The sequence below is a fragment of the Epinephelus moara genome, chromosome 10, assembly GCF_006386435.1.
Source record: "Epinephelus moara isolate mb chromosome 10, YSFRI_EMoa_1.0, whole genome shotgun sequence".
Lineage (NCBI taxonomy): Eukaryota > Metazoa > Chordata > Actinopteri > Perciformes > Serranidae > Epinephelus > Epinephelus moara.
The window spans coordinates 14,868,479-14,940,567 of NC_065515.1; the positions used below are offsets into that span (position 1 = coordinate 14,868,479).

Genomic DNA, 72,089 nt, shown 5'->3' on the forward strand with positions numbered 1-72,089 from the left:
CTCAAGAAGAAAAAACTGTGTATTATGTTTCACCATTTTGTTGTTTGTAATCATGACAGAGCTGCTGTACGGCAAGTGAGTTTCATCTGGGTGCAGCACTTAATACTAGGCTTGGGCACTATCACAGTGTTACTTGATACCAGGGTGTTTAGAAATCCCGAAAATATGATTTTCAATATGGTCAAAAATACAGACGCTCCTCTTTCTCTTGATCTCATCCTCTCCAGGATGTTGCGACCCCAACATTATCACAAATTCAGCCAATTCCTGTGCATTCGGTGCAACCTTGTAATATGTCATTCACAACTTCACTACAAATTAGAGTAGCCTTTGTAAAACAGTTAAAACATCATGTTATTGTAGAACTGGACTACTGCTGCAGGAGAGTGAGCTATGTTCCTGTCATGCACACAGTGACAAGCCTAACTGTTAGCATCACACAGTTTAAGTTACCCATCAGTTGATAATGTGTTTAAAGACAAAGACGAGCCATAATGGTGTCAGTGTGAGATTGTCGTGACCGTTGAACGGCTCCGTGTGGGGTGTTAGCCGCTGCTGCTTTGCTAGCATGTGCTAACTGGGCAGAGAGAGCAGGAGGAGAGCAGCTAATGGAGACAGTCCCTTAGTACTGCTCAGAACACTGAAAAACCGATCGCTAATACTGATAATATTATGCTCCAAATCCAAGATAACATTGTACCTATACTTGCCCCTACAATTTCATTCCAAAAAACACCTATGAACAGTGCAACATGCATTTTTTTTTTTTTAGAAAAGCTGCTGCAAAATCAGGCATTTCTAGACACAACAATCCTAAAAACAGACTGTAAACACTTAATCTGAGGTGGCGTAGTGTATGGCACATGCCACTAGAGGTCAGTGTCTATTGCTGAACAGGCCGCTTAGCTGAGCGAGATGGTAACTGCAAGTAGTGGGGATAACATTACAGAACTAATAAGCCAGCAAAGGCAGAGAGAGAGACAACAGGGAAAAACAGGCAGCCAACATATTTTCACATCTAACTCAGTGAATTAAGAGTTTATTTCGACCAAACCAGAGTGATTATTGGAAAAATGACTAACCAGAATGGCTTTGGTGAGTTTTATTTTGTTTCTGTCGAGTTAGTATGAAGTAACTTGAATTTAAAAAGGTGTACAGTTAACAGAAAACCAGTTTCCATTTGTATTTTTCTATTTATTGGGAAAACAGGTGTAAAAGGCTGTTTGTTTTTTAGACAAATACTGTCAACTACTGTATGCTCCAGTGATATATCAGGAAGGTATAAAGATATAAATAATAGATACTGCCCAATCCAACTTGCTACCAAGTATAACAAGGTGTCATCTGTATATTGTGCTTTCAAAGAACCTGAAGTGGAGATCTACTGACTTTCTAATGAGCCTCTGAATCTCCCCCCCAGAGTTAACTGTCCCACAGGCACAGAGACAGTTATTTGAAGATTGCCTCTCTCTCCACAGTATCCTCAGCCTGCTAGTTTAAAGCAGCGTCTCACAGTCTCTCTCTCTCTCTCTCCTACTTTACTGTCTCACGGTCTCTCTCCCACAACAAGCGTTCTTCCCCTCCTTTCCACCCTGAGAGAAGCTGTCAGTCCAGCCCCTTCTGAGCCCTCTTTCAAAACTATTCAGACTATGAGCCCAGCCTTGAATAAAGCCAAGTTCAATCCACTGTGCCTAGTAGTGCCATACAAGGGACATACGTAGCCTGCCTCTAACACCATACGCTACACAAATTGACTTGAGACCCTCATCTCCTTCAGCTTTCAACCCTTCTCCTCTTTCATCCAGAGGAGCGAAGCCAATGTCAAAAGGAGGCCTGAGCTCAAAGATGTGACAGTGTTTCCTCTGTGTAGTTCTTTGAAGAGTGGATTGTCCTTGTTTTGTATGCAGCATGGTTACATGGTTCTATACAGGCTGCTCTTCAGCCTCCAAATACAATTTCATGATTAAGTAGCAGACAGTGAAGGAAGACTAGAGCACTGATGCACACAGAGGGTATCAGCTGAGGATCAACACGGACAAAGAGTTATAAAATAGCTTAAAGAGACACTAATGAATTTACATTACGATGCAAACAAGAAACAAACATATCTATTTAAGCTGTATGCTCAGTGTAGCCTCTTAGATTTTGGGTCAGCTGTGTAATTTGAGTCCTCATTGCAAGTTATCCCATACTGCTTGCAAATGCAGCTGCAATTAAGAGCTACTTTTATGGTCCTGCATTAATAACCGCAGTAAAGCCTGCAATCTATGTTAACAGGCTGCTCTGGTAGATTGGTTTGCTGAACTTCGCAATATAGAGGATTGGGAATATTTTCTGTCCCAGCAGGGCTACTAATTCTCCTCATTTCTCATTTCAGAGTAAGATGACTCCATTATCACCATCCTTATCTGAATTTCATTACGACTGTAGATACCTGCAAATTCGAATTGTAATATCTCCACTCAGAACATCTGCTCTGTATCTTCAGGCAAACATCCCAACATCAGCCGAAACGTCCAACAGATGACATTGGATGACAAAAGACTAAAAGAGGAGTTTGTTGTCATATGAAATAAGGCTTACAGACGTAGTGTGAGCGATTTTTTTCTAAAAGCGCAGCAATTATATTTTGGGAGATAATAGAGAAACAAAGGCAGCTAAAGTGGGCACAGCTCTGTCTGGTGAAGACAGCCACAGTTTTACACTGACAGTGAATATGAGGAGCATGAAGACAGCCTGCCACACTACAAGTAAAGCTGTTGCCGATATTGTGCATATTATTAACAAAGGGAGACAAGGGAGTACCATTTCATTTCATTCAAAAAAGAACAAGGGGAAGAGCTGTCAGGGTTGCCATGGCAATGGTTGCATTCGTTATCTTTGAATCCCTCTCTATCCTTTAGCAGGAAGATAAGTTAGCTATCACTCAGCCACACATCATAGACGATTAAAGGGTGAGATCTGAGGGGTGGGGGTCTAGAGCCGACCGTGCCTCTCCTCCACCGTAATGTGTTACTGTAGATCCGTCTTGTTTCCCAACTCCCTCATATAGACACGACTGCATTATTAAGACAAAGTGCAAGCACAGCACCACAGTGCTAATACAAAGTCACCTTTGAAGCATGCATAGGTGAGTGTTGAAGGGAAGCTGACAAAGTTAGAGGAGTGAAAACAATTCTGCTTCGTTCTCTTATCTCAGGAAAGCAGGCCACATCCAAAATATAGTCAGACTGCAAATCTATTTGGACCCCAACCTGGCCTCCTCAGATGTCACTTACACATACTTTCGCAGGGACCAAAGCATTGGCCTGCTTTTGTACTGTACTGGCAGGCAGTGCTGCTTTGAAAGGGAAAAAAATCAGTACTGGAAGCTCTGTCAGTGCAATAAGAAACTTTGGTGTCAGTGTTATATTTGCAGGGCTGATATTCTGAGGGAGCCAAGGTGACACAGATGGCTGCAGTGCCACAGAATAGCATGGGTGCCATTGTGGTGTGAATCTGCCAGCCTGTGCCTGCTTTGTAACAGACATTAACAGGAAGGGGTATTTGGAGGGTCAGATTTGCACACTAAAGATATTTCTCACGGTCACGAGAGCCAAGAGGGACACTGGTTCAAGTGAGCAGCTTTTCTGATGAACATGAGGCTCCTTGAGGTGAGTAGGTCCATATCCTGTGATGACAGGGAGCTACTTATTTGTAGTTAAATTTGTTTGTGAGTGCACATTTGACAGGACACCATAAAAGGCATTACATTGCAATACGGTTCTACAGTTGTAGCTCATCTGTGTACCTTTGTTTACACCAATTATATCTGTATATTATATTGTTTATAGCTGGAGCCAGTTTGGATTAACACTACACCGTGTCCACTTCTGTATGTCGCTTAAAGGACTGCTCAATAACTACAGACACGGTTACTTCATTTAGGCACCGAGCTTCCATGAAAACAAGACGACCACAGGGTCGGTTCTCTCCCAGTTCTCATTAAGAAAAGCCTCTGAGCCACAGAAACATCAAAGTATCCTTGGTGCCTTCACCCAGCTGTAGCAGTGAAATGGGCTGGAGAGGGTGGGATAAAGAGGCACAGGAGGACTGAAACATGCCTTCACAGCAGCCTGCCAAACTGACATTGAACATAAAAGAGATAAGAACCTACATTACCTCAGAAAATGACTAAATCATCGAAAAAGCCTGTGGTGACACCCTCGAGGGGTTTTTGCTTTATTGCAAAATTCTATTCTTCATTGTGCTGGAGAAATCAGGTAGTCTTAAAATGTAGACTTCTTTTTCACCATCCCATGTATTCATTTTTGGAGGGAGAATCCTCAACCTCAAGTTTATAGTTCTGTTTCTAAAGAAGGACCACATCTATTAAGCACCACTGTTTTTTATTTCATCAGAGTTTTCAATCTTTTTTGGCATGTGACCTAATTTTTTAAGTCCCCAAATGATCACAAAAGTTGCCACTTTCATGTGAGTTTTCATTCTTTCGATATATTACATAGAAATGATGGCACAGCACAAACAATAACTAGCTGTAACGTGTATAGAATTGTGAGGCAGATAGCAGACTGTAGTTCATCAGGTGAAGTACTACCGTGCTGCCGGGTGAAAAACAGGAGGCATCTCCCTGCAATAGTCCCGCTGATGTGTGGACTACATCTGTTTGGGTGTATCTGGCTGGTTAATAGTGTGTGTCATTGGGCTAACTCCAGCCACCAGCTTGACTTATGGCCATTGATCTGTGTGGTGGAGTGGAGAGAGCTGCCAGCACTCGGCCTCGATCTTTATTAACGTGGCATGACAAATGATCAATCTATCAGTGCTCTGACTTGGGTGGGAGCCAAAAAGATTATACAATGGACAAAATCAATATACACATAAGAATCAGATGTTGGATGATTGTGATAGTTAAAGGGTCAGTTCACCAGAATAAAAAACAACATCATAAAAATAAAATTTCGTACAAAGTCCTAATGGTATGTAAGTGTTGCTGTGACTTTATTTGACTTTTTAGATACCTGTCTCTGAGATTTCTGCCTCCACTCTAATACAGTGCAGATGAATGGGTTTACAGTTCCTATATCACCAGTGATGACAAAATGTGTCTCAAATATCATGCACTGCAATTAAAATTAAAAAGTTATTTTTGTTTATCCATACAATGCTACATTATTAGATGTAACAACTTTAAAGCAAAAGGTGGTGATGTGGAATATGTGTAGTACCTGTTATGAACCGGTCCTCTGAAGTTTGGGTCAAATTTGCGCGGCTCACCTGTAAGACAAGCAGAATATGATGACATTAGAGTCAAATAGAACAAAAATAAATTTCACTGACAGAGTGAATATACAGAACATAGACAACATAACAGCAGCGTGTACTGACTTATGTCTGGTTCACCAGCAAAATATGAAAGCAAGAGAAAACAAACGAGACACAGAGAACAAAGATCTGATGGTATGAGCAACATTTCATGACACTGACACAATATAGTTCTATACTGGTAAAGTGTACCTGTAAAGTTAACCTGCTGTGCCATTCAACCGGACAGGACAACCTAACTAGGCCATCTCACAGTGCAGGTCTCCTTGCAGGACTGGGATGAAGAGGGATGATCACACTAAGCTAAAGCAGTAAAAGCCAAAACAATGTAGCTAACACAGAAGTATAATAAATCATTTTAACAACTCTTAAGCCAAACAGCTTATCTGGGTCACAGTGAGGATTCCCTATTTGACCCAGCAGAGTGAATACTGAGCCGTGTTTGCAGGCATCATCAGTCACCCGAGGGGCTAACTCGGACTGCGTGCGCTTGTAGGTGTGAGGAAGCACATGCATTTGCATTCATCACTGGCTGCTTCTCTGCTGCCCAAGTAGTCTCTACCCCAGTTGAAACTAAGTATGACGTGTTCCTGAGGACCTATTAATCACCACACATGGAGCGTAATTTCTCCAAGCAGCTGGGGCAGACTTAGGGGCAGCATGAGTGGGCCTATCTCCCATCTGCCCATTCCATGAACTGATCCTGTCAAAAGACGTACACGCCAGCCTTGCCTCTGAAAGTGTGAGGAATGAGTACACTGTACTACGTACATATAAATCATGTTCTGGATTTAACAAGCACAAAACCAATTTTATTTTTATCAGCAGATCCAATGAAAAGGCCAAAACCAACAGCAAATGTATCCTAATAACAAGGATTGGCTGTGACTGATTTAGCTTATGCCCCCATTGCATAGAGCTCCATAATCGTACAAAAACTATTAAAAACACATTAAAAAGCAAAACTATTGCATTGGGTGATATAATCTTTTATTAAAACAAACACTGCCAATGTAGTTTTTGCTGGAACAACTCCACAACTACATTTTTTCAAATCTCTGGAGAGGAGCTCTTTGTTGTGAGGACATCAGTGAACATGCTCTCACACAGTTCTGTGTACTGCAGTTGTAAAATGGTGAATATGTTTTTGTTCGTTGGAGCACCCCAGCCCCCATGAAATGACTCCTTCAATCATCACAATTTCCAATAAGCCCAGTAACTGTTTGATTACATTGTTTTACCTTATTCATATGTGCAAGGAGCCAACAAGAAGTCAGCTGACTTGGCTGGCGGGAATCTTGGACACCCCTACTCTCAACCCTGCTCGGCTAAAAAAGGACTTGTGTGTGCATGCTCTATGGGCCCAAAAACATGGAAGTGCGAGGAAGCCTCCAGAGGCTTTTTTTGGCATATGCGCCCAGTAAGCAACTTTCATAGGATTGAGTGGGGGTGCTATCTTTGAACACGGTATCCAGTTCTCCCTCCAATATTTCCACGGATTACACTGAGTAATAAACTAGCCAGATATGTTCACGTTCATTAACTATCAATACTGCACCTAATGTCTTGGAACAATTAAGTGGTAGGTTAACAAAATGTAGCAAGGATGGAACATTAAATCAAACGCACCTCATCCTCTCTCTGTTCCTCTCACACACAAAACCAGCAGTGAAAACACAAAAAAGTCACATCACATAGTTCTGTTTTACTGGATAAAGTCACCATGACGACTTTTTAGAAATCATACTACCAAAGAAGATGTATATTTGTTTTTTATGAAACAAAAACGCAACATCTTCAATAAAGTAAACTCCAGTTTTCCAGCTGTATACAACACCACTTGATTGTAATGCCTATGTTGGTTATGTTCAAGCAAACAAACAAACAAAACCTTTATCTGTCATTATTTTACCAAAAAGCATTTTCCTAGGAATAAACAAACCAGGAGATGCAAATTGTTCTTGTCTTTGTCAAATGGTGATGTCACTGGGATGTCATACCACCATTCTTCCACTAAATGTCTTGGTCTTCAGTGCAAGACTGAACTGGCTTTCTCTCATCAGCACATAAAGGTCAGTAAAAGTAAACGCAAAAAACACAGCAACATCATCCTATTTGGTGTCTCTGACAAATGTAACACACACATTACACATTCAGTGCAGCACCAACTCTTATTGTAAGATATTGCATAGATACTGACATTGTGAGCAGCAAGTGATATCCATCTGTGTGTAATGAAAGAACCCTAGCTCATCATTGTATATGAAAATAAAAGAACTGTGGTCCATTGTAGACCATCTAAATATTTATATCATCAACAGATTAAAAACTGCACCTCAACAAAAAAATCTCTTCTGTCTGAAACAAGTTTCAGTTGAGATCAGATGAGACATTCTGTGTTTATACATCCTGTATTTGCTAGCTTAGTGATCAGAATTCTATAATGCCTGGACACAACTGCAACAACACACAGTTGCAATTTGAGAAACCCTGTAATACAGCACATACTGTATATTCCAAACTCACACACACGCAAACTCTCCCTAGAATAACTGATTCAGCACAGTAGAGCCTGGCAGCTGCTCCTAAACCAGAAGCTAAACATCCCATAGTGACTGAGTGAGTTACCACAATTTCCTGGCCAGCGAGGTTTCTAAGCCCAATATTTCTGTATAAAGATAAGGTACGAAAAAGTCAGGTTGTTACGCACATTTGCATGTGTGAAAGCATATATATTCTTGCCTGCCTTTCCCCACTAGGATTCCTCTAACAGCCTCCCTAAAGCAGTGGTAGTCTGAAGGATAGAGATGCCAAATTTCTGGGCCAACAGTAAAAACAAAAAAAAAAAAGAAAGAAAAAAGTGACTGAGCAACAGTTTCGCTCACCATCAAACTCAGTGTCCTTAAGCTGCAGAGTCAGCAGCAAAAAGGAAGAAAGAAAGAAAGGAAATGCACTGGGGCGGAAATGTTCTTGAATCTAGGTGAGTTGGCTTTGTCACCTTTCTGTTTTTCTTCATTCTTACAAAGAGTAAGGGCAAGAATTATGGCAGATGGAGAACTGCATGTCTCAGTGGTTACAGTTGGCTGGTCTTATGACTACATGTGGCTACGTGCAGCTACTAGATCATAAGGAAATTCCTTACATGCACTCTAGGAGTGATTATGACCATTTCAGCTCTTTCTAATCGCAGCAGTGTCAGCTGCTAACCTTTCTTTAAAGATACTTGATATGAGAGCCTCCATGTCCCTTTTTTTTTTTTTTTGTCCTTGCTGTTAAAAACCCTATTTTTCAGCCATCTGTTTGGCTGTCACTGAAAGCCACTCACTTGAGTTGTGTTTCAGGTCTAAAAATGGGAGATGTTCTGGGTTAAGTGTGTGAATTCCTCAGCCAAGGACATAATGTCACCAGACCAGGTGCTCACTGCAGCATTTGCAGAGCACTAGCACTGAATATAACGAGGATGTTTTCACAGGGACCAAGTGTGAAAGCATCCTAAGGGTGAAAGGGACCAAGTGTGAAAGTACCCTAAGGTTCACAGGCTCACAAATTAGTGCGGTTCGTTTCAAGTCCATGTTGCGGTTAGCTTAACCTGCTTAACCACGCTGCTCACTCACTAACTACCACAGGACAACTGAAGTGAGTTAAATGCCCAGACCAAGGGTCAAACATCCCAACCTAAATTCAGTTAAGCATGTGAGCTAAAAAAACAAACAAACAAAAAAAAACATGTGAACTAAAACACACCACTGCACTTTAATTTGTGTCTTTTAAAGTCAGCAACTGTGCACATTGTAAAGAGTGAACTCTTCCTCTGTGTTGTGCCTTAAGTTTCCTCCAATTGCTTCTATATCCCAATGGTTGTTGCTACACCCACATGGCCAGCAGGATGCATCACATTAACGCACATCAGAGCTAATTAGAGGTACAGCTGCTGGGGGTGAACAAAATACGTAGTTAGCTACTAGAGTGGCCCCAGAATGGAAACAGAACTATGTGGATTTAAAAAAAAATCCTTTCATTGATCCACCTGGGTAGTGTGAATATTTAAAACATGTGCAGGTCTCAAGTGGACGAGCAATTGTGACACAAACAGGTTAGTCCATATGGTGAGTGCAAGCTGAATCACACTGAGATCAAGGAGAGCCAGTGGTGAGAGGACAGATTGTGGTGCAGTGAGTGTCAGGGAGCCGAGCTTTTTTCAGTCGTGTCAGTGGTTTCTCGATCAGGCTACTGTTTGGAGTTGTGGAGCCTGCCAGTATGTCCAGCAAGAGGACCAGCAGGCAGCATGGTCCCCCGCCAACTGACGAAAAATGAGGGCAGTCGTTATGTTGATCAAAACCTAGAATACAAAACTGTCAATACAGTATGACTGAGGGAACTCAAAATCAAACATGTGAGTGCGTAAGCTCCAATAGCAATAGCATGTTATAATATACAGCACACTAAAATATTCTGGAGGATTACAAACCCCTCGTTCTGACACAATAATATTTAGGTGACAGAGCATGTGCTTATTCAGCTAAGCTAAATTTAGCTTTTGCTCCTACCTACTACATCAGCTTGACTACTTCCACTAGGCTGTTGTACTTTCCTCTGTCCCACAAAACAAATTTCAATGAAAGGTTAAAAGAGAGTGTTGAAAATCATCAGTGATGCCTGGATACCAGCAGAGTCTGCATTAGGTGACGGCTGTTTAGACTGCACTGCAGTCTGCCAGTGCAGGAGATGAGGGTGGTGGACTGGATGTGTGCTGCTGGCTTTAGTCAGGCTGAAAGACGGTCTGTAGTCAACAACATTCGGAAAAAGCCTGGCAGGCATGCTATGCTGGGACAGCTAAAGTCACTGTTAGCTCCACTAACTGTTAGTCTCCTCTATTGACATAGTGTTGGATAATGCCACCGTGTCCTGCTGTGACTGGAAGATTTACGCATAACACAACAATCATGGTGGTAATCAAAGGCTCTGAGGCAATGAGGCTGGACGGGGTGAGGAATTACACATCAGGATCAGACAAAAGCTTTGGCAGTAATCTTCGCTCCCAAATCCCATTTGCATTTCCAGCTAGTCTGCCATAGCAACAAGATCTATGGATCAATTTACAGTGGCGAGGACCTAACGCCATAAACTGAGCCTGTGACACACATAAAAAAAGTTGTGATAAAATTCCTTCTTCCAACAGAAGTTTAATAAAAAACTCTCAAAAAAGATTGAAAAGCGCAGTGACAATGCCTCAATTTGAAGTCCGTACTTCCTGTCAGACAGATTCTGAAGTATGTGCTGAGATTGACTGCTGAGAATCAACTTCAGAGTGCCGTGCAGGAAGAGAGCCAGATGTAACAACCCAGCCTGGAGTGATAAAGCTTCAGGGGAAAGTCACAGAAGCAGTTCATCGCCTTGTATTTCACAATTTGGGAGGAGACTAAATTGCACACTTATCTCCTGCAGCTCACTTTATCATGAGGTGAGACTGCTCAAGGATTATGTGCACATTTACGGAGTCACATATATATTTATACTTTATGTGGAAAATATCACTGCAGATACTGTGAGATATGTTACTATGAGAGCAAAGATAACCAGTGAATGAAATGGCATCAACCTATAATCGTGTTGTCATGATACTGGAAATTCTTCAATACAATATCTAAAAAAAATGATGATATTCAATACCATTTGCAATATCACAGGGACAAACTGACACTGAGGGCATAAAATTTAAAATTCTTATTAAAAGATAAATATAACAAGGCTATAAAATGACAACAACAAGTATCTTTTATTAGTTAGTAGCAGAGAGCAGCAGAATGACTGTGGTAAACATTAACAATAAGAAAGAGCGGAAAAGTGCAGCTGGTGCTGGTGTATTGATATCGCCAAAAATTTGTATTTAAACTGTTTTAAATATTCAGAATAGATATGTACCGATACATCACTATTTTTGACAACACTAGCCTACAGTACATACAGAAATCTTTAAGTCCAAGTCAAGGAAAAAAGTACATAGAGCACATAATTGTCACATTTGAGTAAGAATGTTAATCACACTGTACAGTAGTGTTGTCAGCACACCCTCCAGAGCAAAACTTTCTCCACTTTCCCTATCCCGTGTCCTCAGCCCCCCTTTCCAGCGTTTCTCAGCTCGTCTCCATAAACACATCCAGTACACAGACACACCAACACGGGCAGACACAGGCACCAGTGTGCCCAGGCTCCACTGTCCAACACAGGCCTCTTTCATACCGTGGTCAGGCAAACAGCTCGAACACTGCAGGTGCTCTACATGGGCTGGGTCAGAGGGGCCATTTGGAAAGGACTTTTTTTGTTGTTTTCATTCTGCTGATTCATAAACATTTCCAAGACCTGGAGAGAGTGGAGTGCTGTAAGACTGCATTTCTGTAAAAGCTATGTTGGGCCTAGATCCAGCTTAGATCTGGCTACAGATAAACAAAAAAGAAAAAATAGAAATGTTAAAAATTCAGCATAATGATGTTGCTCAGCAGAGTAGGCACGGCCTGTAAGTCTGAATACTGTATACAGTATGTTCATTCATATTTGATGAAAGCACTGGCTTCTGCCAATCCAGAGAGGAAAGCAACATCAGTAACATGGCTTTGGAGTTTCGGGTTTTCCTCTAGTCTGTATTTAAGAATTACAAGTGTGCAGGTTTCTCCTGTAATATAAGTGTTGGGCACATGGCACAATAGTAACAGAGCTGCTTGGATGTATCACTGCTATAAAGATAAAGGGGGATAAAGCTGTGATAGGATACAAGGCTGGAAGGGGGTCAGAGGGTAGTCTGTAGGGCAGAGATACACTATCAGGGTTTTCCTGTTGAATCAGAAAACACACACTCACTCACACAAACAAACTGAGTGGAATTGAGAGGGTCATGGGGTGGGGCGGGGGGGGGGTGGGGGCAGAAATTTACTGGCATGGTTTCACTGGATTCAGGCAAGTATTTCACATCCCAGTAACCCTAACTCTCTCTCTCACACACACAGCCACACACTCACACAAAACATACACACATTAACATTTGGGAACAGCATTATGATCACGGAAGTCTCCCACAATCCCTTGAAAAGGAAAAAAAAAAACCCTGCAATTTGGAGTCTGAAACAATCAAAGCAGTTAAAAAGCTCCAGATGGCTCCCCTTTTTCATAATACTAAAAATGTGGAGAGATAATACACACAAACACTCTCCATGTAGCACCATCACTCTCCTTTTCTCTGCCTTTCTTTTATCGCCCTTCTGTATCCAAAAACATCTTTCGTGCCTCGCTCTTATTCCCCCCTCTGGACAACCGTACAACCTTTAAAGTGCTTGTCTCCTTATTGAGACAAGACAACAACATCCAGATCTCTGGTTTAGGTTTACTTAGCAGAGCCCCTTGGGATCCTCTCAACTATTAGCAAATGCTCCAGGACTGAGCACTTGGCATATCTGGTTAGGTAGCCCACTGGGTTAACTCCTATCAGTGCATGAGCAGTGTTTACTGTGCATATTTTCAGAGGGAGGCAAAGACAGCTAGCTGACATCCTCTCAAATGCTGAGAATAGTGAGATCCGGGTTGGGATTCGACCCCCAAGAGGGGAGTTAGCATCTGAGTGTGTCAGACACTGACAGCTAGCCTGCTGCTTGGAGCTGAGAAGTGGCAGTACTGTGGCTGGAGCTTTGTGACCTTGGTTACTTCTGTGGGAGCCTCCAGGCATGTCAGTGGCAGCCCTGTGTTCCTGTGAAACGAGGCTCGCTACTGCTTCTGTAGATCAGTGACAGGCTCTACCGGCTTTGGCCTGGATTTATAAAGACTTAAATATAAGAGGATATGCCACATCTTGATATCCAAATATGCAATACACACACCAAGGTGGAGAAACACACTAATACACATCTAGATATTGTATGCATGCAGCTACGCAAATGCACATACAATATCCTTTAGTCTCATACTCAGTATTCAAGACTTGTCTTGAAACTTGCACAATAAATTCCTCCTTTTTTCTTATACAGCTTCCTCTTAGTCAGGTATTAGTGTTGTTATCCTGAAAACCAAGAAGACTACAGCAGATCGCTCCATTAGAATCACAAAAGTACAAATTAATCTGTGCTGAAAACAGGTTACTGTACATAATCTCAGCCTGTAGGCAGACTTATCTGCATGTTTTAGGAAAATAAGATTTTCGGCACTCTGTGCTGGACTAAATTACTGATTATGAGGGGGAATTTTTTTGCCGTTTATGTCAACACAGAAATCCTCATCTCGCTTGCATCAAAGTTTTATGTTAGGCAGAGTGCAACTGAGCCCACATTCCCATTGGAAGGAAGAATACCTTGCACATTTAATGGTGAATGAGCTCACTATTTAAACCCCCCTTTTTTTCCAATCAACTGCATATTTTCTAAACAGTGCGAACTTTGTGCTGCCAAAAAGCTAGTATACAGCTGAAGATCATATGAAAGCCTTCACATAAATTAATCTTCAGTCCACAGAGTTAAATCTCTCACCCACTCTCAATGATGTGACTGTGTCAATGAAAATATGTGTGTGTCACAGCACATCACAGATTCTGAATCCTGATTTCTGGTTGCGAGAAGGAGCAAGAAATATTAATGCACTCATGTAATTTAATGACTCTATGCTGTGTGTTACACAAATCAGATTTCATAAACAAAGAGCTATTCTCCTTCAGGTAGGACTGAGTAACATTTGTTTTAGGGATGCACCGAAATGAAAATTTGTGGCCGAAGCCGAAGCCGAATATTATTAAACGCTTGGCCGAATACCGAGTACCGAATACCGAATATCATTGTTTAGTTTTTGCAGATGAACCCCCTCCAGATTAGTGTTGTCACGGTACCAAAATTGGGACCCACTGTGCGATACCAGTGAAAGTATCATGGTTCTGAGTAGTATCACGATACCACAGCGAAAATGAGGCAGATGTGCCTTTTGTCATTTATAAAAAGATAAATCACTTTTCTATAATACATCAATGATATTTCAATGGAATAAATTACTTATTGACTTATTCATACTTCAAAAACAGCATCAATAAGTGATTAACATAGGGGGGATCAAAATAAAATAAATAAATAAAATAAAAATCAACCAGCCACCCTCCTCCCCTGACAAGTCCCTTCATAAGTAAAGAACAGTCCCTAAAGTGCGGTGAGGTTTGTGGGCTGTGAGCGGCTCGTTTCTCCTCTGACACGTCACATACCTGTGTTCGGCTGGCTCGGCTGTTCAGGTACTACTGGGCAGTCCACATGCCAAGAAGAGGATATTATTGGAACCGACTTCTCTGTCGCCGGGTAAGCCGATGACCGCCGTATTTGACAGGAATACATTAACGTTACTGTCTGTGTCTGTGACCCCCGTTCAACCCACAATCGGTGGGATTCGCCTTTCGTTTCTGCTGCTGGTTGAAATCTGTAGGCTGCTCGCACAGCGTGCTGAATGATTTAAGCCTATTTTGCTCGCTCAAAACTACTTTTAGTCGCAAATGCGAGTGTGGTGACGGGCGGATTGCCACACTGCCGACATTTTATTCCGCCCGTCACGGCACGCTGTTTGATTGCGTTATCAAAACACGCCGCTATTATTCGGCCTTGCTTTTAACTTACTCCACTGAATATCAAATGTGTGTTTTTTTGCAATATTCGGCCGAATATATTCGGTTACCGAATATTCGGTGCATCCCTAATTTGTTTCTATAGTGTACTGCAGGGGTGATGTCTTGTTGAAGGCCAAAGCAAAAGTTGTCCATTGACAAACAGCCAATGGGATTTTTTCATTGGTTTTTGATTATTGCAGAAAAGCTCTGTGGTAGACAAAAGTTTACCAAACATGTTTTGTTCAGCAAAATAATCTTCCCAAACGAACACCACTTTTAGGATTTTTTTAAGCGTAAATACAAACACCTACAATCGAACACAGTCATATGACTTCAATGTTACCATCACCATGAGGCTGTAAAGCCATGTTTTGCATAATGATGTTTAATGCCCCAAAAAACTTCTGTAGTCTTATTTAGCCACTTAAGTGCCCCACAAGTGGAGTATTTACTGACATATTTTTTGTCATAGAACAAAATGTGAACATCTCTTAAGCTTGTGTTTACCACAGACCTTATTCCAAAAATCCTTTTAAAAAAACATACTGACTTCGAGACGAGGAAACCAGAAGTTCAAAAATGCCATCTCCTTTCCAGGTTTTAGGCATCATCCCTGCTGCACTCTATACCCAAAGGGTGGCCCAATGTCTTGACTTGGTCAATATTAACATCACTTCACTGCCGGTGTTCTCCAACAGGGAATCCTCCTAACTCTGCCTTTCAGCAGTCTGTACACATCAAATTCAACTAAAACCCTGATCTATCTCAGCACACCCACAAGGTGCAATTCAAGGCCCTGGCCTGTGCAAAAAAGGCATGTTCACAACATCAGAACACCATGTCATGTAATGATTCATTTCCTTTGATAAAGCTAGCTGCATCATTTAGCACATTAAACCTATCAAAAGTCATTTCAAGTCTCACTGTGCACCCGAGACTCATAACCTACGTGTCTTGCATGAACGTAGCTGTATTCCTCACTCATTTTCCAGTGTATCTTTGGCTTGTGGTTCATAAATCACTGTCAATGTCACTTAGCCTTCTAGTCATAAACAAACACTGACTATATTTGTACTGCAAATTGGAAATTTAAAGTCTCCTTGCTGTCGCCTAGAAAGCCTCTTCACAGCTAAATGTCCCATTTTCACAGACTCGAACAAATCACCATCCAGTGCGGTGCAGAAGTGAATCTGAAATTATTTACTGACTCACCCTATCATTAGTGTGAATAATATACTTCAAACTTCCAGGCACTGACATAGCTATCTCTTGAGAGAAGATGCATGAAATTAGTAGCAAAGGAACATAACCTTGTTAAAAATAATGAGCAGATATGCCATAGAGACAAATAAAATGTGCAGGAGCACTACGGAGTGAGCATCGGTCTTCATTTAAGACAAGTATCTGCAGAGGACAGTGACACTTAAAAAGCCCATAATAGCACTTAGACCTGGGTGCAAAATGGGCCATTTGAGCCACAACCTTCTCTGACTGCAATTTCACAGGAAGAGGCTGTGAATGTTTGATTCTAAACCAAGGCTCTCAGTTTTCTGTCAAGACTCTACATTGACTCAGTATAAAAATGCAGCGTTTAGGGAAGCTGCCCATGCGAGAAATTTGTTAATTAACAGTGTGCCCGACTCAACACTTTCTGTGGTGAATGGAATTCATATCTAAATTGTTACTTACAAACCTGTCACAGAATGATTATGAGCTATTTTTCCACTTTTCTGACTGACTGAACATTTCAGCTGTACAGTATAAACCCACTGAACACCTGCTACATAGTTAGAAACATTATATAATATACTAGCCTAAAGAGTGCACTTGAATTCAGGATGTAGAGCAAGTGGAGTACTGCTAAACGTGAATGATGGGATGCCAGGTCGTTCGACCAGCTGCTACAAACATGGCTCACTTATGCTTTCTCTGAGGGTTTTTTGCTGCTTTTTATGAGGGCAAATGCAATTTATCTTCATTAAAAGAAAAATCCAACTTTATATTAGGTCTTGGTGATGATTCAATGTTAATGTGAAATGGCATCATGACACTTCCTCCTCCTGCCTTATCTACCTCTGCTTCTGTTAATGACTTCCTACATTTACCAGAAATATGTAAAATACTCAAAACTTTCAAGAGAGTAGGAGGATTTCCTGTTAAGAAAATAAAAGGTGAGAACTCTAGCACTTCTTCCACATAACAAGCCTTGTGGCTACTATTCATAAATCACCTGGGGTCTCAGCTTTTTTTTTTATTTCCTGTGTGACATCTGAGCATCACTGCAACGTGGCAAGTCTAGTAAAAATATTTTTTTCTTTGATTCTTCAGAATTGACATCAGAATCAACTGACCCGCAGTCTGCTAGTATCCACCTAGCCAGACTGGAAATAATATGCTCGACAGAATCAGCGACGGTAAAAATGATTTTTGTTTCTATGCACTCCACATTGAGTCCACATTTGAACAAATGCAATGAGTAAAACATAAGTTGGCAATGTAATTCGAAAGAGCTGCAACAGTGCTTAATTTGTAAAATTAGAAGTAGGGGAACACTTTGGGCCTCTGAGAGAGCAGTGTTCCCCCCACTCCCAAAAGTGGGGGAACACTTTTTTAAGCGGCACCTGAGCCGTCTCACTGCGCAACTCCGAATGGAATGGTTGTGACATACAATACCGAGTACCGAATATTGTTGTTTAGTTTTTGCAGATGAACCCCCTCCAGATTAGTGTTGTCACAGTACCAAAATTGGGACCCACGGTACGATACCAGTGAAAGTATCACGGTTCTGAGTAGTATCACGATACCACAGCAAAAATGAGGCAGATGTGCCTTTTGTCATTTATAAAAAGATAAATCACTTTTCTATAATACATCAATGATATTTCAATGGAATAAATTACTTATTGACTTATTCATACTTCAAAAACAGCATCAATAAGTGATTAACATAGGGGGGATTGAAATAAAATAAATAAATAAAATAAAAATCAACCAGCCACCCTCCTCCCCTGACAAGTAAAGAACAGTCCCTTCATAAGTAAAGAACAGTCCCTAAAGTGCGGTGAGGTTTGTGGACCGTTACCTGCCACAAAGAGAGAAATGTGAACGACTCGCTTCTCCTCTGACACGCCACATACCTGTGTGCCGCCATGGCTCGGTTGTCCAGGTACTACTGGGCGGTCATGACGCCAACGAAAGAGGAAATTAGGCTACTGGACCTGGAGTCAGACCTCTCTGTCGCCGGTAAGCCGTTATTTTGCGCTGCGGAGCCGCCGTAGGCTATTTCACCGCCGTATTCCTGTCTGTGACCCCCGTTCAACCCACAACCGGCAGGATTCGCCTTTTGTTTCTGCTGCTGGTTGAATTCTGTGCTCACACAGCGTGCTGAATGATTTATTTTGCTCGCACAAAACTATTGTTAGTCGCAAATGCAAGTAAAATGCTCGCACGTAGAGCTCTGTGGAAAACAAATCACTGCTGACAAGTAAAAAGAAATAAATAATAACTTTCACTGCTCAAAGATACTCACAAGTCTGGAAAACAAACCACTACAGCAGAATATTGAGTGCCAGTTGGCCAGCGGCCAGCGTGCGCCATTATTGACCAGCGTGCGCCGTTATTGACCAGCGCGCGCCGTTATTGGACGGTGCATGGACACTCACCCTCTTGCGATTGGACTTTGAACTTATCCCACAGCAGTGGTATGTGAGGCACCGTAGTACTACGGTACTCCACCCTGCAACACTAGTGACATCAGCCAATACTGTATGTAGTTTTTAGATGTGAAAAGTTCTAGACCCATGCAAATTAGTTCCAGAACGCACCAGGGCCTTTTCTGAAAAGATCCTGGTATGCGTTCCTGTACATTCCGGCTTAAATTAAGCACTGAGTTGCAACGATGAGTTAATTAATTGATTAGGCAATCGGAAGAAAATAAATCGCCAACTATTCTGATAATTGATTGATAATTTCAGTCATTTTTCAAGCAAAAAATTCCAACATTTGCTGGTTTCAGCATATTAAATTTGTCATTCATGATAGTAACTGACAAGTCTGTGGAATTTGGGCTTTTGGTTAGACAGAAAAAGGAAACTCAAGACATCACTTTGGACTCTGGAAAACTGCATTTTTTAAGCATTCAAATCAACTTAACTATTAATCAGTATAACGTGAATATAATCTGCGGATTAGTCCATGATGACAATAATCATTAATTGCAGCCCTATTTGACAACACTGTGAGTTTGGGCATGCTAATGTAAAATTTGTCTTGTTCTCTGCTCAGTTGTGAGACCAACATCCTCTGAACTGCTCTTTTGCCAAGCTAGCTGATGGAGGGAAAGCACCAGGGAGCCAATAACATAAAGCAGCTGACCTAAACACAGGGAGGCACCATAACTCCATCCCATGCTCCACTAGCTAGGTCGTAGGATGCTGTTAGGGCAAAATTATGTTCCTTAATTAAACTGTCTCAATATATTCTACGTAATTCTCAGGAGAGTAGCACTTGAAGCAGTAGAAGATAATGCAGGTATACTGTAGGTATAAATTACCTTCTGTAATGATGCACACACTGTACCTAAGTAATGTATATAATAATAATGATACACAGGCTCTAAGCTGTTTACTTACAACACTTTACACATAATCTCTCGTGTCAGGTTTATGGTGATAGGGTTTGAAGGCCCCGATGGTGAGCTGCACGTCTGCAGAGAGCAGTGAGAATCAACTACAGATGACAGGTTGCAGTCGTGATTGGCAGATTGCTGTAGTCATGAGGTCTGAGGGACATACGAGGTCAGCATGTGGGGAAATAACAGCAAGAAGACACAGTAGCTTTTCCCCATCAAGAGCTGTCAGGAGCAGACATGGCTCTAAAACTGCAGAGCTACTGCATGTAAGGATCAAGCCTCCCTGACAGTCATTTTGGTTGTAATTATTATGTACGAGTTGGACAAAATTGGATGACACAATGTATTTGTAACTGATAATGGTGTGGAGGGCTCTGCTGACACTGATAAGCATGGAATGAAAAAGTTAATAATTATATAACGCTCTCCATTACAGCTGGGGTTGGACTGATCAGCTGATCACTGGTCCAATGATTCAATGTGAGATATTCGACCAGTGTAGATATGATTAAGGCCACTCCTTGAATACAGCCACATAAAGACTACCTTTAAAATCTTAAATGACACTTTCATTTTGTGGAGCTTGTTTTTTTAGGTAACGTCTTTGTAAAGAAATGTTTAATTAAACGGAGACAATAGGTGCCCTGTCAATATGATGGATTGCTTAGTCTATGTTTCAGTCAGGACTGAAAATTAATCGAAATATTATCAAAATTGCAATATGACCAATTGCAATATCCAAATTGTAGGAGCTGCAATTTTTCCATAAAGATAAAATATGTCACAGCATACCATTATAAATAAAGGATTGTGGTGTTACAGAGATGCCCCGGCCTTAAAATCATATTCCAGATGTAAGGAAACATGCTTGTTTGGTGCAAAGCCCAGCAAAATCACATCCTCATCAATTTTTTATTTTCTTTTTGATGAAAATAAAATGCAAAATTACCATTCCCATTAAAATTGCAACTCATATCGCAATTGCTTGATTTGTCAAAATCATCGCAATGTGATTTTTTAAATTCATTTATTTTTTGCGCATATCATGCAGCCCTAGTTTCAATGGCAAGCTGGTTTTCTGTGACTGTCTTGTAGTCACCTGAGAGCAGCTGAACACTGACAACAAGAATGAAATTGAAAAAACATTTTTCAATGATTAAATGGAAGATTACTGAATATAGAGGGAAATGCATCTAGCTGTAGTAGTATTGATGCTCACATCAAACCACAAAAAGCTACCAGCATGGTTAAAATCACCAAAGTAAGTGACTCTTTGTTTCAGGGGGAGGGACACTGCATCTGGTGGCGATAAAGGATTATATTGCTTTGATAAACAACATGATTACTTAGGCAGGCTAACGGATAGAAAACCTGCCCACGGATTACATATATCCATATGCCTCAAGCAGCAAAAACGCCACTTGGAGACAATAAATCCTTTGTTATCAAACCCATTCACAGAGGACATTGCTTTTTAATCTTCATTCCTAACTGCACTACCTGGACTGCAGTTTTTACAGTGTTGCAATTATCCTTAATGTGGGCGAGAAGAGAAGGAGGGAAGTGGAGATAATGCTTATTGTTGTTAACAGTCTCCTACACTTTTTTTTTTTTTTTAACACATGGAAAAAATAGAAAGGAAAACATCACATCAGAGGAGTCAACTAAGGATAAAGATCTTTGTTGAGCAAGTGTAGGATGAAAAACAAGAGCCATTCTGGGAAAGAGGGCAGTACAATCCTGTACAAAGAAAAAAAAACAGCAGTATTTGATATCAAATCAATCAAGGTTAATCCTTGTCTTAGATGGAATAATGCCAAATATTTCCAGGTTGTAAATGTTGAGGATACATGTTTGCTAGCTGCTTTTCTTTGTCTTAAACTGAATATATTCATGTTTTGGTCTGGTGTTACAACAAAGCAAAGGCATCTGATGGCATCATCTTTGGGACACAATGATGAGCATTTTCCACTATTTATTTGACAGTTTACAGCTGAACCAAACGATAAATCTACCCAATACAGCTAATAACCGCCACATTAATCGATAAGAAAGCTATTGTTAATGTTGAATTGGGTTGTCATGCCGTTACACAGTAGTTACAGGGGGAAAAATATCTCTGCGTTGACAACAAAGACGAAGTGACGAAAGTGGAGGAGGAAAGTGATAAGACTTATTGTCTCCTATTGTGAGGACTTCCAACACCAGGTGTACAACACAAAGGCAAAAATATGTCATATTGCTGGAGTAAACCAGGTAAGTTAACGCTACGGGATAAGGATAATTCCTGGAGCACATAAAGGAAACACCAAAAAGAGACGTTAGGCTCGTTCGAACGTTAACAGCCGTTGACATGATTTTACCGTTAACGTTACTGCGTATATTTGGTGTCAACCGTTAAATACCCCCCTAAATAGTTAGCAACTGGCAATGTAAGCTAGCTAACGTCCCCGTAAATCACAGCAAGGGGTTAAACACCATTGAGGCTGAAAAACATACCGTTATACCCCGCTGTCATAACGTTACACAGCACAGGGGGAAAATATCTTGGCGTTTACAACAAAGACGAACCGACTCACCATAGTAAGAGGAGGGGATGTCCGTCTTTCTAGCCATGGCACTTGGTAGGACAAATGCAGCGTCGTCTTGGTTTTGGAGACCGCATATGAGACTCGAGGTTGAACCGCAGTTATTTTAGTGTCTTTCGGTGGTCCCGTCGAGAAATAAACACAGGAACCTGGAGAGGTCTTGGGCTCTTGGAGGATGCTTCGGCCACGCAGCTGAGCGTCAGTCGTGTTTACAGCGCGACGTCATTAATTATTCTCTTAAAGGGGCCGCGCGCCCTGGCTGCTGCTGCTGCTGCTGCTGAGTGTCCTGGTTCCCTTTGTTTGGATGTGATTTAAAGCACAGCGTTTAAATGCACTTTGTCCGCTGACACGAACATGTGTAGGATTTATATCACTCCTATGCTACAGAACGAAAGAGCTCCTCTCGTGTCTGCAAGAAAAGCGACATTTTCCAGGTTGCTTTTTTGGTTGATTAATAATACAGCCAATGTTGCAATATTGCAGGTGATATTTTTAGGAGACAGTGACATCTCTGTCCACACTGAGGCGTCCGGTGGAGAAACACTGACCTCAGCTGGGGTTTCTGGGACATTGCAAATATTCTCCTCAATTCAAACAGTGGCAGTAATGTATGTTGCATCTTTTTTATTATGCAGCTTGAAATGGTTTCCACTCAATTTGGCTGATTGGTTTGAAGTTGGGTGGAGCCATGCTGGAATCATATAACCTCACTGAATTTCAAAGAATTACTACGTGACTGACATGCAATAACCCTCCATTACTCACAGACTGCTTGGACAGTGATGAATATTATTTGATACTTGAATAGATAAAGGTGTCTGCTAACAATTTATCAAAGTTTTTAGACCCCAAACCTAAACGTGAAAGGTACAATTTTGTAAAATGTACAAGGAGTGCATTTTCCCAAAATTCCCTTGGATGGTTGGGAATAAAAAATATATATATATATATATATATAAAATAAAAAAGAATAAAAGCAGTCTAAATGTGAACACCTTGTCACTTGTTCACACATTCTTTGAGAAAAAGAAAACATTTATAAAATTATGTGTTGTTGGGGGTTTTTTCTTCACAAATGACCAGTATATGGAGGCTGTCTTTCCAGTCTTCATTTCAGTGGTACCTATCAGCTTGATGTGGTTACCATAGGCTACAAGGTTTATGTAGGCTACTGAGTGCTCTTCATTTTGCAAAAAACAACAACAATTTGAGAGTTAAAATCAAATTAAATCGTTTAACTCTGCACATTCAAAATATGCTCAGGGGTTGAAATGTAGTCCTATATGACGTTCATGGAGTATACGTCTCCCCCTTATGTAGGGAGGAGAGCTGAAAAAAGGGACATTGACAACAATATTCACCTACATTAGTTGCACATCCAGATGGTTCCCACTTAGCCTACACATAGAAATACAGTTGTCTATTGTTAGGTACTTCAAACAATACATCACAGTTTATGAGGTATGTGTTTTGCATATATAATACTTTTCTTCCAAGTGAATGTAGATTAATGTAGTCCCAGAAAAGACTAAAGACAAAAATATCAAAGAAAGTAAGAAATTAATCATTTAATTGAATAGTTTTTAGTATATTTATAGATTTTATATAGAAAAAGCACAAGTTCGTTTTAGATAGCAATCGACAACTTAAAGAGTAACTAAACCCCCAAACCACTTTTTTCAGTTGAAAAGCAATATATATGGGTATTTGTGGTGTTGTTGATTGATTCAGGTCCACATCCTGACAATGAGTGTAAAGTATTTGGATTCTATTGTGTTAAAACATGCATAGTGACTGCCCTCTACAGGTTGAAACTTGGCTACTGCAATTGAATTTTGCTACTGGCTGTTCTGGTGTCAACTGAAGTATAAGGTGGCAGCTTTCGTCACCAACCGAGCCCCCCCTTTTGCTGCCCCATCATGTAAAAGTAACATCTTCTGACTCTGCAGACTGTGGAAGTAGTGGATTGAGCGGATTACATGGATTGAGAGTAGTGATTACTGATTTAGTGTTAACATGAGTTACTTAGTTAGTTAGTTACTTAGTTAGGTAGTTGGTTGCTTTGGTTGTTTATCAGTTAGTCAGTCAATTATTTAGTAAGTTAGTTTTGGTATTCATTATTTAGCTTTGCAAAATTCGTCGGCGCTGTTGCTTTCACAGCTGCAGAAACACCTTTGGACTGCACAGCTTTCCAGCAGACCTAGCATTTAGGTGCCAGTGGTTGCATACATTAGGGCTACTGGACTGTGATTTCCCACTATAACCGGAGTTTGCAATGATCATTTCTCCCGGGACTGCTTCTCCAATCTCATGGAGGTGGACATGGGTTTCACCAAGGTACACAACACAATGCAAAGCACCGCACCACAGTCACAGCCTCGTGTTGAGGTAAGTGCACAGGTGAGTGCATAAAAAGTATGTGTGTGGTATGAATTGTATTGACAGTGACAGGACTGCATGAAAATAAAAAGGAAAAACAAAACCATGATGCAGATGGCTTTGCCTTTTTGAGCGCATATATAGCAAATGGCACTGTTTTTAAATTAATAATATTCTTTTTATAATCATTTATCTTTGAACACAGGTATATTTCTAAGGTGGCAATCTGAATTACTTGCGAGGACCCGCTCTCTCTATGCGCCCCTCCACCCCAGGGGCCCCGGTGCAATCGCACAGCCTGCCATGTCTATATTTACACCCCTGCTTCAATATGTGCTTTCAATATTTGTTTTCACACACAGACATAAATGGGTTTTGGGAGTCCACTACAGTTACAATGACCAGGACGTGGCAGCAGAGACTGGAAATCACCAACAATAACTTGGATCCAAGAGCTGCAGGGTGAGATTTTCATACAGTATCAACCAAGAAAGATCAAGAAAGAAGCCTGTTTTATCTGTGACAGCTGCAGCCAAAGGGACTCACCCTGGATGTTACCTGAATAATAATTGCACCTTGGCAAACATTATCCCTTTTTAATGACACAGTATCTAAAACCTTAATATTTCATGCATTTTAATGTAAGATTAGATTAGAAACGGGACAGGTAATTTGTATTACACACTGACACCTAAAAAAGTGATGTCTCTCTTAGCGCTCTGTGGATGAAAGTAATGAGAGCTCAGGTTGCCAAAGGCCAGTCATTAAGAAGGGATTGACTTCCCCGGAACAGATCATATGTTGATGTGGCAGGATCACTGCCGGTAGCACACGGGGAGAATCAGGATTACATCATTGCCAAGTGCAATACGGTACATGAGGAGCAATTTATATTGGTGACACAGGCCTAGGATAGTGGTTCTGTTCCTACAGATTTATATTCTACAGAAACCAGCTCAGTGTCTGATATGAAAGGTTGTGACACAGCATACAATCAAAAGTAAGAGCTACTGGAACAAAAGCAGATGTAGAAATGGAAAGGATTGTTTCTCAGCCATACTGTATGTTTCAGGGAATTTGTAATATATCTTTTGAACTTGTGTTTATCGATGTTTGATGCAGTTGGGTTTTGATGCTATAAATAGAATGATACCACAACCAGATGGATCCTAGGTTTTTATAGCTCAGTTTGAATCATAGTGCCTGCTGTTTGTGCATTTCTACATTAGCAGAATTGAATGCTGTTATGTCTTCTTATGTGCAAAGCTACAATAATTAGTGATTTAAAGAAGAAAAGAGGTTGATAGAGTTGGGGAACTTGTCATCTATCCACCTACGTTCCTTTTCAACTGACTTCTATTCTAAGCATTATGAAGGTTAACTTATCCTGCAAGGACTGACCAAGGACAATGACACTTTTCATAGGTGAATTCTGCTCCCCTCGAAGAATAACTGTATTTTCCAGAGTTGCCAGCCCATCTGCTTGTCATTCAGTGGAAATGATGGATGCCAACAGCTTGCTAATTACATAATCGAGAGGGTACACAACAGATGCAGTCACATTTTGTGCTGATTTGCTTTGCAGCCTTTCTCCTCTTTCTGAGACAAAAAGATAATTTCTTTCTCTGCAGCAGTTGTCCTTTTGCAGTTTGGATGGCGAGTGTGTTGTTTTTTATTTTATAATCAGCGGCAGAAGGAGATGCTCTCAACACAATCACCCTTTTTCTTTTCCATTCAGTGCTTACGATTGCTGCAGTTGCAATCAACCCTGCTGACTCCTAAAAAAAAAAAAAAAAAAATTGAAATCCCCCCAAGTCCAGCCATTAAAGGGAGTGATTCAGTAACGCTGTACAGCAGAAGCATCACTGCATAAACGAGCAACTTGGAGATACAGTGTGGGGCAGGTGATTGGAGGTCTCTGTTTCCCAATCAATTGGATAAACACAACGCTTCTGAGAAACATATATTGGGAAACAGGAAATTGCATCTGTGATTGGTAGGGATGCCAGCCGCTGAGTCAATGATCTGTCTGTAAGTGGAGACAATTTGCAAAGAGAATGAAGATGTCTTATCTCCAGGGCCTGAATGCGGGACATAAAGCTTGTATCTACCTCCTGATGCTCTCTTTGTAAAGTTGTGTCACTGCTAAAGTGCAAAGTATTTCTCTGGACCAGGGGATACAATAACCTCCACCTCCACCTCCACCTTTGTTTTACGAGGGTGCATTAGAGATTTATATTGGTTTTACAGTTAGATTGATACAATACATCCTGTTTATTAGGCTGATATTGTCCCCTTAACAGAAACAGATTCAGTTACTGCTCTCTGTTGTTAATGTTAACAGTCTGTTAACCCTCGTATAACATCTACTGTATATCACTCTGTCACACAAACTGAAAAAACGCTTAAAAGACATTTATATTCACCAGAGGCGCACATTTCAGGGGGCGCAGGGTACCTGGAGCCTCTCCCAGCTGACACTGGGCGAGAGGTCGCCAGACTATCACAGGGCTAACACATACATGTAGAGACAGACAACCATTCACCACATTCACACCTCTGACCAATTTATAGTCACCAGTTAACCTAACCTATATGTCTTTGGACTGTGGGAGGAAACCGAAAGCAAAGGTATTTCTACCCTGCCAGCAACACAGTTCTGGTGAAAACAATGTATTATCTTTTATCTTTTGGCATTAAACTGATAAGAGAGATGTCACAGTTGGTATAAATCTTCATTTTGTGTGCCAAAACACACTGAACCAAACTCCCATTGCCATCAAGCATGAGGTATGTTTCAGTAAATCATATATAGTGGCCACTGTAACAGCACTTTAACATAAACAGCTCTGTAAGTCGGTAACGTACTCACAGTCCCTTGCTGTAGTCTTAGCTTAGTTTCTTAACTGACACTCGGAGGCATCTACTCTCCAATTTGGGGACATTATAATGAGTAAAAAGAAACAGCTTTTGGCACAGCAAACAGGTGCAAACAAAGCAGATTATTTCACACTTGTATTGTATTTGGCTCAGCGCAGGCAGACAGCCGTCTGGCGCCTCGCTGGATAGGAGGTTCGAGTTAATTAAAAAAAAGGTTTTTTTGTTCCACAGACATTTGTCTTGCTCGTGTGTGTGTGTTGTGTGTGCTCCCCGGAGCTGTGTTTTGAGATGCGTTTGAGACCTCGGGGACACCTCTAATCAAAACACACAGACTTCAAACCACCTAATCCTCTGAATCCACAATGATGGGGTACATTCTTAGGCACTGCTCCTCGGTGATACAGATAATTTGGTGATTTAAACTGCTCTACCAATGATATAGGCATATGGAAAACAAAAGAAAAAAGTCATTAAAATAACAGTGTAAATGTTACATGCTGCTGTTTCCAACATCAGATTTTCATATGAAGATGTACCCTCACACTGAATTAAAGAGAGTGCAGTGAGTCATTGGATACTCTCAGCAATTAATCACCTCTTCTAAAACAGTTGAACTCAGAGGTTGTAACAAGAGTTCAAAGAAATGACATTGTTGTCTCCATTTCAGCAACCTCACACAGGTTTCCATTTAAATCTAGAACGAATTTAAAATGCTATTGATCGCTGTCAAACCAACAAATGAACTGGCTCCATAATAGGCTCTGTTTCAGAGCTGTTGTCCACAGAAGCTTGGATCAGTAGATAACCTTTAACTGTTCCAGAGGCTAAATTGAAGACCAAAGGTTAATAAAACATCCTGCATGGGGCTCCCAAACATTTGACTCATCTTGCTGCAGGTCTGTTTTATTAGAAGTCACATGAACATTCATTTTTTGCTTTGTATCATGACTCTTGTGTTGTATTTCCCGTCTAAATTATAGTAGCTGAAAGTCATTTATTGAATGTTTCATGTACCTCTCCCAGTGTATGGTGTGTTATTTTGAAGCCCTTTTTACTTTGCATTAGACAAATATTCATTATTTAAATTCTAAGAACTTTGGTATATGTGATGTTACATGTATATAGGGTTAGGGTTTTTATGGCTTGGTACCTAAGCACAACTCAAGACCCCTGGTTATATGTCTATATGAGCTTTGAGAATTCCAACTAAAAAGTGATGTATTATGACATTCCCAGCATATCTATAGCCCTTTTTACACTGCCTGTTCAAGGTGGGAATATCACGCAATTATGTCACTTTGCTGTGCTGTATATAAGGTACGATCGCGGAAAGGGTGGACAGAGTGGTCTCACCTTTAATCTGTCATGGAAGGGGGTAACAGATCCACACTGTGTCTGTATAAACAGGACGGGGTGGGATCATGGGTAGCATGGGTGTGACATTTGGAGGTCATGGTATGTGTGCAAGCCACTGCAGGACATTTAAAAAGTAGCTGTTAGCAATTTAGGGGCTAACTCAAAAAAGAAGAACAGCAGTTGTACATATCCGCAAACTGGGAAAGCTCCTTACCTATGTAACATGTATGTAATAGGTCACACTAGAGGGTGATGTGTTACCTGTCACACCCATCACGCCTCTTTGAATTCCACAAAGCCACAATGCAGTGTATAATCACACACTGTCTGGAGTGGAATGATGCTCTCGTTGTTTGGTTCTGTGTAAAAATGCAAAGGAGGCGTAAAGAAGTGACTTTGTAGTGACCTTATAGCATGATCTCTGTGCAAAAAAGGCTAATGATCAGTTTCTGAATTGAGATTTATCTGCACATGGTTCTCAACATGGAGGTGGGTGAACTGGTGGTAAGCAGCCAACGGCGCTAACAGCGCAAAGGTGGGAGTGGTGGGTGTTATGCTTTCGCGAGGATGTAGTCACTGCCTTCAGCGGTAACTGCAAATGAGCACAGTATAGATTTGCAACAATTAGCTAGCCGGTGGGATACACACATAAGGCATAAGATTTTTGGGGGGCAGGGGACACGTCCACCTCAATATTGAGAACATTTGCACTTGTCAACCCCGATAAAAATATAAAAGTAGCAGATGATGTCTGTTTTGATTAAATTAAAGACATTTCCACCATAATCTGATATATACACACATATGTGAAGCAGAAATGATTTTCTTCTTCTCTCCTACAATGTTAATCATCCTGTGACCTCGCAAGTTTATCTTGTGACCTCTTGGCATGTCCTGAACCCCAGGCTGGAAACCACTGCTTTAAGCAATGATGGGATGGGGGTCATCTAATGTCAAGAAGTTATCTCTATCATTAAAATTACAATGTGGTGATAGAATCCCAGACACTTATCACATTATGTGATATTACTGTAGACTGTTTGATATTAGTTTGCTTCATATGGTGTGCTTTCATATTTAATTACACCATACACTGTATTATGTTGTGTTATCTTGTATCATCTTGTATCACATCATATTCTATATGAATCACTGTGTCAGACAGGAAGCTAATTAGTCTAAACAGACAATTGTTCCAACTTGTGTAAATCTGGGCCAGAAACATAAAAGGGAAGACGTGCTGTTCCCGCTGTAGCTTTTAAGTAGGCTACCCTGATTTTTCTTACAGCATCTGGTCTGCCAGGATATTCTGTGTTGTTTTTGAGCTGAATTACTTATTAATTCCCGCAAAGCCAACAGATACATTTCAGTTTGTAAAGTGAGACTTGCTGAGAAATGACTAGAACATGAAAGATACATTAGAAAATGAACATAACGATAGCAGCTCAGAGGGCGTCTATAAAAAGACTCATTCCCCATTTCCCAGCTCCTTTTGACTAGATTACAGCCTCCAGCACATATATCTCCCACGAGGAGCTTTAGCTGCTCAGGTTGCCGTGACAAATGAGCAAAATAGTGCCCTCTCCTTAAATGGGATGTCCCAAAATTTGCTCGAATGGCAAAAAATGGTGATGTGTTATCACTAACATCCCCAGTAATCTTATCCTAACCTTTGGCAGGATGCAATAACATGACAAAACAGACAAAATGAGGCAACTGGATGGAACATTGTCTCAACATCTTAGACACATTTTTATGAAACACTGTCACCAGTCAGTGCAACTGTAACATCAGTTTATACTGAGCAGCACAAGACTTCATCTGACCTACAAAAGCCTGTCACTCATTCAAAACATTTAACTTGTGTTGACATTTAAAATGAATATCATCAGGCCGTGAATCACTGCTACCAAAGTGAAGTTTCCTTTTATCATTGTTTAACTCAGGAGATCTAAGACACTGTGTCAGAATGAGAGAGTCCACTGAAACTGTGTCTCTGTTTCTAATTTGTTTTGACAGCTATCATCAAATGTCCTTCATCAGAACATGTTTTAATCAAGTCCATTCACATATTTCACATCATCAATGGGCACCTTTGTAGTCAAAAGCACATTACAGTAGCAAATATGTAAAACTGAAAATATGCAATGAAAGCTGAGGTAGCGTTGTACAATAAAGAAAAATGTCTACATGGAAGAGGAAATAAACTGAACTAGAAATGAACATGCCTGTAAGGGGAAAAGCTTTTCAGGGGCACAGTTTCATGGTAGGGTGGTAACAAACATATCCATTCAAATACAAGCAATGATAACCAAATTTTATTTCAGGTCCAGCAAACACCAACTTTCCCAAGAAACACAGACTTTCACCTGGGAGAGCAGTGTTTGTGTCTCCTACAATTATAAAGCCAAACCCAGTTCTTCAACCACGTGGGTTTGTTGCCTAAACCCAACCATGTGCATTAGTTGTTGGAGGAAAAAAATGTCAATTCGCATTGTTGTAGTGACGTAGTGCGTTTATTTTGGAAGAGACTGTATGTAAACAATACATTTCCTGTGAAAATAGAAGTGTATTTTGAAAGACAATGCATGTAACAGGCAAAACTTGACAAAGCAGTGACGGACTCAGGATGTTTGAAGGGCAGGGGCGAAAAGGAAAAAAGGGCACCCACTGCATGACATGGGGACAAGAGGGCAGCCAAAAGGGCACATCTGCTCGTTTTCATCCAATAGGGCACATTGCCTTGTTTTGATCACTCAAGAGGGCAGCCAAAAGGGCACATCCTCTCGTTTTCATCATTCAAGAGGGCAGCTGATAGGGCACATCCTCTCATTTTCGCCACCCAAGTGGGCACTTTAGCCCGGCGTTTTCAACTGAGGCAGCACCAGGGGGGGCGGTTGCTGCTCCCAGCTAGGCTGAGGGGGCAAACGATAGCCAGGAGGCTATGGCTAAGTTACTAGCCATTCATTCATTTTCCGTAACCACTTGTCCTGTTAGGGGTTGCGGAGGGCTGGAGCCTATCCTAGCTGACATTGTGCGAGAGGCGGGGTACACCCTGGACAGTCCGCCAGACTATCACAGGGCTGACACATAACAACAGACAAACATTTACACTCACATTCACACCTACGGACAATTTAGATTCACCAATTAACCTGCATGTCTTTGCACTGGGGGAGGAAGCCGGAGAACCCAGAGTAAACCCACGCTGACTAGCCAAGAGTTAGGTTAATATGTGTACAGCAGATTTTAGATTAGCCGATTCACTGGACCTTTTCAAGGGCCAAGCCATTTCTGTGGGCAGGCCTGGAAATAAATGAAAAACAAAAATGTAAAATCCCTTCATCTCCATCATTTCATCTACCTCCCATCTGCCAGCTGTGGTGAACCACAGGCAGCATCAGCACAGTCATGTCGTACGGTCATGATGATAATTGTACATCTGCCTATCTCCATAAAGAACAGAAATCTTCAACTGGATTGGAAAATGGTGCGTAGCGTGGGCGAAACTCCATTAAAAAAAAAAAACACAACAAAACACTAGAACAACATGAGCTAGGTTATGATGTCTGAATAAAGACTTTGGATGTGAGGGTTTACACAATGGGCGTATTGATTAACACATCTGAGAATAATACATGTCATTATAAAAACCCATTTTGATCACTCACACTGAATGCATCACTGGGCCTTTTGAATAATAACTGTGATTCTGTATGAAAGCGATGAAAAGTACATTTACTGTGGTGAGAAAATGAGCTATTTCACACAGTGCGTTGAGGATGATGACTGCCATTTGATAATTGTGCCAAGAAAAAAACTGTAAAGGAATAACTTGGTTAGAAACAGAGCTACAGTTGTACAAAATGCACAAATATCACTATGAACACACATCTGAGAACTACAGAGCTCCCTTGATAATGAAAAAGAGTAGTCTATCACTGCGTGTGTTACATTATCATTATGTTAAATGCGTAATTATCATCTCATGAACCCCAAATGAACCCTGACATTGAGGTAAGCAGGGAAGAGGAGTTGTTTAGGACCATGAGGAGCGCGGTGTCGAGTGTCCCTGTGGAGGAGAGCATGGGAGAAGAGTAGTGGAGCGTCGTTTTCTGTAGCTGCGCGCTGATCTGATCCCGGTGATGCTGCCGCTCAAGTGTTGCATGCTGAAGAGTCCCGACGCTCAGTGTGAGAGCTTTAAAGGATGTTAGGATGAAGGTTGGAAACGAGGGGAAATGAAGATGAAGATAAGAGTGGTAATTATGACTGACATATCACTGTAATGTTCATTTTATGGGGAGCTTTGGGGTTTTTGCCGCTCAGAAGAAGTGAGTTACAGGCTGAGCTGTCATTACATAGTGTGTTTGACCTAATTGCACTTTGTGGTGGTTTTATTTTCATCTTTTACAGTGGCTTAAATACATCAGGATAATCCTATAGGAGCGCACGCACGTCTTAAGGTTTTTTTTTCTGCGGGGGGGGGGGTAATTATGAAGCATGTTTGAATTCAGCAGCTATTTTTGCACCTCTCTGTAATTTAAAGCATGTTGCCCTGTTGACATAGCAGGGTGAACGCATTTGAGTGGCACAGCTGACATTTCATTTGCAGCCTTGCATGAGGAGAACAGCAGCTGCAGTTATTCCTGTGTTGCTTTGAAAGCTTACATTTAATTAGCAGTGATCTCTGGATCAAAAAAATAAAATAAAATAAAAATGCAGCTCTTGTCCTGAAGCTGATTTTCTAAACAGAAAGCGGTGACTAGGTGTTGTTTTTAATGCTCTTTTTTCCCCTAAACTTTCATGTGTCTCCCCAGTGCCAAGGGGTTAGTGGCATCATCATCATCACCATGGTTACCAGTTTTATGTTGGTGTACAACAGCAGCTCTGGCGACAGATCATCCTCCTCATCTGCATCATCGGTGTCATCCCACCGTGTAGATGGTCCTGCTCCATCCACAAGGAAGCCGGAGAGACTGCAGAGACTCCCGACACCAACACTTGAGGGGTACACAGGTGTCATGGATCATAAGGTAAACATGCACCATCTGTGCACTGTGAGATGATCTGTCTCTGTGTGTGATTTAGAGATGCACAATGATGATGTTGCAGCTGGTTCTTCCTTTGAGACATTAGAGTATATTTGTTATTTCTGTGCAACTGTCAGAACTATTGTGTGTGACTAATTTATCTAAAAGCTAAGGAAGCCAAAAGGAAGATGTGTATAATAATGTATTTTATTAAACAGGGCCTTTATTCTTCTTAAAAAAAATCTTAAAAACCTTAAAAACCTAAATCTCTTTAACTTTCAAAGAAATGCAGGACAGTGGTGCAGCGGGTGCTGTTGTGCTCCAGCAAAAACAAAGGCAGTGTTTGAGATGAGGGATCAGGTTCTTGTCAGTGTCACTCCCCCTCTCCTGCATAGAGAGGGGAGTGGGATTTGGGGGAATAGCACTCTGGCAGGTGAGAAGTGGCTTTTAAATGTTGTGGAAGGAGCAAATAGAGGCCAGCAGCGGAGATGGGAGTGACAGGTAGCAGCACATGGGATTTTGTTAAACCAAGCAGATGAGAAAAAGTATAGAAAAAGGGAGTAAAGTGGCTTTAAATGTCTTTATATTCTCTGGGATGTGCACAGACAACTTTCGCTTGATGCGCTGATTGAGACACGCATTTCATACAGTGTGGCTATTCTTCACATGATAGTAGTGCCCTCACTCTCCTGCCATTCTACAGTGAGGAGTTTGTTTGTCTGACTTTATTTGGACATGTTTGTGTTGAGTAACCAGCCCTTTAAGAAACACATCACCCACAAAGTAACCATTTGTATAGCAGTTAGGCATGCTAACATAACAGTAAAACTATATCAAAACATTCATCTACAAACTCTCACACAACTTGTGCAGTATAAACCAAGTCTCATTTATCCAGACACATGCTCAGTACTTTTCCAAACACATGCATTTTCACTCAGGCTGCTTTCACACCTGCCCTGTTTGGTTCTGTTCAGTTGAGCTCAAGTTTGTTTGCCCTCTAAGTGCAGTTCATTTAAGCAGGTGTGAATACGGCAATCGCACTTGGGTGCACACCTTCTTGAGGTGGTGTTCTCGGTTCGGTTACAAACAAACTCTGGTGTGGTTCATTTGTGGTGAGAACGTGTTCCGACCTCGATCTGAACCAACTGCAGTCACATGACACATTGTTTGGGTTAAACATGAGCATGTTACAGTCCTGGAGGATTATTAATGTGCACCTCCTCCTGTACTGCCTTAATATGCACATTCAGCACATCCAATGCATCAAAACAATGTTTTCTAGTTGGAGCTGCACCTCGTTTTCAAACTGTATGGTTTGACTAAAATGAACAATGACAGCAATATAGTCCACGATGAGCAGCGCTAAAATCAACCTGCGTAGTTGTCCCTCCATTGTGACATTAGAAAGTGTCACATTTATCTTGCAAGTGTACTCTTCTTCAACAAGACTTGGAAAATCTGACCAATCAAGAGCATTTTTCTTGCACAATGCATTTTATCTGGTCTGCTTGTAAATGCTGCCGTGAGAACACGAACCAACTCTAGGCAATTATGCAACTTTGTAACAAAATTAGTCCCTGAGTCCGACCAAAGCAAGCAAATCTAAGTCTGAAAGCATCCCAAAATTAATCGATAGGTGAATATATATGACATATTCCGTGGAGGCATGTGAGAAAAACAAAGGTTTCTTAACAAAGTCAAGGTAGCATGACTTGACTAATTGATATACAGATGGTAATTTTGTGGGTGACATATCTCTTTCAAAAGAGCACTAATTGCTGTGGCACTTTAGCACATATATAACGCAAACCACACTTTATCTGTGTTCTTCTGTCATCCAGAGAAGCAGAGAGACTAGCATGTACATGTAGAGTTCAGGTATGCACTGAAAAAAAAGGCGTTTTGAAGCTTTGGGTGCTGCCCTGGTTTCAGGTGGAACTGAAGAATCCTCTTCTTTGTGTTTGACTGGTGCACTACATCATGCTCTCAGCCACTCTCACAGACGAATCTGATGTCAAGGTTTTTCAGTTTGGGTAATACAATGTTTATTGGCATTTTATCTACATTTTATTGTTATGCTTTTTAAGAAGTCCATCTCTTTTTAGCTTTAAGTTCTCTAAACGTGGTAATCTAAATTGTGTAGCAATTTCTTTTAATGAGGAATAGCTTCAAAATAAGAGGGAATTATTACAGCTTTATTGCCCCCTTTAAGGCTATAAAAATACCAATTAATCTCTTAAACATTAATGTCAAAAGCTGAACTTGCTGTGGTAGTACTATTTCTAAATTCTCTCTGTACTTTACTCTGTTTCTTGATTCATAATTAATGTGCCCACCATGAAATATTTAGCGACAAAAGCACTCAAAACAGGATGGATTTCTACTAGAACGGCTACTCGAGACATCAGCGCTGTAATCCTCTGGTCACAGTCAGTGTTATCGTAATGCAGAGGCCTATCATTCAGACCCAGCACAGTGTTACAGACAGCTCATTCGGATAGATAGATCATTCAGACGGCGTCGTGTCTCCCCTCAGTGAGAAAGATATGCAGCGAGGCACAGCAGAGTGGAAAGTACATTGCGTTGCTCAGGCAGCACTGGGCAGGAGAGGATTTGGAGGGGAAAAAAGGTGTTGTTTACAGTTCACCTTTCAGTGATTAATGATCGGTGCTATGAGAGTGATGTTGGTTTGGAGAGAGGTTTGATCCAGCTGAGGCTTCCCTGGACTTCTTGACTTAGCCAGACTCTAAGTTAGGGCTCCTCTGAGGGGTTGTAGCCTCATCAGATCCTTTTAAAGTTCATGAAAAAGAAACATTAATGTACAGATTTTACAGCATCTCTCAGGAGAAGTGAAAGTGTTTTTGCAGTGTAGGCACTTTATTATTCACAATCCTTCCTGACCATCCACCTCCTCCTAGTTGACAGCTGATTCATGATGGATTCACACTGCGACATTTTCATACTGCTTAGTGTCACTCTGCCCCCCCACCTCCTCCCATGGGGGCTTCCAGCTCTTTCTGCTGCTGCTGCACCCTCCGACAGAGCCGGGGGAATGACTAACCAGAGAAGACCTGCTGTAGGATCTGAGGAGTGGGTGGATCGGTCTGTACTGTTCCCTTCAGGGTCGTCTGAGGTCTGCTGCTGCTGGAGGGAATCTTGGCTTTGACTCACACACATATTCACACAGAACTGCATGCATGCAGACAACCCCATCCAAATGCCCAGACATGTTGTTAAAATTTTATGCCCTCATCAGAGCCAGGGATGCTTGAAAATGCGAGGAGAGCTCTATCTAATGTGCCTGCTGGACCCTGTTTATGGCCCATATTAACCTATGTGCATAGCTTGTTGGCATGGGCTGTGATTTCATCAGGGTCTGTGGCTGCTTTGCTCATTTTTGTCTCACCCAAGAGTTCGCAAAACACCCAGCACACATTCAATGCTAAGGCCGTGCTGCGTCATGCAGCAGGGTTTTAAAGGCTATAAACATTTAGCTTTTCCATCAGGCCTTTCAGTCCTTAAAGGTCCACTGTGTAGGATTTAGGGGGATATATTTGCAGGAATGGAACGTAATATGGATGTTTTCTTTGGTGTATAATCACCTGAAAATAAGAATCATTGTGTTTTCGTTGCCTTGGAATGAGCCATTTATATACATATGGAGCAGGTCCTTGTCCCCACTGCCATGTTTCTACAGTAACCTAGAACAGACAAACCAAACACTGGCTCTAGATAGGGCTTTTTTTATTTCAGCATTAGCCACTGTGTTTGGAAGCCCCTCTGTGGTGAGATCATTGGAAAAATTCCGATTTTTTTAATGTGAAACTGCTTTATTCAGTGTCTTTACCTGTTTAAATCACCAGGTCAGTTTGTTTTGGAGAGGAGGAGACCTCTGCGGTTAATTTGGGTCATAGTAAAAACCTCCAGAATGTCTGGATGAAAAAATAGGTAAGCACACATTTGCAGGTACTGGGTGAGCAGTCTGTCCTTAACATGCCGAACAGGGTAGGAGAAACATTTTTTATAACTGACACTGTTTTATTCAGTGGTCCTACCAGTTTAGTTTACTAGTTTGGTTTTACCTGGCCTGTTTGTTTTGGAGAGGAAGATATCTCTGCAGATGCATCAGCTCCTGGTAAAAAGCTCTTAAACAATGAATACTGAAGGAATCGTAACCGGGAGTTCCTTCTTGGCACAGGGAGAAGTCACAGCTTGTTGCAATCTGCAATCCTCACCTCTAGATGCCACTAAATCCCCCTAAATCTCACGCACTGTTCCTTTAATGGTGATATGAAAATAGCAATACAGCAGTGTTTAAACCCACAAATCTATATGATGTGAGATCAGACTTCAAAGTTATAGTGCACAGTGCAATTTTATACGGGGGTATTTTGAGCAACTTGCAAGCAGTCTCAGCGTTCATTATGTTTCTCTCCGCTCGCCTTCTGCAATGTCTGCAGGTTTTTGCGAGATGTCCTCCTCTAGTATGTATTTCTTTTCTTTGACAAGCCACAGTAATTAGAGCTGCAGAGTTGAATAGACTCTTTCAAATACACACACACAAGCGCTACCCTATGCACACACACATTTGAACACCTACAGCCACTCCGTTCTTTTGCTTCACTCCTCAGCTTCTCTCCCTCTCTCTCTGATGTTTTGCCGATTCCAGTTAAAGAGATGTTGACCTTTGAAGAACTGTCGGCAGAATCAATCTACATTGGCCTTTATACACTAATCACAAAGCCTGTGTGAGAGCATGAATGTGGATTGTGCGCCGGTGCCAATTTATGATGTACCTACTTATTATGGGCAATACCTCTCTGGCTCTCACAGCCTTTAATGCAGTCAGCCTTGGAGAAATAGGTGTCATTATAAAGTCAATTGTGCAAAAAAATTCTCCTATCTATGCTGACCTCTCTCTGTGTAAGATGTGTTATACAATGGGTATGTTAATGTACAGCTTACTTAATGGATGAGGTACCAGGACCTGCAAATTTTAATAAGTAAGGGAGCACTCCTGGAAAAGCTGAATATATTATCAGGTGTCATCCTCAGAGTAAGGTTACATCGCCTAGTTTGTAGTCATTCTTATCTACTTGAAGGGCCCAGCTACACATGGTATTAACATGTGATCTGTATGTGGATAATGGCATCCAATCCATCTATATTTGCATTAACCCGTGGTATTAAAATGCATCATCTCAGTTGTTTTGTGATCAAATCCCTGACCACTTCCAAATGTGGTCTGGCTGCTCTGATCATATTCCAATACCCAGCGGACGATTTTCATCTCTGCAGGGGCAGGAGGATTGGCAGGGGTCTGAGATGGCAGGTTAACAAGGGGAACGCATTTAGTTATTTTGCTAAAAAGGGGGATGGCACACTCCCTAATTTTGCCTCCTGATATGGGACCAAGCGGCAGCCTCCAGGGCTGAAAAATGAAGCCAGTGCGGAAGTGCCAAAAACTGCAGAAGCCGGTCAGACTTTACAGGCCAACATGTTCACAGCCTGGTACAAACAACAGCTTTGGTATCTATAACTAATTTCCCATTTCATGACAAGTATATGGGGGTCAAATTTTTATATAACTCACCCATATACATTTTATTGAGGCTTACAGTTATGCATATTTAAGGGCGAGGTTGCTTGAGTGACAGGCTGTCTGGGAGGTGTTGTCACAGTCAAGCACTCTCTTCTCCACAGCTCCAACCTCTATGGTCACTTCTGGCTCCAAAAAACCAAGATGGCACTGGCCAAAATGCTGGACCCATGGCTTCTAAACAGCAGTCCACAAACCAATGGGTGATGTCACAATAGGTCCATTATTTTACTGTCTATGTATGAGACATAGTCTACTGGTTATGAACTTCTTTTGGGGAAGAATGAACATGTCCAAATATATCCATTCTTGTTAAAGAGCTATGCTTTTGCTGTCTCTCTTTAGAGCCATGTGAAATTAATTTTCGGGCAGCTGTGGCTTAGACATATCGTGGGTTGTCCACTAATTGGAATACTGGCGGTTTGATCCCCAGCTCCTCCAGTCTGCATGTCAAAGTATCCTTGGGCAAGATTCTGAACCCTAAATTGCTCCCGATGGCTGTTCCATTGGTGTGTGAACGGTTACTGAGTAGCAGGTGACACCATGATTGGTAGTCTTGGCTATCAGTGTGAATGTGTGAATGTGACATGTGGTGTAAAAGCGATTTGAGTGGTCGGAGGACTAGAAAGGTGCTGTGCAAGTGCAGTCACTTTTGTCTCCAACTGTTATCTCTCGTCTTGTCGCTCGCCTGTGTGGGTGTTTGACCTTAAGTTGCAATGCTAATCACAGTGCGCAGATTTGATTGGCTGAGTTGCATCACTTGAGATGATTTAAGACTTGTGCAACTGGTCTGTGAGTTTCCAGCGCTGTAAAGACTAGAAATACAGCACAATTCTCAACAATAGGTCTGGGTATGAAAAGGATGACATCAGGGTACGGACCCAGGCCACAGTCCACCTATTAGTGACCATGGGGGTAGATCCCAATGTGTTATGTGTCTGTATATGTTAGGTGATTCAGTGTTCTTCAAATAGGCTACAGTTGTTTTCCTCAATAACCAAGACAAATATACAGCTTAAATTTGAAGGAGCACATTGATTGCAAAGAACAAAATATTTACTGGGAGCAAGCCTACTCAAGTTTATAAATACCACACACAAATTGTATAGCTTCCATATTATGCATATGCAGTGGCCAGGGTGGCTGCCTCCTGGCCCCTCCTTGGCTGTTCCGCTGATGGAGACAGATGGCAGGTTAATAAGGGGAATACATTTTGATCATTTCGTGAATCAGGATGATGGTGTTCCTCCTCACCCCCCTCAAGTCACCTACTGCTGATATGTACCAATGCGTTCTGCCTGCGCTTACACCTGGCATTAACATTCCTCCTTTGCCAGATAATATATTCAGATACAGATTGCATTTTAATGCCAGGCATATACGGAGAACAAAATCACTCTTACTACTCATTAATTCAAATGCCTCTACTACTAGATGGACAATGTGAATGGCAAGAGCTGACAGGAAGTCATAAATATCATCTTCTTTCCGGCCATTTAGGAAAGGAGCCAAACATTTCACATCTCTCCATCAATGCACTGCTAATGAGGCTATGTACTCAGAGATGCAGCCAGCCCCTTCTCTCTGTCTGAGGTTGAAAACAGGCACCTTGATTATCTCGCCTTTATTCCCTCAAATCAAGAACAGAGCTAGTTTAGGATTGCAACTGGTATGTGTGTTACCGGGAGGAGCTTAATGAGATGTCAACTGTCAAGAGAATTTCGGTGTAATTAATTGGTCTCAGAGAAAAGAAAGCAGCTCTGATCATTAAACCCTCACACCACACAACAGGTGCCACTTAAACCACCTCCGCTCTCAGCTGAGCCATTAGCCTAATTCTGTATGCTTTAGAAAGTGTACAGTTACTGTTACAATAAAGATCAACATCTAAATAATTTGTGCCGCTGGAAGCAAATCCAGCTGAGTCTTCATGTTTGCACACTGCTGCTCACATCAGAGGATGTTTGACATCAAGGGATTGGATAGGATTTTCTTTATTGTCAACAAATCCCAGAAAACGACCAAAACCAACAATTAATCGATCCTCCTGTTGTCTGTTTTATTGCTCTGATCTCTTCACTGATGCTGTTACTGTTGCAATAACCTGACTGTTGTTCTGGGTAATGTGTTTATTCATCATGATGCAATGTATTTTATTTCGAGTGTCTCCCACGTACATCAGCCTTTTAGAGATAAGTTCTCACTGGCAAACCAAATCTGCAAAATAGTCTCAACAAATGCACTTTTTACTCCTGTTTGAGTAACATTTTCGAAAGAATACTATGCCTATAGTATCCGTTTTCAGGGGTTTAGTGTGAAGGATTTAGTGGCATCTAGAGATGAGATTGCAGACTGCAACCAACTGTCACCCCGTGGGTCAAGTGTAGGTGTAGGAGAAATATTGTGGCCAATCAAATAAGCGAATGGCCCTATCTAGAGCCTGTCCGTTCTGGGCTACTGTAGAGCAACATGGTGGACTCTGGGGAAAGGAAGACCCCCTCTGTATGCATATATAGGGGCCGTACACATGTTACATCTTTAACTGCCTGAAAAATGCCAGGTCGGGCACTAGGCGCTACTCTTGTGCTTACTCTGACTACAGACTCTTCAGGGAGCAGAGGCAAGTTGCGTCCGAGGTTGCTATGCCATAACTGGCGCAGTACCATAGTCTACTTACCAGAAATCCTGAGTGCAGAGCTGATCTTCTTCCAGGAGTTGTTTTGTGAGTGTGTAGTAGGCCAAAAATATTGTCCATGGGACAGATGCAAAGCTCTGGCAGCCCCGCACTGAAATGATCAATTCAATTTCTCCTCCATATTTACCACAGACTGATATTTACGGTTAAAAAAAAAAAAAAAAAAGCAGTCTGTGATTAGTTGTTCCTTGTCACATGACACACGGTGAGTGCTGCTGCGTTCCAAAAGTTGAACTCAGTCGTTGCGCACTGAAAAATATGAATGCATGCGTGCTGTGATGGCGTTGCTCTGGCATTTAGGTGCGTCTGCCGCGTGTCTACATTGAAAGCGCAAATCGCTTGGCATGTGTACCGCCCCATAGATGGTTCATTCTATGGGAATTTCATTTTGATTTCATACCTGCCAATTTATCCACCTAAATCCTACACACTGGACCTTTAAAACATGGAAGTATATTTTCGTGAACTATTTCTAAAGATTGAGAGCCACAGACAGGTGGGGAAGTCAGGAAGTACTGAGGTGTGGACTGTGACACATTTGTTCGGCAGCAGTGTCTGAAATCACATCTTCTTTTTCTCATTCACTACTCTTAAACAATAGACAACCTATGGATTACTCTACAGAGAGCAGTAAATTTAGATGCAGGACATTATGAATCATCATCATATCACACCAAGACCCCCATGGAAATAACTTAACTTTAACTTGTAGTTGGAAATGCTTCAATACGTAGGCAAGTGCTTTGTGTTAAATTGTTCTGTTCTGTATTGGACTGAAATTGTGTCTTTTGTTTTGTTTTTGTTTCTTGTCTTTGTTTTGTTGGTGAATATATGAAGAAGACCGTTGTGTGTAGGTTCTTTTATTAGTTAAATGTGAAATAAAAACAAAAATTGTAAGTACAATAAGTAAAGATCTTTTTTGGCTTTTTGCCTTTATGAGACAGGACATTTTGAATGTGAAAGGGAGAGAGAGAGGGGATGACATGCAGACAGACAAGGGCCACAGGCTGGAATTAGCCCGCGGCCACTGTGGCAAGGACATTGTCTTTGTATACGGGACGCCACTAAGCCTCCGGGTATCACATGATAAGTAAAGATCTACTAGAATTTGGTTTATATATATGTGTGGGTGCTGACTGGGTAACACCTCTGACACTGCCCCCAAACAAGGGAAAACTTACCCCAAAGCCGCACTGTTTCACACCATCTCAAAGAAACATGTTGTTCAACCAGAAACTCTATTTTCTGGTTGAACATGCCCCAGGTTGTCAAGCAGCGCACCAGAACCACTGAGGAGTCATAGACACAATAGAGAGCACTGTAAACAGCATGGACCCTGCTATTGAGACTGTTCTAAATCGACAAGTTTTTACAAAATCTCTTGACAGTTTGTTTTAACTTTGCTCCCCTCCACTTTTAAAACCTGTATGTTGGCATGGCTACGCACTCAGGTGGATGTGTTGGTCTTTTGTGATTGGTTATGGAAAGCTGAATCTTCCTGCCCCACGGAAATTGGTAGAGTAATGTCAGACTGAAGATGGAAACAGAGTGTAATGAGCTGACAATTCTGTCTGATATCAGGCAATTGTGGGATTGTTAGCAGGAAATAGTGAACATACCATGGACATTACTTTTTCCATTCCCTTGTGGTAATTTAAGAGGGCACCATATTCCTGTCACATTTCTGACAATCAGCAAATACAGTGGACTATATACTAAACAGGAAATGACTTTGGCTAAAACCATTCCCTTTTTTAATGGGATTTGTCAACAATAGGAAAAACGTATATTAACATAAGCCTAATCCATTGTTAACAATGACAATAGGGCCCTTCTGTTCTTTACTTATGGCTCCTCTCTGACTTCTGCGTAGCTGCAGCCTTTCCAACTCTTTTAGGTTTGCGCTGTCTACCCTTCTCAAACTGAGAGGGGTGCAGGCAGAGGCTGGTGGATTGGAGGCTCTGGTGTGATATTAGAGGCTGACTGATGGGGTTTGCTCTGAAAGCAATTATAATCCTGGGTTCCCCTGGGAAGTGTATAAACAGGATCATACTGATGAGTCTGTGTGGGCGGTAATTGACTGGGACTGGAACCGGAGCCATACTCTTAACTGCTGCTTCTTCTGCTGCTGCTATGAACGTCACGTCTTCTCTCTCTCCTTGTTGCACTCTCTTATTCCAGCACACATAAACATGCAGGGAAAATACCTCAATATAGTATTGAATAGAATCAAAACATTGCATTGTTCAGCCACTTTGCATGAGAATGGGGTTTTAAAATATTTCAATTAAATATGATAAGTCAAGGGCTTACAGGCAGGTAAATGCAACAGCAGTGTATATATTGACAGACCAGGCAGCAATCTCAGGTTTTATACTAAAAATTCCTGCTAAAGAATTTGGTTCTTTTTTTTTTTTTAAGATATTTTTTGGGGCATTTTTAGCCTTTATTTGATAGGACAGACAAGCATGAAAGGGGGAGAGAGAGAGGGAGTGACATGCAGCAAAGGGCCACAGGCTGGAGTCGAACCCGGGCTGCTGCGGCAACAGCCTAGTGCATGGGGTGCCTGCTCTACCACTAAGCCTCCGACGCCCCAAGAATTTGGTTCTTTCCATGTGTGGTGAGTATCGCTTAAAAATTTGAACACTGAGCCCCAGAAATGATCCAAATCAGAGCATGACCAAAGCATGTGAGTCAGAGCAGCTGGAGACAGTTAACATCTATTACATATAAGATCTAAATTTATATATAGGCTATTTAGGATGATTTGGCTTAAAAGTACACGATGAACAGGGAGAAGTGTCATGTGGTTCAAGAATTTCTTTTTGAGAGTCATTCCAATCTTACTCCCATTGCACTTTTGACATCTCCATTAGGAATTCAGCTCACCAATTCATTCATAAATTCAAGAGATCATAGTCTTAGGGTGCTTCCAGACCTAGAGTTCATTTGCTTTTGTCTGATTCAGAGACTTATTACGTTACAAAGCTGCACAATTGCCTAGAGTTGGTTCGTGTTCTCACGGCAGCATTTACAAGCAGACCAGATAAAATACCTTGTGTGAGAAAGCTGCTCTTGATTGGTCAGAATTTTCATGTGAGAAAAATCCAGGATGTAAACAAAACGTTGAAGAAGAGTACACTTGCAAGGTAAATGTGACACTTTCTAATGTCACAATGGAGGGACAACTACGCAGGTTGATTTTAGCGCTGCTCATCGTGGACTATATTGCTGTCATTGTTCATTTTAGTCAAACCATACAGTTTGAAAATGAGGCGCGGCTCCAACTAGAAAACAATGTTTTGATGCATTGGATGTGCTGAATGTGCATATTAAGGCAGTACAGGAGGAGGTGCACATTAATAATCCTCCAGGACTGTAACATGCTCATGTTTAACCCAAACAATGTGTCATGTGACTGCAGTTGGTTCAGATTGAGGTCGGAACACGTTCTCACCACAAACGAAGAGCTAATTTGTAACCGGACAAAGAAGAGAAGGTCTTGGTCTGGTTGTTTGGGTGCGCACCCGAGTGTGATTGCTTTGTTCACACCTGCCCAAACGAACCGCACTTATGGGGCGAACTTGAATTCGATTGAACCGAACCAAACAGGGCAGGTGTGAAAGCACCCTTAATTTCTGCATTTAATGATAATATAGTGTAGAAAGGATTGAATGAGAGCCTATATGAAAAGGTGTTAAATTGTGTTTTGGAAAACCCCCTCATTTGAAAGAGGTAAATTACTGATGCAAAAGCTCCTTATACTGGAGGCCATTTTTGATATATGAGAAGCTCCGGTTGATAAGCGTTTCAGTTCAGGTTTTTTTGCGCAGCTGAAATCTTCCCCTATTATAAGAGAGAGAAAGAGTGAGTATCTATATTTGGTTATCATCCCAGTTGGGAGCATAAATATTTACCGGTGTCACAGGTTTGTTGAAGAGTTTTCCAGAGGCAATGATATATCTGCCTGTTGAATCAGAAACAATTTTGTCTGCTTCAAAGAGGATGTCTTTATGAATAAGTATGGCTGTGCCTCTGGCCTTCAAATCAAATCTAAAATGATAAATGTTTCCCTCCCAATTATTATGTATCCTTTAACATCTCTATTATAGACATGCGTTTCCTGCAGAAATGCTATGACTACATACAATTGTAGAAGGTGGGTTGAAAGTTGGTCCATTTATGAATACTAGTTAAGCGTGTTTGGAGAATCGACACAAGCCGATTTTGTCCAATGGTATTGCTTTCATAGATATCATACAAATCATTGTATAGTGATATGCTGCATAGTTGCATCCCTAAGCAATGCTAGTATATGCAACTTTTTCTAACAGCTAGCTATTTGGGACCAAACTATTTCCGAGAACAAAAGCGTTCATTCCGAAAGTTGCATTGCTGATAATTGAAATGTGTACGTTCACAACAGTGTAACATCTTCTGTCTCTCTTTTGTTATCTGTTCTTGAATGTACTGCACTGAGTGATGGAGAGCGAGCTGTACTCACCATGCTGTTCGGCTATCGAGCATTTAATAGTGGTCCCTTCTCAGTACACTACACAGTGTGTACTTCTGGTGGTATAACACACGACAAATAAATACGTCCCGTAGATCTCAAGACCTCTCACTTGACACTGAACTTCCTCGAGTCCTCAGCAACACACCCGCCAAGTGTGAAGTCAATCAGATGAACGATTTACCAGAAAATTGGAGGACAGACACACAGACACACAATTTAGTTGGATTATTATGACTCTCCTATTGACGTTCTGTATTCTTTTCACGTGTGCAACAGTTACAGAGAAGCAGTCATTGGCAATGAAAATCTTAGGCCTCAGGCACCCTCCAACAGTGCTTATTAAAAATGTATAAAAAAAATAAAATCAAGCAAGTGAAGGAAAATCCTGAATCCAAGACATGAAGTAGTGCAAATATAGGGCTAAAGTATAAACAAATAAAGCACAAGTAAGTAAGTGTATACTGTAAATGTTTTTCCTCTCAAAACTACAATTTATTTTACTAACAACTGAATTGGGTAGTCCCTCTCTGTCTCAAATAGCACCAAACAGATTTTGAATCCAACTTATGCTGTGGGTTGACTTCAGCCAGCATGTTGCCAATTACTGCAGGAGACTGAAAGTCCTAACTGTCCTGCTGCGTAAATTTCTGTCTCTTGGTCCAGCTGTGCCAGGCTTGTGAGAATGACATCTTCTGCGCTGCGTTGAAGTACAGGGAAATATTGACAGTAAAGGACAGGTGACATGGTGTGACAGAGAGGAAGGCAGGCTTTAAGTGTTGATTGGGTGGCATCAGAGGCGAGTGGAGTAAGGAGAGATGATGAGGGATCCTGGTGAGGTTAGGAGTCAACCGAGGGCTGCAGGATGTCATCTCTGCAGGGGATGGTCCAGAGAGTGATGGTTCAGTAGGTCAGTATGGCGATGAGGAGAGGCTGCCCGGTGCTGATGAAGATGTGGGTGGATTAACACTTGTGGAATCTGGGGTGCAGACCTCTGGACTTCACTGCTCAGTCCCGCTGTTGCCTTTTTAGATCTTGTTAATCCGTATGAGTGTTATCTTATGAGGTTATGCATAATTGATCAAGGTAGACAACCCTCTGTCTGCATTATAAAGTGCAGACTGTGTGTGTGTGTGTGTGTGTGTGGGTGCGTGTGTGTGTGTGTGTGTGTTGGAGTCAGCATTCAGTCAGTGTTCAAGTTCGAGCTGGTTCACAAATTAAAGGACCTCTGTGTTAACTCAAGGCTGATTATGAGTGAAAATCCACCATTAATATGCAATGCATTACACTCATTCATTTATTCATTCATTCAACAGTGCGTGGGTCGCATCTTCAGCTGCCTGCCGTCTGAAAATATTCTCCATCTGATTCTCAAAGCCCTTCTCAATGTGATACAAGGTCTATAAGTGGCTATTTCCCAGCATCATCAAGCTGTCAGAAGCTCAGGGAGCTGGCACTGGAGCTTCAGCATGACTGTCAAGGACACTTTTAGTATTTCAGCAGCACTTCAAACGACGACTCTGTCCACCTTCAATTGCCTTTTACTAGTTTAACACATTCCCTGACTTTTAAAATGATTGAAAGTTACTTGGGAGTAATTGTTTGGACGGTGCCGCAGGGAACAGCACTCTATCTGTTATATGTAGAAGAAGAAACAGCTAAAAGGACTGTGAATTTTTTTTTTTTTTTCACCAGCTAAGGCAAGGAGGGGAGGGTGTGTTTGTGCAGTGAAGCGCGTAATTTGCTCCAGCCAACCTGTTATTGAGGGAGGGGGTCTGCGAACGGAGAGTGCAAACACACTCCAACAAGACCTGGTTTGTTTTGGGCAATGTGTTGGGGAATGGAAATACCTGTTCTTCAATGCATAGAGAGGCTGTGATTGCGTGTGTGTGATTGTGTTCGTGTATACAACTGGTTTTGGATCTTGACACTTTTTAGATAGTTGCAGACTCTCGGCAGAGAAACGTGATCGTGTTACATATCTGGGTCGACATCGAACTCTGCACAAAAGATTTCATCATTTTACCTCAATAGACACCACCGCCTACACACCCACACACACCCACCCACCCACACACACACACACACACACACAACACACACACACACACACACACACTCGCACACACTAGGCAATCATTCAATGTGGGGTCGCAGAGATAGTGGGAGAGTAATATAAATATAGCAGTGGGAGCAGCACAGCCTGTGGTGCTGGTAATATCACCTGTATGCACACACACACACACACACACACACGCACGCACATTCCCACCTCAGAACCTGATGGAGTGTGAAGCTCCGAGCCCAGTTCAGAATGCCAATGTAGCTCTCTATTAAGGCTGAGAATAATTCATGTGAAGAGTCTCCGGGTTTTTCGCTGTCGGATCACTCAATCCGAGCTTGCCTTTTTCAACTCTGAACCTAGCTGGACACAAAACACAAATACCTGGTCAATATAATGCAAACCAACACAACAGCCCTGCGGTACCTTCTTCACAAAGCGTGCTCTGACCACTGTGCTGTTCGTGCATTCCTTGTTTCGCAGAAGAGTATAGGTTGTGTTTGACTGAATAAATATACAGGCTTATGTGTATTCATGATGTTCCCTCAAAATCAAAGCACAGAATAGCCTCTGCTCTGCTGTCAACCCGCAGTGCATTTGAATAATAGGACACCTGACAGAACAACCCATTACCAGTCGAGCTGCTCTACTCTGTGTGCCAGTTACACTTTATTCAGATCCTGTGTGGCTGCAGATGACGGCATAATCATGGTAATAAAGGGCAGGATATCCACTTTAAGTTGGGACTGTTTTCAGGTGAAGTTGTGTGCATGGTTGATGAAAAACTACGTTAACCTGTGAATATAATTCTGAAAAGGCCTTAAAAATATTTCCAAAGTTTTGGTTACATTATCAGAGATGCTTGGGGAAAGTGCTGTTGTCATGGCTGCGTGTCCTGTGTTGTTGTATAGACTGTGCTGAACTCTGTCGGGGTCGTTGGCTTGTCCTCCTCTGCAAGTGAGATTTGACCTTGATGGTTTAGAGTGCAGATTCATCCCTTCTGCATGTTGCTATTTTAACTTTTTGGTATTCTTTAGCCATGCGCTGATCCCCTGACTCTGACTTTTCCATGAAGTTTTGTGCGGACATTCATGCTCCCCTCAGGGTGAATTATAACTTTAGTGACCCCTTAACTTTCACTTTAGTGCAGTTAGCAGGCCAACATTTAAATCTGCTCAATACTAAGATTAAGGATATTCCCATGAGCATCGACGGTACTTTGTGCCTAGCGCTAATTGGTAAATGCCAACACGTTTAACTAAAATGATGTACACACAATTTCCCTTGGTACTGCTTAGTTTTTCTGTATGTACGCAAGCATTTTGGAAAACTAGATGAATACAGACGACATGAATGCAAAGTACAGATAGAGGCATCTGTCCGTGTTCTTGTACGTATCTAACGTTGAGGATAAATGAGCCCTTAGTGTCAACTTTTTGTTGCCTCTGAGAATAGGTCAGATACTGTAATGTTTTAAAGAGACAGAATAACAGAACTGATTCTGTAGAGAAAATACAATGTCTTAAGAAGACTATACTCTGGATTAAAACAACTATTTCATGAATAAAAACTACAATAATTTCTGACCTTTCACCTCCACAGCCTCTGAAGATGCACTGCAAGACTTGTGCCCTGGTGACCAGCTCCGGCCAGCTAACTGGGAGCAAGATAGGTGAAGAAATCGACCGCTCTGAGTGCATAATCCGTATGAACGATGCTCCCAGCATCAGATATCAGCGAGATGTCGGGCAACGCACAAGCCTGCGTGTCATAGCTCACTCCAGCCTGCAGAGGGTGCTGCGAAGCCGGCAGGAGCTGCTCAACGCGAGCCAAGACACAGTGTTCATCTTCTGGGGACCCAGCAGCTGCATGAGACGGGATGGAAAGGGCCACGTTTACAACAACCTCAGGCTGTTAAACCAACTTCTGCCCAAACTTAAAGTCTACATTATTTCTCGGATCAAAATGCTCAAGTTTGATGAGCTGTTTAAAAAGGAAACGGGGATTGACAGGTAAATGTCCAGAGAATCAGACCTGTGTTTGTGAGGTTTGTTTTCAAGACCTTTGGTGACCTTACTGAGACAAACAGCATATCTGTTTGTGTGTGTGTGTGTGTGTGTGTGTGTGTGTGTGTGTGACAGGAGAGGGAAAACACACAAAAAATTGTCTTCAACTTATGAGTTATAGCCACATGAAATTAAATTTGCAGTGATGGAAGAGTGCACTACACAGACTTCTGAAAAGCCTCACATATTTTGGAATACTTGCTCACAATGAAATAAGCCAGAGCTCTAAACACTCACAGCATTATTAATAGGATTTAGAATAAATCTTGTTTGTTATATCTGACAGGATTTTAAGGGATTTGATTAATGCCAAGTTCACAGTTGACCCACTAATGCGCGGCTTAGGGAGAGTAGTCCAAAGCATTTTCTTGTGTAGCCCTACCATGTAGGAAGACATTCATAGAGACATCTGTCATTACAGGCAAAAAAATAAAAAGGATGGCGGTGAGTAAGCATGAATCAGTATCTTGGAGTGAGAACAGACAAATTTTTAGCTGAAAGTGACAAATGAAAAACCTCAAATCCGACAGATAAAACACAGATAAATAACAATTATATGACAAATGTGTCACATCAAGGGATAATGGTGAATGGCTGGATGTCGAGTCCTAACATGCCCTCATGCTGCTGCTCTGCTTTGACAGAATGTTGCTTTGTACACAGCCTCTCACAAATATGCTTTATTTATTTATTTATTTTAAAGCTGAGGAAGGTTATTTTTTTGTGGCAGTGGGCAAAAATCCCTAAATGAACTTTGAGCATGTTGTAATTTAAGTGGCCTGAGAGAAAACTAGACTAGTCTGTGATGAGAGACTTTAGCTAATCATAGGTTATTTGCTATTGGTTGTTCTACGAATGCAGATGCACATGCATGTCCCTTTGGTGGAAGCCTGATCCAATGGTGAACAATCCCGCTAAGAAACTGCCACCATTGCAAAGCAACCCAAAAAAGGAAGATGGTCTAATCAAAAAGGGAGTTGAAAAGAGAGTCTGACAGTATATGTGATAAAAGGTGTGTCGATATTGGTGAGGCGTTTTAGAGATAGAGAAAAATTTTGCTGACAGTTTAGCCTTCTGCTAATTGGTGCCAAAGGCTCATAGCCGCAGCTTCAAGTTCACGTTTAACATACGCTAGTGCCTCGAATCAGAGTGTGTCCTCCGCCTCACTTCCTGCCGCTACATACCACCTCGCTGGCAGAAGAGCTGATCTCCAATCAGTGGCCGTGGACATCAAAATCCATCAGCACAGGCCTCAGCTCCGGGGGACCAGACAAGCCTGACTCCGCACCAGATCAGCATCTTACTGTGCCTGCTAAGTTAGACTTGGTGCTGCTGCTGGCCACCAGCCTACTGTGACACCCAGTGCTGGCGGTTTGCTCTGACACTGATGTCCCAAGCTGCTGCCCACTCTCCTCTCGGGGAAGCAGTTCACAATGGTGGGGAACAAGGTGGAGAGGCTGTTGGGTGGTTGGCTAACTAATTCTTGTCTCATTTTTGGTCTGATAAACAGAGAGTTGAACAATGGGGGGCTGAGTAAATGTGCTGCATGCAACTGTACAATGGAGTAAGACTAAATAAATCAATGTATGGGAAACACTGGGTTACTGTATGAAGAGCGTGCAGATGCATGTGGTCGTCTGGTGGGAGGGGCTTAGCATAGAGAGGGGAGAGATTCAGATTTCTGCCCACCCAAGCTTTAGTTAGAAGAAGCAACTATTGTCTAAATACAATAACTGTATAGAAATCTCTGTGGTCTTGCAGAAACACGTGTAGGTAAGTGTTTGGTCACACACAGAGACTGCTCTCCTACATCTTAACTGAGAGAGGAGACTCAGGCAACCAGCAGGTTTTGCATTTTTAGATTTTCAGAGGCAGCTGTACAGCTTCATTTGGATCAAACAGAACTAATTTCATCAACATGAATGAAAGGGAATTGGCACACCAAACAGGGCTTTGATATACTGAGACCATCCTAAACACCAGGCAAATGTATTTCTTTTTATAGCGAGAATGAAACAGATGCAAGTTTCGTGCCTTTAACACATGATAGTCACACATCTCTCCTCATGTGGTGCAGGTTCCTCTACTTAAATGGCTGACTTATTGTAAGATTACAAAATAAGAGCTAACCAGATAAAGACTTTTTGTCAACATCTCTCCAGCTATTCATAAACTAATTTGCATGTGAACAGTAAGCCAACAGGAAGATAAGAGGATGTTGTGTTTGAATGGAGAATCCAATCAATTCAGCCTTCATGCAGGCATTGTCAGAATAAATGTCTTGCTCATTGATATTTCCTTTATTGTTGTGTATGAGGCATAAACAAAGAAAGTCTTTCTTCAATCCGTCTTTTTGCTTCATCTGTGTTCATCTCTGAAGAGATGACTGATCAGATAAAATCTAGAATTATGGCTTCACAGCTTTAATCTTGCCTCGTTTGATCAGTTAGTCTCTCAGAAGGAGCCAGTGCTCCCAGTATGTATTTACAATATATGAGTGTGGGTCTACTAAAAATGTTGATCTTCTCTCGTCTTCCAGGAAGAGTTCCAACTCCTGGCTGAGTACCGGCTGGTTCACCATGGCCATAGCCCTGGAGCTGTGTGACAGGATCAACGTGTATGGCATGGTGCCTCCTGATTTCTGCAGGTACATTCAGATCATTTTTTAAATCCAAGAATTTAGATGCTGAGCAATTTTAATTCAACTTTGCACACTATCGGTACTGTGATGCTATTGGTAAATGTAGCAGCCTTATTACTCTTCCAGTGTATATGGAGCAGAATTAACATTCAATTGGAGTGTGGCGACCCGGTGAATGCCAAATATTCCCTCTTTTTTGATCTGCCTTTGGTCTCCACAAATTCCTAAGGGAAATTTCTGTCTCTTTAGCTGCTAAATGTTCACCAGCTAGTCGCTCACTTTGTCTGTTGCCATTACGTGCTGGGCAGGTAGGGTGGATTCATTCACAGGGTGTCTACAGGTATCAGACAGTTAAATTTGATGCTTTTTAAGACCAGTTCAAGACTCCTTTAAACCAAATTTGGGATAGTTTTTGAAAGAATCACGTTTTACTTCTTTAAGCATTGCAGGTAAGCACTGTATATAGTATGTAGTATATGTGGTCTTGTGCAGGGGTAAGTGTTATGTAGGAATATGGTTATTAGAGTGAGTTAAGTCAATCTACATTTTGCCAACAGGTGAGTGCAAGTATGAAGTAAAATGACAGATTGATGATTTTGAAAGATTTGTAACATTAGAAATATAGACTTTTAAGTAGAAAACCGTCACTCATTTTCACAAAATGAAATTAAAAAATGGATAAATGAAATTAGATAAAAATGTATGCAGTAGTTAAAACCTCACAAATTAGAAATGAAGACTATTTAATGACCTTTAAGGCCTTATTGTTGTAACATTGGATTTAAGACATTTTGGGACTTCTTAAGGACCTGTAGACGCCCTGATTCAAAGCTGCCGACTGTGTCTGAAAACAGTGCTGATGAGAGCTGTGAGGCTGAACCAGAACAGTAAAGTTTGGGACATAAAACCAAAACAAAGAGCAGAAAGACGCTACAAAGCTCCCAAAACCCGGGAGAAACTATTCGATTAATTGGTAATTAATTATTGCAGTTTTAACTTTATGATTAAAGGTGAAAAATAGAACCTACAATTAAAAAACATACTAAAATGCATAAGAAGACATATAATATTAACATGTAAGACATACTACAATCACATCATCGAGTACATCCAGCCATTATCATCCAGTTCTATGACAGGTTACTCATCACTGCTGTTTAGCAGTCATTTTGTGTTGTCTTATTGCTGCCTTCAGGTATTTAGTAGTGTGTTTCTAATAAGAGCCCAGTGTCCCTCAGTGAGAATAAGTAAAAACTCTGAGTTGTGATGCCTGTCTGAAAGCTTCTCCTTATTATTTCCTTATCAGTTGTGTTGACATTGAAAAACAGAAAACACAAAATCATTAACAATACTTGAAAAAAGAAACAAAGCAATGTCCCTTTTTATTGTCAGTTTCCTAGCAACGGTGTTCACATGACCACCTAGCGCCAAGAATACTTTGTCCTTGACTTTTCAGGTCAAAAATACCTCACGAGTTTTATTTGAAGGCATCACATAACAATTAGCTCACTACATAACTAAATTTCATTCATTTAATTTTACATATTTAGTTTACAGCAAGAGGGTTCCTGGTTTGAACCTGTCAGGCACCCTTCTGTGTGGAGTTTGCATGTTCTCCATGTGGCAGTGTAGGTTTTCTTCCCACAGTCCAAATACATGCAGTTTAGGTTAATTAGTGACTTTAGATTGCCTGTAGGTGTGAATGTGAGTGTGAATGGTTGTTTGTCTCTATGGGTCAGCTCTGTGATAGTCTGGTGACCTGTCCAGGGTGTACCTTGCCCCTCACTCCCCTGCCCCTTGCCCAGTATCAGCTTGGATAAGCTCCAGCAATCCCCCCCACCCCCTCTGCACACGCGACCCTGAATAGGATGAGTGAATGAATGAATATTTATATCAAATACCATTGTATTGACTCACATAGGGAAAGAAATTGGGACATCAGGAACACGCCACCGAACAGCCGACCAAAAAATAGTCAATAATAACTAGAGCAGTAGTTCCCAACTGGTCCAGCCACGGGGTCCACATTTCTCCTTAGTCATTAGTTCAAGGTCCACACAGCTCAACGTATTCAGTGTCACACTTGCGTTTATCCATGTCATTGAGCTAGGTTGCTGTCTCTGCCATGTAACTGTTCGTTAGTCACTCACTCTACAGCAGGAAACAGCACTTCAAAGTAAAAGCTCTGTGCTGGGAATTCACTGTACTCTAAAATAAAGTATGTTTTTACAAACTTGACACATTCTGGGACCCACTTTTGGACCAGGACCCACTGGACCATGTGCTGGGATCACTCCAACGATGATACAGCGACCTGCAACTTAAAATGAATTTGAGCCAGGGACGTAAAGTGTGACGGTATAACACTAACATAGTGAGAAAATCTGTCTGCAGACATATAAACACCTGGCAGAGTACTCAAATCTGCTTCTGTGGCAATTCCCACAACAATAGGTGTCTCCAGGACCATATTTTGCACACAGACTTACAAGGTGAAACCATATAGCCATCACAACATTGTCGCTGCTGTTAATTACCAATTAATACTAGAACAGATTTCTGACTAATTTATTTGAAAGACACCAAAGTCACAAGTAAATTCATGCACACTGTCTGCACTTTAACTTTAACACTCTGCAACACCCTGATTCATCTGTTAAAGTATACCTTCAAGTCACCATCGAAATTCCTTATCCTTAGGACTGTTCAGTTTGTCACTTCCTGTTTGAGCAAGTGGGGCAAATCGTGCATAAGGCGGATGAGCTGCTCTTTTCTGTTGCAGCTCCACTCTGTAATTTGCCGTGTGCTGACAACATGGGTGTGTTTCGACATAAAAATCTTGTCTAGTACATCTTTAATGATGTTTTCAACTTGTAATGACAATATAACATTTACTCCCTGCAGTGGTGACTTCAGGAGCCTTTTATTGCCAGGCTGTCAGGCTGGTGAATGAGTTCAGCACCAGAGGATATGTTCATCTTGACATTTTACCATAATAATAATAACACAGTTCACTGAGTAGTTTCCAAAAGGAAAGTAAAGCTGTTTATGAAGTTCACTGGAAATAGAAGAATAATTTTGTTAATATTGTTCTCGCATGAATCTACAAGGGCAGAGAGGACAGTTTGACATATTTGGATATTCATAGCAAAATGCGAGCCAGATTGAAGTGACTCTCATGTAGCTGTCTTCCCCTGAGCTTGGCGTGACCGTGAATATCAGAGGAATAAGATGGTGAATAATGAACACATCTGTGAGCTCAGATTCTTCTGATCTCTCTGTTTTTCTTTGTTCCTCTCTCCATTTCTTCCCCCACTGTGACTCGCATCCTCTCCCCCACCCTCATCTCATAATCATCCCCACGCTATTTTCCACATCCCTCCCTCACACTTTTGACTTTCATGCCTTTTCATGCTTTACTCCCCTCTCTTCTCTCCTTGGCTCTCCCGTGTAGATCCTCCTCTCATCCCTCTTTGCCGTATCATTACTATGAGCCCGCGGGGCCCGACGAGTGCTCCATGTATCTCTCCCACGAGAGGAGCCGGCGAGGAAGCCACCACCGCTTCATCACGGAGAAGACAGTGTTTGCAAACTGGGCTCGAACCCTCAACATCCACTTTCACCAGCCAGACTGGAAACCAGATGCTGTCGACACCAACATGAACAGCTCATACACTCCGGTTCCAGCTGGATCCTGAGATTCACTCCACTGACGATCCTCAGACGTGTGGAATATTTGTGTGGATGGTTTCCAGGGCTCAGATTCCCTCTCTGGACAATATGAATGCATGAGACAACAGTAGGACAGAACAGGCTACTGTTGTGGCTGTTAGCCTGCTGCCTAAGCAGCTTGGCAGAATGGGATCATTGCATAATAGCAGCACAAAGCCCCAACAATGTTTTGGAAGTGTAACTATAATAGGATGAATTTCATACTGGAATCAAAGCCATGGAGGTTGGCTCAAGTGTTTTTTTACTCAGTGTAGAGCTGCTTTGACAACACTCGAGCTGTCAGAGAGGAGGCAGACAATGAGGCAGAACACCGCTGCAATAACGGCAGTATGACTGATTCATTTTCATAAACTAAACACAGATTCACTGAGGACACTCAGGTCGTGTCCTCATTATTTGGGAATGTGGGAGTATTAATGACCTGAGGAGGAGTTTACATTTCACAATAACACACAAATTAAATGTAGTGTTTTCAAAGCTCATTGTGATATTTTTAGAGGCACTGTGTTTAACGTTTTAAACACTTTTATCCCTTTTCAACAATACAATAATCACAATACAGGCAACAGAGAGAAGATAAATGTGACAGTTGCAGTTTTGCAATAGCAGACACCTCGTGTTTAGTTGTAACATACAGCTTATTGATACTGTATACTGCAATAAATTCAAAGATGTAAGTAAAACATACAACAATGGTTTTAACAATAAACAATACAAACAAACAAGCCATACAATTATTGCTTACTGACATACAGAATTATGTATACTCTAGTGGTGTCTGTGTTGTGTTGATATGAAGAGGCCCAGACTGTGAACATCATTGGAGGCAATCTCCGTTTATTCCCCCCATGGAGTGCAACAGCAAAAGGGTAAAAACAAAATTACGACGATATAAACTCAAGCCCCTACACAAATTAAGTTACACAGGAATATGTTAGCATATATTACAATAAGGTTAGGCTGAAAAATGAGAGGGGAGAGGGAAGGCGGGAGACACCCCTTTATAGGTGGGGTATCCCCTATGGTGAGCGTAAGGGGTACAGAAACGTATCAAACGTTATTACAAATGTACATTTGATTGTGTTACACATATTACTGTGAGTACTGAGTTTAACGTGGCAATCTTTAAGATTTCAGTCCTGGCTGATTTGCCCTGCTGTTACTGGTGGTAGCAGCATATGTGGTTCAGTTCTCCAGGCCACAGAGTTCTGGAAGGAGCAAAACAAACTGTCATCATATTAATAAAAACAGCAGGCAATAACTGACCTTTCTCCATCATTCAATGAGCAACCATGATGTGATTTTATGTGGCAAAAAATATGTCTCTGCAGATAGCGGCGCACAGTGAAAGGAGTTGGTTCTTCATCAAATAGCTCACTGTGGCTGCTCCTTCTGCAATATTTCAAACGGTTTGCAGTCATGACGTGAATGTTGCCCTCAATACCCTCATAATATTACATATATATAAATATTGCTTTAATCAGTGGGTGAAACCAGACTTTATTATATTTTTAAGTGATGCATTCAATGTCATGATCTCCTTGATCTATCTTATAACATATTGCAGGTAGGCAGCCTTCCTACTGAACAATGAAGTAAATTCTGTGGCATTCAAACCGTATGAGGTAATGCTGTGAGGTGAAATAAATACTGCCATACTGAACATGGATTTTGGGTCTATTGTTTTGTTTAGGGCTACAACAACTGCTGTTTATAATAAGTTAATATATTGGCCGTTTATGTATATTTTCTATATTGTAGAAAATTGCAAAAGCCTATAAAGTAAGGTCTTCAGGCTTCTTGTTTTGAAATAGTCAAAAACCCAAAGACATTCGGTCTACAATAATATTTAACAGAGGAAAGTAACAACTTATCACATAAGACAAGCAGAAACAAATGGATGTTTGCCATCTTTTGATAAATAAACAATTACTAGTCCATACCCATTGGCAGCTTTGTCACCTTCTACCTATGCCAATCCTCAATGCCTATGTGCAGTTTCACATAGATTGACCACGTCAGTGAGTAGAAAAACGTGGGAAAGACAGAATGACTGACTGACAGAATGACACACTGACAGTTTCCGTGATTATGTACAGCATACCATACCATGACTTAGTCATACCAAAAATTCATTTTTAATTTAATTCAATTTTTTCAGGGGGAGCCACAGCGATNGCCCAGGAGGTGAACTGGCACCTCTCCAGCCACCAGTCCATGCTCCATATTTGGTCCGGACGGGGACTCGAACAGACGACCCTCCAGTTCCCAACCCAAGTCCCTATGGACTGAGCTACTTGTAAGCATTTTTCTGTTGTTATAGCGCCACCCAGTTGCCAATTAGAGTTAAATTTCTCCAGTCACCTTGAAGCGTCCTGTTCTACACATCTATCTAGTTTAGTAAAAATCGATATGGCGGTTCGGCCTAGATAAGAAATTACCTCTGTAGCGCCCCCATTTTGTTTGATCGGGTCAATAATGGAGAGGTCCCCTCAGATTATATGTGGTCATATACCGACAAAGTTCTTGAGGCAAATGTGTTCTTCATGGGGAGAGGCATCTCTGTGCAAAGTTTCATGTCTCTACGACATGCGGGGCATGAGATATGCCCATTCAAAGTTTGCAATTTCAATCGGTTGCTATAGCGCCCCCCTTTGGCCAATTGATGTAATATTGCTTCATTTGCATCCTCCCATGACCCTCTACCACTGTGCCAAATTTCACATGGATTGACCAAGTCAGTGAGGAGAAAAATGTGGAACAGACACACAGACACAGACACAGACACAGACAGAGTTTTCATCATTATATAGTAAGATACTGATTATCAGAATCATTGCCAATTAATGTTCTTTATCATTTCAGCACTAGTTTTGTCATATTTTGCTGCTTGGGCAGAAGCTCCAAGTGTTACTAAAATGGCGCCAGGGGCAGTCCTTTGTGTTGTATTTTGACGCAGAAGGGGTCGTTGGTAAAAAGGATCCAGTGGTGAGGGATCAGGCAACAAAACTTAGTTATGGTTATGAGAAGATCACGGATGTCGCTAACAGAACACCTCGCTCTGTGTGGCGCAAATGTGGTCATAAGATTTTAGGTGACAAAATTGCTTGGTTATGGTTAGGAAAGACTGCGGATCTGGTTAAAAATGGATGTCACCAAAAGAACACCTAGCTTTGGGCACAAACCCCGCAATTAATGTTGTTGTCCGTTGGTGTTAAATACAGGTCTCCTGGGTCAAAGTCAGTGTTTGTTTTAACCCATCCACCTTCTCTTATGCACAGCCTGAGTGGGCACTCACACTCCTGGCTGTTGCTCTGAGTCTCTAATAATGACACAGGTGGATTTACATTGGAGTTGCTGGAAAGCCATCTACCCTGGGAGTGAGACCAGACTGACAGATTAAAGGAATGTGGCGTTTCTGCAGTAGATGTAATGTATATTCCCGAATAACACTGATACCATCCCCTATGGAAATAAAATACAATAAAATGTCGACAGAATTTGAAATAATCTGCCTTTTTTGGTTTGTTAGTCGAATCATTTAGGGAGCCATCATCAGTATTTCTAAAATCCTCATTATACCCCAGCATGCATCGTGGTAAAATGTGGCAAAAAACCAAGAAAACACACATTTGGCAACTTCAATAGTAAAACCAGAGGTGTTAAAATATTAAAGTAATGCATCATCAAATCACAGCTCAAGATTTATTCAGAGAATCATGATTTTTTGACACACAGGACATCATTTGTAAATTTAATCCTCCTAAATCACATCTAGACTTCATCCAGATCAAAGGGGCATGTAATTAAGACATTATTTTGCTCTCATGCTGTAACAGATGGCCCCTCAGAACGGCCTTGCCAGCCCATGTGTCTGATACTCGAGGCCATGATTTGTCCTGTTATTAAAGCCAAATGTCAGAACAAGCCCCCAAACACATTTCCACTGTAATACTGACACAAATGATTACATCAAAGTGTCCCGAGCAGCCTCTTCAATCCCGACCCACAGGCTTCTGCCTCAGCCTCTTCAGCATACAGAGGGGAGCTGCTTGTTAGCAAGGGATTATACTGTGCTATCCAACCGTATCTCCAGGGTGAGGGGAGCAGAAAGACTATTGCAGAATTCAAGATGTGCCGTCCTGCAGAGGGCTTTGCAAAAAAGACATTGACTGCTGCCTGTTCTCAAACTCAGGTGGAATCTTAATGTAGTAATGCTCTCAGGTGGTCTGAGAAAAGCCTGTGCAGTGCTGGGGTGTCATGCTAAGTGCACTAGCTGCTCCTGAGATTTGCGCCGTGTGCTCTGCACACCAATTACCGGGTGCTCAGGTAGAATGGGTGGGTTTCAAAGGCTTCAAAGGACAAGCTGGCTGCAAATAAGCATGCCGTCACTGTCTTAAACACATGCTCGAGGCGCCATCATGATTTTCTTTGACCTTGGAGACCTGAGGAGACAAACAAGGATTCTGAGGTGCTTGGAGCCAGAGGGGTGTCACAGGCATTTTAACAAAGTCTGACTAGTAGCTTTTCTTCATGCTAAGCTAAGCTAACCTGCTGCTGGCTTCAGTCACATATTTACGGTGCAGATACGAGAGTGTCATTAATCCTCTCATGTAACGCTCAGTAAGAATCACATTTTTAAATGTCTGACTATTCCTTTAAGCTTCAGCCCCTTGATAGAAAGCTGTGTGATGTTTTGGAAAATATCTGAGAAATAACAGACCTTGAGATTCATTAAATCCACACTTTCAACTAAAATCAAATAGTATTTTAATGATTCAATATGATTTGTACAGAACAAATAAGTATAATGTGCCTTACATTTCTTTTTTTAGATCACCAAACAACAAATATCTGAAATTTCTGAAGAAAACACTTGACAGATCCCTTTTAGTAATTTTCCAGTAGCCTTTAATACAAGACAAAAACAAGACAAATCATCCCATTGCCATGGACGGAATATGAGACAACAGGTTCCTGGGCAGAGATATACAAAGGGCCCCTTCCACCCCTCCTAGATAGGAGCAAGACACACAGACTTTGCGGGGGTTTTATGTCTCTTTGTAGATGTTTTATATCTTTTTGTGGATTTGTGTCTCCTCATGCTGTTCTTACAAACTGTTCTTATGCTTCCTACAAAAATTAATGCACCTAAATTCATACGTATCCCACATATTTTGAAAGGCTGCAATTACATGACTGAAGCGCTGACGGGAGTAAACAAGGAAGCAGTCCCGAGCGGTCATGTTTCTTTCAACCTAACCTCAGTGACTTTACTTGTCTAAACCTAACCTCCATAACAACTTGCTCTTACTCTGAAGTCGTCAAAATCCAGCGCTTGGGCAGTGACTTACGGTGTCAGACACTGACGAAAAAAGCCGTCCTTTAACATCGGCATACGCGGGTAGTCACCGTTCTAGTTTAATGGCAGGGGGAAATGCGGCAGGACAAGAATGAAAGTTAAGGTGCAAAAGTCAGAGTAGGGTGGGTGTCACATTGTTGTACTAACGGAGTGCATTTATTTTGAAAGAGACTGTATGTAAATGGTAAATTTCCTGTGAAAATGGAAGTGTATTTTGAAAGAAGACAATGCATGTAACAGGCAGAACTTGACACGGTGTCCCAGGACGTCAACAACCAACACACCAAGGGTACCTTTCACGTTGTATGTGGTCCATGACCAAACGTTAGTATGTGGAGAGGTTGGAGTGACAGTGTGTTGTCTGTAACTACATTGATAACATAACTGTACGTTATGAACATGACCTCATTTGTGGGACGCTAATTTGTAGGATATCATGCAAATTGTATGAAAATACATTGATCTCTTTGTGGTTATTTTGTGTCTCTCTGTAGACATTTAGGTTTCTTTGAGGTATATATGTGTCTTACTGAGATACTTTAGTCATGTTTACTCATACTCATGTCTCTTTGCAGTTCCTTTGCATCTCTTTGTGCTCATTTTGAGTCTCTTTGCAATCATTTTGCATCTCTCCCTGGTCAGCCCTTGTTAATTTGAGTGACATTTTGCAAGTGAAGTCCGTGGCTCCCCCTGACAGCTTAGGCCCCTGGGCCTGTGCCCGCTAGGAATGTTCAATAATCCATCCATGCCTATAGCAATTTCCCCAGCGCTGCATTCTTCGAGTTGTGTGAGTTGATTTGTTTAGCATACTACTGTACTCAACTGTGAGCCTTGTACTGAACAGCACAGTATTTTATTATAGGATATGATTTACTGGTGAAGTATTAATGTAACTCACTTCAGCTTGCAGACAGTGACTTTCTAACGTGGGTTTACAACAGGTTGTACAGCTGATTATTCTCAAACACCGTCAGAGATACTCCTTGTAACTTTCTTCAAGAATAATCTTGACCTAATCGTTATTTTTTAATTTCCATTACCACTGTTCCAGTCTATGTTTAATACTCCTACACATCCCTGTGAGTTTGGCTGTAGAGCAGCAGTTTCATCTCCTCAGCTGCAATTGCGATGACACATATCACACATACAGTAACCACATACCTGCTGTTGATAAGCACAGTGTGTGAAACTGCCTGCGTCACTGATCTGCCCTCTTCATGATAGCAAGCTGTAAAGTAATAGTGGAGCTTTACCAGCAAAGCCAGCACAGTATCATCGTGTTTTAGAGATAAGAATTCATGAGAGAGCTCCCACTGGTTTATAACATTTCACCAAGCAGTCTTAAACTTCTACAAAGTCTTTCTTTAGCCAGAATCCAGTAAAACAAATGGTGAAATTGAACCCTTTTATTTAAATACAGAAGTGTGTGTAATGAGTCTGTGCTGACACCTGGTGGCTTCATGTGTCTTAGCAGTTTCTGTTCAGGCTTCACAACCTCAACCACTGATAGGATAAATTTGTTTTGTATATAATAGATGTGTGACATAAGCTAGAGGTGCAGCAGTTTAATACTGTATGATACTGTAACATGCAGAAGTGAAAACATTCCTGGCTTTAATAGCTGATCAGAAAAGACCAATTTAAAACACTGTGTAGATTTATTGTCCAAGAGAGATACTTGTTTTCACAGCCAGTACACAGACACATGCAGATATACACATAGCCACTTACAGATATAAAGACAGTACACAATACCTCCATGAATGCAGGAGATGTGAGGTTTAGAAACAGATTGAATGGTTTTTGGCCTTGGGCGCTCTGCAGTGCTGCTGCGGTCTATATCTGTATTCATTAGGTGAATGAAGATGATGTTTTATCAATCATATGACAATTTTAAAAATCACTACCCACTTAATTACAGCGTCAATAGCACATCTTTAATGCTTGTTACAGCCATTTAATTAAATTTAATTAAACTGTTGCATGTAAAAGTCTGGCTCAAGAGATTTTCTCGTCTTTTTTTCACACAAGGTTTCTAACATTGCCATTTCACTTTTGTGTTTCATGACCCTCACACTTTATATTAGTTTGCTACTTTAAATGAATAAGCATAAGCACACTCAAAGCATGAAAAAAAGTCTTCAAAATGGGATGAATAACTGAGGAATAATATGTGGACAGCTGCTTCATCTGATAGAAAACACACTTTGCTTGTTGCTTGCATTGCTCTTGCAGCTCCTCAGCTACAGTAGGTGTAATTCTAATTTTTGCACATGCATATTTTTGTTCATACACTTAAAAGGGGCATTTCCCCCTATATTAGAAGGTTGATGTGGAGGGAGGGATTGAAAATGTTATGGGAGAGATGCAGAGAGGCAAAGATATGCAAGGTAAACTGGGCATATGGTGGTAAATGATAGGTAGCCTAAACCAATCAGGCGATTAGGACACCTGGGGAGGACCGGGAAGTCATATGATTTGAGACATATGGAGAATTATAGAGATTATATTCTCATATTTACACACAGCCTACAGCCTGTGTGTACTGTGCTGCTAATTTGTGTTGTACATGACTTGAAGTAAAGCAGGAAATGAATAAAAGGGATTGACTTCTAATGGTTTACACTAATGTATTGTGGTCTGTTGGCTCAGACATCTACATAAAAGCAGCGTAACAGTGTCTCCCTCAGATCTGTGGCAGCTGTTGTTTTCAGATTTCTGGGTTTAAGCAGACAGATTTTTTCAGTTGTCACCAAATCCCAGGTACTCAGTGTTATTAAAATACCTGGTTCTTGTAGTCAGTGTGACACAGTTTATCATTGTGAAGTGGAAGACAAGAGAGCACATACAAATAAAAATTCTGTGAGGGTAATTTCTACATTATCACATTTACAATGCACATTATTTGTTTTATATTGTAAGTATATATACTTATTCCGTGCCTCCATTATCCACAATCCAACTTAATTACTGCGTGTCTGGTCAGAGATTCAGATGTGTTACGCTAGCAGCTGTGAATTTGGCCTCAGGTGAAGCTTTAGAGGTCTGGTGAGCTCACCTCTTATCAACAACTGAACACACTTCTCACAGCTTCCTCCCAGAGTCACAAACCATTACAATCTGTAAACAGACTTCAATGTGTTAAAGTGGTGTTTCCCTTTAAAACCACTGTCTGGGACCTGAAAATATCTGACTTTAGCGACTCCTAGTGGTAGTTTTACAAAGTCTTTTTGTAAGATCCCCTCAAAGTGAGAGAAAAGATGTGGTTTGTTTTGGCAGTTTGGCCTGGAGTTCTTTACTGATAGCAATAATCACATTCAGTTGACTGCAGACAGTAAGGCACTTGTTTGTCCTATTTTCATTTTATAAATGTCGTATCCTCAATTCTTTAATCAAATTAATTTCCGTTTGTGGCCTTGGCATGGATGACAGCATTTTCAACATCAACATATCTGCCCTCCTTCAGCTTAGAGGTCTGGAATTAGCTGGAAACTAAATATCAACTTACAATATCTACCATCTAAATTTAAACAGCATCATTTTAAAAAATATCATGGATTTAAAGTGTGCTTTAAAGGAAGGAATAAAAAACGAATTGCCACCAAAATAAAACCTATACATAGTACACAACATGAGGTAATATTACATTTTTATTTTACAGCAGCGTGAGGTGTTCTCACTAATTACAACTGTGCATCTCTACATGGATCAGCGTGTTTGTTTTTCTCCAAGGGTCATTACATTCTTTGTGTGTGTGCTAAACCTGGCAGTCCTGTCGCCTTAATGTTCAAGCTCCTCACAGAAAACTGAGTCATTCTGCTCAGTGCTCTGTTTCCACTTAATAATGCGGCTGTTAAGTCAAGTTTGCAGACCTGGTGCAAGCCCTATTAAAGGTAAACAAAGAAAAATGACACAAAGTGCAATAACTGTTACAGGACAGAATTGTGGAGAAATTCATCATTGTCATTTGCGAACTTAAAGCTCTCAGTCTGTTTTGTGATGAGCAGAGACAAATACATTAATGTACATATAGTAGCTCAGTTATGTTTGAATCAAGAGATTGTTAACCAGACACTTTTTTAGCCATGCTAGCTGTGGCTTACAGTGTCTGTCGCTCAGTGTCACTGAAATATGTCACTGCTATGACATTTTGTTCAGACATTCCCCAGATCATGAATCAACAACTTTGATGATCCTCTGACTTTTCCTTTAATGCCACAAGCTTGACATTTCAACACCTGTGGGATGGACTGACATACAGTCTGGTACAGACATTCATGTTCCTAGAGGATGAATTTTATAACGTTTGTGACCCTCAAGCTTCTTATCTGGTGCCATCATCAAGGCACAATTTCAATATGTGGTGATACTTTGACGACTAACTTTTTTCCACCCTAAGATACAAGACTGATGTCAGTGTTAACATGCTAAGACACCAAACTAAGACAGTAACCATAGTAAACATACCTGCTAAATAACATGTTAGAAATTACATTGTGAGCATAATAACATGCAATAATTAGAACCTTACTCAAAGTGCCCAAGTAGCTACAGGCTCACAGAGCTGCTGGCATGACTGCAGACTCAGAGGCCCCTGTTTAAACAATCTATAGTGCATGTTCTAATGTGCACAAATGCATTTAGGACGTCTCCGACCCCACTTTGCTAGATAAACATAAGCACAATCTGGCCATAAAGTAAGGAACAAGGGGCAAAGGGGTTGTATTTAGTCCCTTAATTAATCACAGGCGTGTTTTGGCTGTAAAACAAATTCAACCTATCAGAGTGTCACCTCAAATTCCTTCTAAAAGCCAGATGAAAAAGTCCCTAAAAAGTGGTGAGTGGGACAAACAAGATTTGGACTTTTACCCAGGAGACTGATTTTTGTGGCCTGAAGATAATGTTGACTTCTTTTACAACCTGGACTCACTCTGAAGTCGTCGAAATCTGGGGCTTGGACAGTGAATTGCGGTGTCACACTAACAAGAACAAAGGACAAGAACGAAAATAAGGCAGCGAAAGTCCGACTGGGGCGGGTGGAAGGTGTTGAGGATGGGTCCAACAAAAATTGACTTGATTGCGTCCATGACCAAATGTTGATATGTGACTCGTTTGGAGTGAGAAAGTGTTGTCTTTTAATGATTATGTAGTGTAGTAGGCATGTATGTGTAGCATATTACACTAGTGAAGAATGTGACATGACATATGTGATGTTACGTTAACAACAAAATTACATAAAGCCACAAAGTTTTATAGCATAATGGCAACCTTCAACAGTCAGGACAGTAGTATAAGTCATTTTGGGAGTCAGTGGTAATTAACTTATTCTTTTGTTTTTGTATGAGATAGCATTGAATCAATCAATTGACTGATTGATTGATTGATTGATTGATTGATTGATTGATTGATTGAATAAGAGTGTCATCGCCATTCTCTTTTAAAACCAGGTGCACTTGCACTTGGAGTTAGGGGGTTACATTGGGGTTACATTGCATATTTGGTGGACTGGAGAAGTGAGTGATTTTCTGCTGAGAGCAGTAATGTCTCTGCAGCAAATATTGTCATTGGGCCCACTTGGGTAAACCCACCCATGTGGGCAACTGGCATGTGGCCAATATGGAACCTGTGGACGATCCCATATAGGGCTCATTTTTCAGCACATTCACAACCCCTCTTACAAATGTTGTCTGGGAATAATGCACCCTTTAAATAGCAGAAAAAATATGGCACCATTCAGACATCAGACCAGGTTTTTAGTTGATCAATGGCGCAATCGTTTACTGCTGCCTCAAAATAGCAACACGCCAACAACATGCCTGACAACACCTCATTTTAAAACCCACCGCCTATGGGTGCACAGATGGGCCGAGTACATTTGCTGCTTACACAACGTTGGCGCTGGCCGTGAAAATGACAACTGCATCCATTTGAAACTAGCTTTGCGCCAGATGTAAGATAAGGCTCAGTCTTGTTAACACATATGTCTGGTCCCACTAATATATGACTTGTATCAACAGCTGTATAATAAAGAAAAGGATAACTGGGACAGCTCCTATTTGTTGTCTGCTGACTGTACCAACACATAAACTTTAAGGACTTAATAAGACAAGTTGGTGGCTTAGAAGATATTAAACAGCACAACAACAGCTGTTATGCGATGTACACTGATTCCTTTATTCAACCTTTAATCCCTACCAGCCGGAATCACAATATACGTAACTGATGTCATCACTAATTGGGTTTTGCTGCCCAACTGCAGTCTCTATTCGAGTTTCACACCTTCATAAAGGTTCAATCTGAGGTTCAATCTCTGTGGGACTAAAAATTAATTAAAAACCTCTTCATTAATGTCTGTTTTGATGATGTATGAGTTCGTCATCTGGTAGGCCAGGAGCTGGCAGCTGCTCTCCTGTTCTCAACTGTTACTGTTGGATAATTCAGTTGTTGCCAAGTGCCATGACCTTTCAGGATCAAATCTGTGTTGTGTCTGAACACGAGGGAAATGTGAGGTATTAGCAAAGGTTGAGATGGTAGCACAGAGAAAGCTAACCCAACCTGTGTTCAGTTTACCGAGGATTTTCTTTTCCTCTGAACTGACCGTTTGTCCCTTCTTGGCTTGATAAACAGCTTTGACACATTTTGTAACTTCCACACATAGGGCACCAAGACTGCTCCATTAACCATTTCCAAAATGAGGGAAACTGTTTGGTCAGGGTGACAGGCAGAGGAAAGAAATGACGGGAGAGACAAGATGAGCGAGAGCAGAGGAACAGTACGTTTGTTACCTGTGAATCTTGGCACAGGGGTGTTTTTGTGATGAGACAGAGATGCGAAGGAGGAGGCTGCTGGCAAAAAGACTGCATTATGGGTTATTTTCCCATCTCGCTCAATCTACTCCCGGCTCCATCCGAACCCCACTGAGGCAGGCAGTCTATTACAGCAGCCCCATTTGATTCAGCCAACAAAAGAATGTGATTGCGCTCCCATGCCTGTGCTTGCCTTGCATTGTGACCAACCACTCTGCTGCCTGTCATTACAGCAGATACTGTGTGACACCACACTTGAAGGTGTAATGTCACCTAGGGAAAGATTTCATCAGGAGTCACCTTGTAGGATAATTAGTGACCATTTGGGCACATGATGAGAGGAAGGTGTCCTCACCACACTGACTACAATATATCTTGTTTTTTACAATGAGAACAGACACAGCAGCAACTCAATTACAGACTTTAAAATCAATTCATTGTGAATGAAAAAGAGGAGCCTTTTTTTCTTGTGTCCCTTCATGGACTCTTTTAGCATCTTACATCTATAAAAAGACATTTTCATAAATAACATTTTTACATGTAAGTAGTGAAGCTGCTGAACCATCTCCTGCCAGAGAAGAAGTTATACAGAATATGAATATGGAAATTAGTATTAAAACTTACATAATAAACCAAATTTTAGAGGTGATTATGTTCATCAAGATATGTTTCCCCCTCCATTAAATTCATTTTATCACCAACACACGCCAACAAACATCCCTGACATACAGTAGGTGTTAAGGTTATCCAGACCTCGTGTGTGATAACTCGTGAAAATACAGAGGTAGCCGTGCAGTGTCCTAATCTTAACTATTTACTGACAAGATTCTGAGATTTTATTTTGCTGGTTTACATCAATTTATCACAAGGTGACGTGAACTTCAGCTCTATAATGACTTGCAAAACACAGAGATCCCTCACACAGCTTCCCAGCTGGCTGCCAGCATCATTGGATGTTAATATTAATGTAATTTAATTTTTATTTATTGTACTCAAGACCATGTAACATAGTATGGAGGACAAACATTACATATAATAGGCTCTGTGTACCAGCTCCACTACTTCCTGAAAGGAAGTAGGCATGAGTATTTCCTGTCCTATACTATTGGATTAAGTGATTGATCAGGTGTGTTCTGGGTGTGCCGCACAAAACCTGTGCAAATCGGCTTGATTTCTTTGAAAAAGGGTTGGAAGACGGCAATGACCAACAAAAGAAGAAATGACACAAAAAATTTGCAAGAAATTAATTTAAAAAAAAAATTAAAACTGAAAACAGGAAAATTTGTAAAAAATAATAATAATGATTAAAAAAATGAAAGAAAGAAAATTAAAAACAAACAAAAAAGGAAATTACCTGGAAAGAGTGCTCCATAATTTAATTTTAAAATGTAATAATAATAAAAATTATAAATATAGCTTTTCACTAGCGTTTTTTTCTTTTTTTGTCTTTTTTTTTTTTTTTTTTTAAATATAATTTTTTTTTTTGCAATTTTTGACGTTTCTTACCAAGTTGCTCATTGCCTTTTTTCTCATGTTTTTGAAAGAAATCACACCAGTTAGCTCAGGGTTCAGTGGTTTGAATACATAAAGCATCACAAGAAAAGTGATGTTTTTCCAGGTTTCAAAGGGTTAATTTATTCATGTTGTTTCCTGTTTTACTTTGTAACTCACATATCTCGTTTCAGATCACTTCACTTCCTGCCCCTGTGTGTTTTCCCTCCCTTTTGGTGGCTTCACCTGTGTCTGATTGTCGCTCCCGCCCTGATTAGCCTCACCTGTGTCTCTTTATCCTTCCCCTCACCAGAGTATTTAGAGGCCGTTTACACGTTGCCGGCTATTTTCATAAACGGACATTTCACCGTCTCCGTTTTCAAAAACATCTTCGTTTACACTTACCCGTGTAGATATACACAAGAGCATGCCAAACCTGTAGGTGGCAGTGTAACGAGAAGCTCAAGCCTTCATGTATCCATTGTCACCATAGCAACATAGGTCGCACTTTTGACACAGGTGCAAGTTCCAGCGCATACTGTGACGTCGGCTGCCTATAATGCCGCATTCGTTTGGCAATCCAGGCCGGTCATTCCTTGTCGGATTTACATGACCGTATGACACGTCTGATCTGAAAGTGTTTCATTGCAACAGTCCGGAAAACATGGCGGCGCGCCCTAAGTTTGTTTTTGTTTGCATGGTTGCTGAGCAACGGAGACTTTGCTGGTTCAAACGACTTTAGGCTACGACTTTTTTCCAACACAAATCGACAGTGGAAACAGAAATGCCATTGCAAAGTACTTGTATGATTTTTACAACACAAACGCTTAATTAAACAGCATATACGAGGACAAATTGAGGACAAATAACTTTTTTTAACCATTCACAATGTGCGCAGCCATCTTCGTCGTGACGTCAATTCTACCGACTCGGACTACCTGGACCTTGCCCGAGTTTGATGACGAGACCTCCGGGTAGAACGGGTGTTCTTTTATACCTTTCCGGACCGGAAACTGTATCAATCCCGGTTCCGGCTACCAGTAGAATGCAGCATAACTCAACGTGCAACCGGGGTTTTCCAAAATCTCCACTCTGGCCGGAGTTTTTAGAAAGACTCGTTTTCAGAGGAGAAAGCTCCGTTTATCAAAATCACCGTGTACGTGTAAACGGCCTCTTAGTGTGTCTTGTTTTCTCTTAGTGCCAGGTCAATTCAGCTCCTTGTGTCTAGCATTCCAGCCTTTTGTTTCCCTGTGTCCTTTTCTTGTTTTTTTTGGATTTAGCCTGTTGATCATCCTCGTCAACCCAATTTACATTC

General features: G+C 41.2%; 2 protein-coding genes across 3 annotated transcripts in view; one reads left to right on the plus strand and one right to left on the minus strand.

Moving 5' to 3' along the window:
• The window catches only part of slc44a5b (solute carrier family 44 member 5b), a 41,261-nt gene extending 18,871 nt beyond the window's left edge, over window positions 1-22,390 (minus strand). For both annotated transcript variants that reach the window (XM_050055813.1, XM_050055812.1), the window contains exons 1-2: window positions 22,151-22,390; window positions 5,229-5,277 (exon numbers count right to left, since the gene is read on the minus strand). In XM_050055813.1, coding sequence (XP_049911770.1) covers window positions 5,229-5,277; window positions 22,151-22,187 — 86 coding nt within the window. In that variant the 5' untranslated portion in view covers window positions 22,188-22,390. The remainder of the gene's footprint in view (window positions 1-5,228; window positions 5,278-22,150) is intronic.
• Window positions 22,391-32,879: 10,489 nt separating this feature from the next.
• st6galnac5b (ST6 (alpha-N-acetyl-neuraminyl-2,3-beta-galactosyl-1,3)-N-acetylgalactosaminide alpha-2,6-sialyltransferase 5b) lies at window positions 32,880-58,720 on the plus strand. Its single transcript, XM_050055018.1, has 5 exons — window positions 32,880-33,033; window positions 33,592-33,807; window positions 50,279-50,688; window positions 53,282-53,389; window positions 56,838-58,720. Exons 1-5 carry the CDS (start codon window positions 33,013-33,015, stop codon window positions 57,079-57,081), a joined length of 999 nt encoding a protein of 332 aa, XP_049910975.1. The 5' UTR covers window positions 32,880-33,012; the 3' UTR covers window positions 57,082-58,720.
• Window positions 58,721-72,089: the final 13,369 nt, after the last annotated feature.

Bases quoted from the DNA above. Each gene is read 5' to 3' on its own strand.
- st6galnac5b (XM_050055018.1), top strand. From the start codon at position 33,013: ATGAAGATGAAGATAAGAGTG. The intron at 33,808-50,278 runs GTAAACATGCAC...TCACCTCCACAG, and splicing joins CAGGTGTCATGGATCATAAG to CCTCTGAAGATGCACTGCAA. The intron at 53,390-56,837 runs GTACATTCAGAT...TCTCCCGTGTAG, and splicing joins GTGCCTCCTGATTTCTGCAG to ATCCTCCTCTCATCCCTCTT.